This window comes from Gouania willdenowi, chromosome 6 (assembly GCF_900634775.1).
Source record: "Gouania willdenowi chromosome 6, fGouWil2.1, whole genome shotgun sequence".
NCBI classification, from domain to species: domain Eukaryota; kingdom Metazoa; phylum Chordata; class Actinopteri; order Blenniiformes; family Gobiesocidae; genus Gouania; species Gouania willdenowi.
The window spans coordinates 66431172-66503260 of record NC_041049.1 but is presented as its reverse complement, the minus strand read 5'-3'; the positions used below and the strand labels follow the sequence as shown (position 1 = coordinate 66503260).

The following is a 72089-nucleotide window of genomic DNA, read 5'->3' as shown; positions in this document are numbered from 1 at the left end:
TGTTTATTTTTTCAGTTATTTATTGTAGTAATTTTGTGGGTTTTAGAGTAATTTTATGTATTTTTGGTGTCATTTTGTTTATTTTTGCTGTTTTCTGTGTATTTAAGCAATTTTCTTTTCACACTTTTGTCATATTTTGTGTATGTGTCTGCCATTCCATGTTGTCTTTTTTTACAATATTTTTCTGTGATCCTGTATATTTAGTTGTATTGTGGGGTTTTGGTGTCATTTTTTAGTCTTTTTCTGTGTTTTTTTGTAAATATTTTTTACGTTATTTATTGTAGTCATCTTCTATGTGTTTAGTCATTTTATGTATGTGTATATATATATATATATATATATATATATATATATATATATATATTTGTAATCTAGTATTACAGTAATTTTATTTATTTTTGCTGTTTTCTCTTTATTCATTCAAATTTCTTGTATATTTTTCTGCCATTCCGTGTGTTTTTGGGGTTATTTTGTGCATTTACATTTGGGACCCAAGTTGCCCATGTCTGTAGTTCAGTAAGCTGTAGTAAGAAGTGAATTAGATTTTTTGTGTGTATTTTTATTTTCTTTGGAATAAGAAAACTCAATGAAACTTTTAACGTGAAAAGAAGAACAAGAACGTACCTACTAGTTATTTGTGCATGGTTGTGGAGTCATTTAAATGTTATAATGTGTATGTCTGGTATCTTTAAAAATGTCTGAGTTGAATAAATGGGTTTTATATTTTCTTACAAATTTTTTATTCTTATTTTATTTTTTCATATTTCATAACTTGTTTTAAGGATCTTATGATAGCCTTATCTCAGAAAAATTTTTTCTCATTTTTTATGCCTTACTGGATTTTCACCCCTGTTTAAGTGTGCTCATCATATTTAAACTAGTTTTAAGGGTCTTATTGGTTTTCCAATAATGAAGAAAAGAACAAATGGCACTCCAAACGCTCCAATACTCCAGAAGAAAACACCTCTGCCAACACACTCAACCTTCTCTCACTTCTCACCTGTTCTGTCCAGTACACCTTAGGTCAGGTATAGGTGTAGTTCAACAATTAGACACTAGATGGAGCCCCAACATAAGTATTGGGTCTAAGCTCTGATTGAACATTTATCACACCTGTGTGTTTGGACACTCAGACAATGCAGTGGTAGTTGTTGGTGAGTGACTTCAGATTTATTATGGTTTATTTTAAAGTTAAAAGCTCCTAAAAGCAAGTATTTAAGTTGGAATGTAGGTCATGTTAAAGTACACAGGCTGATTCCATGTTTTTATGACTTTTGGCCCAAATTTAAGTTAACTCTACAGCCAAAGTGTTTGGCCTTTTCAATTTTTTTGCCTTGAGACATCTTAGTCAAAATACATGAAGTTACTATTTGATCCAATTGAGATATATATATATATATATATATATTGTGATTTCATAGTGTAATTTAGGTTAAAAGAATGAAGAATAAAATCACTAACATGTTAAGAGTAATAAATATTGGTGTAGAGTTTCTGATAAATAAGTTTACATAAATACTAAAATGAATAAATAAGTTTATGGGTAAAATACATTGTAAAAAACTTAGACTTTGATTAAAACGGTTGAAATTCATACACCAAAGCACATGATTTAATTTTACAAATAGAAATAGTCAAACATTGTAGGTTGGCTTAAAAAACATTGAATAGCAAAAAATTAATGAATATAATGAATTAATTATTTAAAATGGCAAAAGTTCAGGTGGTTAATTTGTTTAAAAACTTTTGAATAGAGCTCATTCTTCTTTTTCACCCTTTTCTTTAAGGTTTTCAAGCTGCTACAAAACCTGCAACAAAACTGAATAAACTTTTAAAAGCTGAGTTGACCTCGTGTCTTACTTGCGTTCCATCCATGTCCTTTAAAGCTGGACAACAAGCATTGTAGAAAATAAGCTTGACACTTATGATTGCCTTATCTCAGAATAAAAAAATCAACATTTTTGAATTTTTTTTGTTACTATAGCCTTACCTCTGAAATGTGTTTATCACATTTATCATGCTTTACTGGATTCTCACCCTAGTTTAAGTCTACTAATCATATATATATATATATATATATATATAAATAAAGGTCTTATGATTGAATATTTTTTTTCTAAAATAAGGCTAACAAAATTTTTATGCCTTTTGAAATTTCGGAGTTTGTCACATTTTTCTAATTTTTCATGCCTTACTGCATTTTAACCCCAGTTTAAGTGTGCTCATCATATTTAAACTCGTTTTAAGGCTTTTATGATTATCAATAATTCAATTTGTATGCCTTACCTCAAAATGTGGATGTTTTTCATGCCTTACTGTATTTTCACTGCAGTGTAATTGTGCTCATTATATTTAAACAATATATATTTATAAATACACACACTTCTCAAAGTACAAACACGTCAAACTATGACAAATTAAAGACAGACAAGGATTTCAAAGTTGTCCACGTGGTGGGCGTTAAAACATTTAATAAAAGCACAAACATTTAAGAAAATAGTCAAAAGTTCTGTTCTTAAACTACTGAGTGACACACGAGCTGAAACACCATCACAATAAAAGCACAACCAATATAGAAAGAAAAGCAATAGAGATACAAACAGCTGGGTTTTTCAAAATAAAACAACTATAATATAATATGTTATAAACTATATATGTACATAAAACAATGAAGCCTTTCAACAAAAATAATTAAAATATATTTCGGACTACAGTCTGGGGTACTTTGTCACTGCTGCTCCGTCACAAACTGGTCCCAGTAATTACTGGGCATGGTCAGCAGGTGCTCCATCACCTTGATCTGACGGTTGGTGTCCCACATGATGGTCATGAGGTCTGGGTTGGGGACGGCGTGGCCCACGATTGTCGGACCAAAAACAAGGGCCAGGTTGTGAATGTCCATCCTGGTTTCTAGGCTTTCAGCCACTCGCTGCAGATGCAGAACCAGGAAGGCCAGCGTGTCTCTGTTGGCTTTGGGCAGGTCACTGATGCTCTGGTACAGCAGAGAGAAGCTGTTCTCCTCATCAGAAACCTCTGCTGCGTCCATGAAGGCCTGGGTCAGACGGAACGTGAGCAGCGGCTCCTTCAGGTTCCTTAGGAAGTCCTTGAGGAGCCCCGTCACGGTGTTAATGTTTTTCACCTCACTGAGGACGGGAACTATGTTAGTGAGGAGGAACTCCTCCTTCAGGTCTTTCACTTGGACGTAGGAACCGGACAGACGGTAGAGTCCGGCCTCACACAGGCCTCGCTGCTCAATCTCACTAACGCAGCTAATCACCAGAGGAGGAATACTGGGGGAGGAGTCAGGGGCGTAATCAGCCAGTACGTCATACACACACCCCTCTCCGATCTTAAGCGGGCAGCCAATGGGGTTGGGGGTGCAGGGCAGGGGGCAGCGCTCCCTACATTGTAGGTGGGACACCACTTTACAGTCACTGCACTTCATGGACCGCTTTAAAAACTTGATCTTCTTTCCACAGTGAACGCAGGACACAGGCTTGATGACCATGTTGGAGACAAAGTGGTGGAGACGAGCGGTGCCGTCGTTCTGTGGAGCGTTGGGCTGAGCTTTGAGCTCTGGCTCCACGGGAACCTTAGAGTCAGACTTCACAGGTTCAGAGTCACACACGCCAGCACTTTCCCTCCCGCTGTGTGTCCGAGGAATCGGCTCAATGGTGGAAACGTCCTCCACGGGTCCTCCATTGGCAGGAACCTTCACGGTGGGGGTCTCGGTCACCAGGCTCTCGTTCTCTGGCAGCTTCTCCAACTCCGCCTCGCCCTTCGGTCTGGGGTGGATCTCCACGTCCACCTCCACCTGGTTGGGGGCGTGTTTTAGTGGGACTTCCAGGGCCCCTCTCTCTGTCTCAGCCTTAGTGAAGGTCTCTTTCCTGGAGCGGAGCTTCTGCTTCTTCTTTTTCCACTTTCGACGACAGTCGCCCAAGTTTCGAGCCAGTCGGCTAAAACCCAGGAAAGATAGAATGCCCATTATGTGACAAACTATCCTGACGCTGCGTTAAAAATGTCTTTAAATGTGTATTTGATAGAGATGTGTTGGCGATCTGTCTCCAGATTGTGAACACTAACATCTATTCCTGAGAGTTTGTTTATATATTGAGAAGATGAAAGCTCAACTGACATTTGTCTCATGCTGACCGCTCATTGGTCGAGTGTTAACGGTTACTGCTCGCCTATTGGCCGAGAGTTTACAGTTAATTGTCGCCCATTGAGCGAGAGTTGCGAGTCACTTGTAAATAACCAAGATGATTGCGACCAATCACTGTTCTTTAATCCCCGGAAGTGTATTAGTGGTGGCCATGATAAAAGAACGTTTTAATTTTCTGAGGAAAGGAAGTGCGGCCGTAGGATTATTACGTCACCTCGTGGAAGTGCGTCTGATCGTCAAAACTTCCAAACTAACGTGACCACCTTTTCCTAACTCCTCTCCTAGGAAAGTGGATAGGAAAGGAGATAGGAGGGAATATTCGGACGCAGCCTCGATATATTTCGATCATTACTCCATGTCGGTTGTCATTTATTTTATTTTATTTTTAAATAATCATAAATTGTGTTTCATACTATTCTTTGTTTTCCTACTGGAATGTATAATATAAGTACAGTGTGTATTTTTTGCATGTGATTATGTTTTTGTAAAAACAAAATAAAAGTACAACCGCGAGGACTTCAAAATAAAAGAAACAAGGTATTTCATATATTTTACAATAAAATCCAGAAAAACTATATCCATCATGTTTGAGTGAGATTCATTTTTTTTACATGTTTTTTTGCATAAACATAAATTTACAGCGTTCTGCACAGCCCGTGGCGCTTCCTGTCAATGCTAGGGACTTTATTTTGAAAAATGGAAACGGAGGTGCATTTGTTCTAAATATTCCGGCCGGTGGGACGTGACATGCTAACGCTGTTTACAAGGTTTTTCAGACTGAATCATAGCTTTGTAATGTCACCGTAGCAGAATGGTGTACATGTGATTTTACAGGGTTATTATTCTACAGTGTCGGAGATTAAAGATGATACTTTATTGTTATTCAGAGGTGATACATGCGGAGGCTTGGTGTTGTGTGCTAACAGGAGATGCTGCTCACTGAGAGGTAAGCAGCTGTTCTTTAGACATAAATGTAATTTGTGTTTTTATTCCGCTAAAAGCTGTTTTACTGACTTTGTATTCCCAGGTAAACCAAATAGAAACCATATGGGACAATAATATGATTCTAAAGAGCAACAGAACACCAGAAAACAACGTATTTCCTCTAATTCTAAAATATCAAAATCATGAACAATATGATGATTCATTCGCTATCATTAGCTTTGGGTTAAAAATAAAATCCCATCTGTTCAGCTTATTTCAAAACACATGATTACATTGAGTTTACAAAGTAAAAAAGATAGTATATTATAAGACTATGCCAAGTTTGTCGTACATAAACTAGTAGTTGTGAAATCAACACCAAAAATTTCAGGTGAATGAATTTAACCTAATTATAAATAACTCAAGTTAAAAAAAAAAAAAATATTCTGAAAGCATCACACATTCGTTTCCTCCTACAAATACAGACAAAACCTATAAAAACAAACCGTTTTCACCAAGTTTTATTTTTCTAAATTGAAAATTATTTTCATTATTTGTTTTGAGTCGTACTTTTTTATTTTTATTATTCTTGAATGGTTTGATGAATAAAATGATGTTTAATTGTTTAAAAAGTTAATGACCAAATCCTGTACATTTTCTTAGTGTTAAAGCCTAATATACCTGCTTCTATACTGACACTTTACTTGAAGCTTTTGAAGTATCATTCTATACATTTTGTCTGTGTTTATTATGCATTTTTACCATTTCCTATGATTAGGAGCGTACTGGCGAGATAATACAATGATGCTACCTTCAAAGGGATTTGTTAATTTTTTAGGAAAAAAGTTCCACAAAGATTTTATAAAAAATGTTAATTATAATTTAAAACAAAACTGTTGATCCATGTTACAGTTCTACACATATGTAGTTAACAATTAGCAAAATATGTTTCATATCAATCTTTCCCACATTTTACCATTTTAAAAAATTGAAATTGAGGGGTATACTGGCAGAAAAAAGGCTACACCAAAAATATTAAAACCTATATTTTCATTGATTAGGAAGCCTAACAATGTAACCAATAGTAGAAAAGAAATTAGATGATAGATATTTGTTTTTAGTGTATTTTACAGCTGATTTAGGACCAGTTATCATTAGAGATGCTAACAGAAAGCTAACACAAGAGGAAGGTTAAGTTTTATTGGGTTATTTATTTCAGGCTCAGTAATTGTGATTAATTGTAATTGAACTTTAGGAATTTGATTTGATTTGATTTAATTTTATTACTAACATGAACAGAACATTAATTGTAATTGAACTTTAGTAATTGCAAACGTAATTTTGTAATTGACTTTCTGAGGATACAGAATAATGGTAATTTAATTGTAATTGGAAAAAATCCTGGTCACCATAATCATCACTGAATTGTGATTGAACATGGGTAATTGAAAACGTAATTGTAACTGAAAAATGTAATTGGCCCTAACCCTGCTTAGTAGCATTTAAAAAGGAGAATAATGTGTGTCATATTGTTTACCTTTTCACCACCAGGGGGTGCCAGTGCTCATCGTAGGACATCACATTCTTTATGGGAAACAAGTGAAGCTGGATAAACCCTTTGCTGTCCTCACCAAGCACACAGGCCACTCACATGGTGGTGGCAGTGATGCTGAAGAGGTAACCATGGAAACGGACCAGGAAAGCTCCACCTCTACCTCTTACTCGGTGTCTGCTCTCATCAAACGGAAATTAATCTTTAAGACGCGACCAAAACCCATCATTACCAACGTGCCCAAGAAGGTGTAGCTGAGTGATGGAGTATCGTAAGAGGGAGGATTTTATGTGTATTTACCTATTGGAACAGATGCTAATGTACATTAAAAAAAAACGTATTGTTTTATTGCTTTCACTATGGTGTGTACTCATGTCTGTAGAACCACATGGACCAATGACACTTTATTTAAATATTCAATAAAGCTGATAAAACTGTTTGGGATTCATTAAAGTGAATGTAATACACAGCATTTTTACAAATATTTAAATATATACAGTATTTAAACATTATTCTTGCACAAATTAGCATTTTACAGCATTACCAGTGATTTACAGTCAGGTGTTAACACTTTAGACATGAAGTGACATTAGGGCAGTGTTTTTCAACCTTGGGGTCGTGACTCCGTGAGGGGTCACCTGGAATTCAAATGGGGTCACCGAAAATGTCTAAATTGATAATAGAAAAAAATGCTGATTAAAAGTAAATGTTTGTTTTTTTAGATTAAAACACCACACACAATCTTAAACAACTGTATTCTGTACTTTCACAACAAAAAACTCTGTAAAAACTTATCTCATCAACTCAGAATAACCAAAAAACATTTCCTATAAAAAATTATCTCATTAATTCAGAAAACCTGAAACATCTTTCCTATAAAAACAGAAAAAGGCCATTTTTTTATTTACTTAATTTTATCTCATCATTTCAGAAAAACTACAAAATTATTCCTACAAAAACAGAAAAACGGGGCCAATTTTAAAAATGTACTTTTTTTTCTCATTATTTCAGAAAAGCTAAATAATGATTTCTTGAAAAACACTACAATTTTTTTTATTTACTTATTTTTTTTATCATCAATTCAGGACAAAAACGAAAAATAGTTCCTATGAAAACAGAAAACCGGGGCCATTTTTTAAAATGTACTTATTTTTTATCTCACCATTTCAGAAAAAACAAAGAATATTACCCATAACACAAAAAAACAGGCCAATTTTCTTATTTTATATCTCATCATTTCAGGACGAAAACAAAAATAATTCCTGTAAAAACAGAAAATCTGTCATTTTTTTTCTTTTTGTTTACTTTTTTTTTTTCATCAATTCAGAAAACCCAAAAAAATATTTCCTGCTAATTTATTTTTTCCATTTACTTATTTGTATCTCATCAATTCAGGAAAATCACTAAATATTTTATTAAAAAATGGAGCACTTTTTTTTTTTTCTGAAAAAAATGAAAAATATTTCATATAAAATCAGAATAATGGGGCCAAATTTTTATTTACTATGTTTATCTCATCAATTCAGATTTTTTTCTTCATTGAATGCAATAAAAAAAATCATAGTTGGTTTATAGTTAGGCAATAGTTCATTTTGGCAAATTCTTGGGTACATTTTAGTATTTATCAATATTCTTGTTTAAAGCTTTTTTTTGGACTCTAAACTGTTCACATATTGTTTGTTAAAAATAGTAAATTAAAAATAGTCGTTTTCCCTAAAATAATAAATAATTGTGATAATTATTTTGGCCATAATCGTGCAGCCCTAATCTGACGTAATGTTCTGACTTTTTCTGACCTGGACATGTTGCTGTGTTCTCCTTTTATTCTCAGTATAAGTTTAGTTTTTCATCATCATGGATTTAAAAAGGCTTTGGGAATTCATCTGGACTTGTTGCTGTTTGTCTGCAGGTGGAGTTAATCGGTGTCTCCATCACTGGTCTGAAGGCTGTGGTGGGCTTTCTGTACAGTGGAGAACTTTCACTGGATGGAGGAAACATCCACCATGTGCTGGAAGCTCCTTGTACATTTATTTTATGTGAAAATGTGATGTTTTGTTGTTGTTTTTGGTGTAATTTTGTGTGTTTTTGTTATCATTTTGTATATTTTTATCATTCTGAATTTTGTTGTTTTATGTTTTAGGAGTCATTTTGTGTGTTTTTGTTGTCATTTTGGGGTCTTTTTTTTTTTAACCTATTTAGTGTAGTTTTGTTTATTTTTTCAGTTATTTATTGTAGTAATTTTGTGGGTTTTAGAGTAATTTTATGTATTTTTGGTGTCATTTTGTTTATTTTTGCTGTTTTCTGTGTATTTAAGCAATTTTCTTTTCACACTTTTGTCATATTTTGTGTATTTGTCTGCCATTCCATGTTGTCTTTTTTTTAAAAATATTTTTCTGTGATCCTGTATATTTAGTTGTATTGTGGGGTTTTGGTGTCATTTTTTAGTCTTTTTCTGTGTTTTTTTGTAAATATTTTTTACGTTATTTATTGTAGTCATCTTCTATGTGTTTAGTCATTTCATGTATATATATATATATATATATTTGTAATCTAGTATTACAGTAATTTTATTTATTTTTGCTGTTTTCTCTTTATTTATTCAAATTTCTTGTATATTTTTCTGCCATTCCATGTGTTTTTGGGGTTATTTTGTGCATTTACATTTGGGACCCATGTTGCCCATGTCTGTAGTTCAGTAAGCTGTAGTAAGAAGTGAATTAGATTTTTTGTGTGTATTTTTATTTTCTTTGGAATAAGAAAATTCAATGAAACTTTTAACGTGAAAAGAAGAACAAGAACGTACCTACTTGTTAATTGTGCATGGTTGTGGAGTCATTTAAATGTTATAATGTGTATGTCTGGTATCTTTAAAAATGTCTGAGTTGAATAAATGGGTTTTATATTTTCTTACAAATTTTTTATTCTTATTTTATTTTTTCATATTTCATAACTTGTTTTAAGGATCTTATGATAGCCTTATCTCAGAAAAAAATTTCTCATTTTTTATGCCTTACTGGATTTTCACCCCTGTTTAAGTGTGCTCATCATATTTAAACTGGTTTTAAGGGTCTTATTGGTTTTCCAATAATGAAGAAAAGAACAAATGGCACTCCAAACGCTCCAATACTCCAGAAGAAAACACCTCTGCCAACACACTCAACCTTCTCTCACTTCTCACCTGTTCTGTCCAGTACACCTTAGGTCAGGTATAGGTGTAGTTCAACAATTAGACACTAGATAGAGCCCCAACATAAGTATTGGGTCTAAGCTCTGATTGAACCTTTATCACACCTGTGTGTTTGGACACTCAGACAATGCAGTGGTAGTTGTTGGTGAGTGACTTCAGATTTATTATGGTTTATTTTAAAGTTAAAAGCTCCTAAAAGCAAGTATTTAAGTTGGAATGTAGGTCATGTTAAAGTACACAGGCTGATTCCATGTTTTTATGACTTTTGACCCAAATTTAAGTTAACTCTACAGCAAAAGTGTTTGGCCTTTTCAATTTGTTTGCCTTGAGACATTTTAGTCAAAATACATGAAGTTACTATTTGATCCAATTGATATATATATATATATATATATATATATTGTGATTTCATAGTGTAATTTAGGTTAAAAGAATGAAGAATAAAATCACTAACATGTTAAGAGTAATAAATACTGGTGTAGAGTTTCTGATAAATAAGTTTACATAAATACTAAAATGAATAAATAAGTTTATGGGTAAAATACATTGTTAAAAACTTAGACTTTGATTAAAACGGTTGAAATTCATACACCAAAGCACATGATTTAATTTTACAAATAGAAATAGTCAAACATTGTAGGTTGGCTTAAAAAACATTGAATAGCAAAAAATTAATGAATATAATGAATAAATTATTTAAAATGGCAAAAGTGAAGGTGGTGAATTTGTTTAAAAACTTTTGAATAGAGCTCATTCTTCTTTTTCACCCTTTTCTTTAAGGTTTTCAAGCTGCTACAAAACCTGCAACAAAACTGAATAAACTTTTAAAAGCTGAGTTGACCTCGTGTCTTACTTGCGTTCCATCCATGTCCTTTAAAGCTGGACAACAAGCATTGTAGAAAATAAGCCTGACACTTATGATTGCCTTATCTCAGAAAAAAAATAAAAAACATTTTTTAATTTTTTTTGTTACTATAGCCTTACCTCTGAAATGTGAGTTTATCATATTTATCATGCTTTACTGGATTCTCACCCTAGTTTAAGTCTACTAATCATATATATATATATATATTAAGGTCTTATGATAGCCTTATTTTAGAAAAAAAATATTCAAACAAAATTTTTATGCCTTTTGAAATTTCGGAGTTTGTCACATTTTTCTAATTTTTCATGCCTTACTGCATTTTAACCCCAGTTTAAGTGTGCTCATCATATTTAAACTCGTTTTAAGGCTTTTATGATTATCAATAATTGAATTTGTGTGCCTTACCTCAAAATGTGGATGTTTTTCATGCCTTACTGTATTTTCACTGCAGTGTAATTGTGCTCATCATATTTAAACAATATATATTTATAAATACACACACTTCTCAAAATACAAACACGTCAAACTATGACAAATTAAAGACAGACAAGGATTTCAAAGTTGTCCACGTGGTGGGCGTTAAAACATTTAATAAAAGCACAAACATTTAAGAAAATAGTCAAAAGTTCTGTTCTTAAACTACTGAGTGACACACGAGCTGAAACACCATCACAATAAAAGCACAACCAATATAGAAAGAAAAGCAATAGAGATACAAACAGCTGGGTTTTTCAAAATAAAACAACTATAATATAATATGTTATAAACAACTATATATGTACATAAAACAATGAAGCCTTTCAACATAATTAATTAAAATATTTCGGACTACAGTCTGGGGTACTTTGTCACCGCTGCTCCGTCACAAACTGGTCCCAGTAATTACTGGGCATGGTCAGCAGGTGCTCCATCACCTTGATCTGACGGTTTGTGTCCCACATGATGGTCATGAGGTCTGGGTTGGGGACGGCGTGGCCCACGATTGTCGGACCAAAAACAAGGGCCAGGTTGTGAATGTCCATCCTGGTTTCTAGGCTTTCAGCCACTCGCTGCAGATGCAGAACCAGGAAGGCCAGCGTGTCTCTGTTGGCTTTGGGCAGGTCACTGATGCTCTGGTACAGCAGAGAGAAGCTGTTCTCCTCATCAGAAACCTCTGCTGCGTCCATGAAGGCCTGGTTCAGGCGGAACGTGAGCAGCGGCTCCTTCAGGTTCCTTAGGAAGTCCTTGAGGAGCCCCGTCACGGTGTTGATGTTTTCCACCTCACTGAGGACGGGAACCATGTTAGTGAGGAGGAACTCCTCCTTCAGGTCTTTCACTTGGACGTAGGAACCGGACAGACGGTAGAGTCCGGCCTCACACAGGCCTCGCTGCTCAATCTCACTAACGCAGCTAATCACCAGAGGAGGAATACTGGGGGAGGAGTCAGGGGCGTAATCAGCCAGTACGTCATACACACACCCCTCTCCGATCTTAAGCGGGCAGCCAATGGGGTTGGGGGTGCAGGGCAGGGGGCAGCGCTCCCTACATTGTGGGTGGGACACCACTTTACAGTCACTGCACTTCATGGACCGCTTTAAAAACTTGATCTTCTTTCCACAGTGAACGCAGGACACAGGCTTGATGACCATGTTGGAGACAAAGTGGTGGAGACGAGCGGTGCCGTCGTTCTGTGGAGCGTTGGGCTGAGCTTTGAGCTCTGGCTCCACGGGAACCTTAACGTCAGACTTCACAGGTTCAGAGTCACACACGCCATCACTTTCCCTCCCGCTGTGTGTCCGAGGAATCGGCTCAATGGTGGAAACGTCCTCCACGGGTTCTCCATTGGCAGGAACCTTCACGGTGGGGGTCTCGGTCACCAGGCTCTCGTTCTCTGGCAGCTTCTCCAACTCCGTCTCTCCCTTCGGTCTCGGGTGGATCTCCACGTCCACCTCCACCTGGTTGGGGGCGTGTTTTAGTGGGACTTCCAGGGCCCCTCTCTCTGTCTCAGCCTCAGTGAAGGTCTCTTTCCTGGAGCGGAGTTTCTGCTTCTTCTTCTTCCACTTTCGACGGCAGTCGCCCACGTTTCGAGCCAGTCGGCTAAAACCCAGGAAAGATAGAATGCCCATTATGTGACAAACTATCCTGAAGCTGCTTTAAAAACGTTTTTAAATGTGTATTTGATAGAGATGTGTTGGCGATCTGTCTCCAGATTGTGAACACTAACATCTATTCCTAAGAGTTTGTTTATATATTGAGAAGATGAAAGCTCAACTGACATTTGTCTCATGCTGACCGCTCATTGGTCGAGAATTAACGGTTACTGCTCGCCTATTGGCCGAGAGTTTACAGTTATTTGTCGCCCATTGAGCGAGAGTTGCGAGTCACTTGTAAATAACCAAGATGATTGCGACCAATCACTGTTCTTTAATCCCCGGAAGTGTATAAGTGGTGGCCATGATAAAAGTTAGTTTGAATTTTCTGAGGAAAGGAAGTGTGGCCGTAGGATTATTACGTCACCTAGCGTCTGATCGTCAAAACTCACGTGACCACCTTTTCCTAACTTCTCTCCTAGGAAAGTGGATAGGAAAGGAGATAGGAGGGAATATTCGGACGCAGCCTCGATATATTTCGATCATTACTCCATGTCGGTTGTCATTTATTTTATTTTATTTTTAAATAATCATAAATTGTGTTGCATACTATTCTTTGTTTTCCTCCTGCAATGTATAATAAAAGTACAGTGTGTATTTTTTGCATGTGATTATGTTTTTGTAAAAACAAAATAAAAGTACAACCGCGAGGACTTCAGAATAAAAGAAACAAGGTATTTCATATATTTTACAATAAACTCCAGAAAAACTATATCCATCGTGTTTGAGTGAGATTCATTTTTTTTTTTACATGTTTTTTTGCATAAACATACATTTACAGCGTTCTGGACAGCCCTTGGCGCTTCCTGTTAATGCAAGGGACTTTATTTTGAAAAATGGAAACGGAGGTGCATTTGTTCTAAATATTCCGGCCGGTGGGACGTGACATGCTAACGCTGTTTACAAGGTTTTTCAGACTGAATAATAGCTTTGTAATGTCACTGTAGCAGAATGGTGTACATGTGATTTTACAGGGTTATTATTCTACAGTGTCGGAGATTAAAGATGATACTTTATTGTTATTCAGAGGTGATACATGCGGAGGCTTGGTGTTGTGTGCTAACAGGAGATGCTGCTCACTGAGAGGTAAGCAGCTGTTCTTTAGACATAAATGTAATTTGTGTTTTTATTCCGCTAAAAGCTGTTTTACTGACTTTGTATTCCCAGGTAAACCAAATAGAAACCATATGGGACAATAATATGTCTCTAAAGAGCAACAGAACACCAGAAAACAACGTATTTTCTCTAATTCTAAAATATCAAAATCATGAACAATATGATGATTCATTCGCTATCATTAGCTTTGGGTTAAAAATAAAATCCCATCTGTTCAGGTTATTTCAAAACACATGATTACATTGAGTTTACAAAGTAAAAAAGATAGTATATTATAAGACTATGCCAAGTTTGTCGTACATAAACTAGTAGTTGTGAAATCAACACCAAAAATTGTAGGTGAATGAATTTAACCTAATTATAAATAACTCAAGTAAAAAAAAAAAAAAAAAATTATTCTGAAAGCATCACACATTCGTTTCCTCCTAAAAATACAGACAAAACCTATAAAAACAAACCGTTTTCACCAAGTTTTATTTTTGTAAATTGAAAATTTTTTTCATTATTTGTTTTGAGTCATACTTTTTTATTTTTGTTATTCTTGAATGGTTTGATGAATAAAATTATATAAATCATGTTTAATTGTTTAAAAACTTAATGACCAAATCCTGTACATTTTCTTAATGTTAAAGCTTAATATACCTGCTTCTATACTGACACTTTAATTGAAGCTTTTGAAGTGTCATTCTATACATTTTGTCTGTGTTTATTATGCATTTTTACCATTTCCTATGATTAGGAGCGTACTGGCGAGATAATACAATGATTGTTCATTTTTTAGGAATTAAGTTCCACAAAGATCAGCATTGCAGTTCAACCAGCATTTATATTAAAATACTTTTGTTACAATTGTTTTTTTTTGTATTAAATATTTGTCTTTCATCAGTCTGAAGAACAGTAAATGGGAGGCGTTACTCTCTTATTAAATAAAAATATTGCAGTAGTTCACGACAAATATGCCTTCTAGTATTTTCCTTGCCAATAATCAACTTTTTTCCTTCATCCATTCAGTAAATCAGTGAATATATAATTTTTCAGATATTTGCATTAAGAGAAGAGTTTTCATTATCAATGCAGACTTAGGTGCTGTTCGGAAAATACAGAGTTTGTTACCACTGTCTGTGGGGATCTGTTGAAGAATGAAATATGCAAAGAAGTGATAAGGACACTATCTTCATTATCATTGTTTGTTGTTTAGGTGATACCAAACCGACGGGACAAAATGGACAAACAGATTTTGGGGAGTCGTCCCGAGTGGGTCAGTGAATCATCAAAGGTCAGTGAGAAAAACTCACTTGGATTCAAAGACTAGTCAGGAGTAAATATGTTCCTGTTGGACATTTTTATCCAGCGGGCTGTAATAAAGTATAATAAAGGAAAGGAGGATAATGAAATACCCTAATTTCATCCAGTTATCAAGCTTGGCCTTAAAACGTTGAGTGACATTTTATGACTTTCACATTTCACTATCATTATAAACATACGTGTTTTCTCAGAAAACTGTTCAGTGGACGGACCAGGCTGCTGAGATGCTGCAGGGGCTCAACGAGCAGAGGCAGGGCGGTAGATTCTGCGACATGGCTCTGGTTGCAGAAGAAGAGCGAGTCCCCGCACACCGTGCTCTGCTAGCCGTGTTTAGCCCGTACTTCCACGCCATGTTCACCGTGGGCATGAGGGAGGAGCAGCAGAATGAGGTAAAGAAGGAAAGAGACGCTTTTATAACAGAAGTCTGTAGTCAGGAGAGGAGGATTCTGTGTCTGAACAAAAGTAGTTTTCAGTCGTAGATGCAGGTGGACGACATGTTCATAAATAAAAAATCTGTGTGGTAAAAATATAACAGTTTTTGACGTAAGGCTGCACAATTAATCAAATTTTAATCATGATTATGATTTTGGTCTCCACGATTAAATTAACCTGTTTGTCTGCAATTTTTATGTTTAAAATGCGACCTCGGATGGATATAAAACTAGTTTTAGGGATTTTTTTTTTTTTTTTTAGGTGTGGTGCTTGTGTTGAACGTGTGGACACGCCCCATGAGTTGATTGACATAAGTACCAAATTAATTAGTATTATTAATTCATTCTTTAATCCAGCGGACACTCAAGCCAGAAAATGTTGACACGCTAGTGTTTCTGGCTAAAAACCTGTAGCTTAAGCTTAATGTTCTTAACTTTCTCTTTATACGCTGTGATTGTTTTTGAAGGAGTTGCACTAAGCAAATGATTTAGTTAAATAAATGAAATGTGTGTTAAGGCACGTTGACAGGCTGAGTGTATACAGTGTGTGTGTGCGTGTGTGTGTGTGTCTGTGTGTGTGTGCGTGTGCGTGTGTTTAATGAAGGCGTTTCCCCTGCAGTGAAAAGCTACACTGTTATTCTGAACGGACCATTCATGGACTCCACCTCCCACATTCACACACTCATACACACACTCCTGATTTTTGTGGGGTCACACCTTTAAGTCTCGTGATTAAAGCTGGCTCAGTCACTTTAACCTTTGACCCTCACACTGTGTAGTACTGGACTTTAAACCAGTTGTTCTCAACCTGTTTAGCCAGCGACGCCCAAAATAAAGGTGCCAGACAGTTAGAAGGTGTAGCAGAAGGTGGTTGAACACAGAAGAACATTGAAGAACAGTCATGTGGACACAGGGCCATCTATAAGGGGGAATAAAGGGGTGAGATTTTGGGGGTCCATCTATAAAGTTAGCAAAATGATGGTCCATTGTTCTATGAATCTGTGATAACCACATCTATTTTTTTTTATGAATAATATCCACTGTTATACAGGAAGTTTACCATATTTACGCTCTAGTATAAACTCATCTTAAAGATGTAAATCCTTGTTTTAATAAAAATGGGTTAAGAGTAACCAAAAATGGTGGAAAAGGTGGTGAAATAGACTTTTAAAAACCACAGAAATTGGTTAAAAGTTTTAAAACGGACAGAAAAAGTGGTAAAAAAGGGTTCAAAGTGTCAGTATTGGCTATGAAGTGGCAGGAAAAAGTAGGAACAATTAGTTTAAACTGGCAAATAATGGGCATGACAAATCGTGATTGTGGTTAAATTGAAAATTAAATACGATGAAAAGAGGTTAAAAGTGACAATAATGAGTCAGGATATGTGACATTAGGTGGAAAAGTGGTGGAAAAGGTTTATAAGTGCCAAAAATGTTTTGAATGTTGAAAAAATGGGCAGAAAAGGCATTGAAATTTGATGAAGTCGTGGCAGAAATGGGAGTAATGAAGCAAAAATGCATTAAAAGGAGCAAAAAATATGGCAAGAAAAAGTGATGAAAATATGTTCAGTTATGTCAAAGTTTGGTGTAGTTGCAGAAAAAGGGTACAAATAAGCAAAAATGGGCTCACATTGTAAAAAAAAAACAAAAAACAAAAACAGTATTCGTTTCTTAAAGGCATCTGGTGACCCCCTCCCAGTGTCCCAAAATGGGGTCCCGACTCCAAGGTTGAGAACCCCTGCTTTAAAGAATGAACACTGCAGCTGGTTTGTGTTGTAAAGACCTCCAGGTTTGTTCCATCACGGACATGAAAATGTCCATGTTTTTTCTTCACCTTATAGCAGACATGAGCAGTCAGTGGTCAGTGGACCACAAGCGGCCCTCTGTGTCATTTTGAGCGGCCCCCACAACAAAATACACAAAATGACTCCAGAAATATACAAAACGACAATAACACACAAAATACTATACAAAAAACATGAAATGACACAAAAAAGAAACAAAATGAAAACAAAACAACACTAAAAATAGAAAACCTACAAAAAGACACAACAAAACATAAATTGATAAAGAAAAACACAAAATGATGACTAAAATACAAAGTGACAACAAAAATACAAAATAGCTACACAAACCAAACAACTAAAATAACACACTAAATGATTTCAATGACATTAAAAATGACAACATACATTTGATACACAAAATGACTCTAAAAACACACAAAACTTCAACCATGAAATGAGAAAAAACTTCAACAAAAACCATTTTTTTCCTGTATTGATGCTCAGTTTGGTCATTGTTGTAAAAACTGACATGATTGTTGATAATGTGGCCCTCAGATCAGATACAAATAATGTGTTTTTTGGCGATAAAAGTTCTCCCCCTCTGGTTTATTTCAATTTACATTATGCTGGAATTTGACGCTGCTTCACTTTCTATAGAAACCAAATAAAAATACAATTTTTTTTAATCATCATCTATCGTCTATTGACTGCTGTTGATTCTGTAAGGTCTTTCCCTTTATGAACTTGAATTCAATGACATAATCGCAAACATTTGTTACTCTTTACTTACATCCCATGTGTCTATGAATTAAAATCCTTACAGGGCTGGTAATATCCGATTATTCCCAAACATGAGAGGACATGACCTACGCAGATGCAAACAATCAGGACTTTTATTTCTTTAAAATATATTTCTTCTGCTAAATTTCAGCAAACAAAAAGGATCAGTCAGGAAAATAATATTAACAACATGAGGGCAAAATGTCAATACAGGCGTTTTAAATCATGGACACGTTCAGATTAGGAATGAATGGGAAGGATTGTGTCCAAAACAGAGAGGAAACTTTTTTAATGACTTTGGGGAAATGCAGGCATTTAAGGATGGACACAGAGAGGAAAACAGCTGAGGGCTCAGAGACAACTGACCTATTATTAATGATGAAGTTCACTTAAAAAAAAAAACACAGATTCAAATCACTAAGATTCGTTAATAAATACGTCATCAAGTTATAAAATTATAAAAGTTTTTCCTCTCGTTTTTACCTTGATGCTTTGACTGGCCATTGAGTTTACACAAGGCATTAAATCAGACTCCATTGGTCACATGACATCAGTGATGCACATAGAAATATAAAGAGCAGAGACGGGCCACTTTTATCAAAGCACAATGGGGCGCCGATTGTAAAGTTGTGCATGCTGATAAACAGCAACTTTTAGAAACATTTAGCAAACCACGTTTAAAAAACAAATGTGAAAATGTTACTTTTGACCAGATTTACAGCAATATTTGTGAAATGTGTAGTATTTCTTTTCTTGTAAAAATATAATGTCAATGTTAAATCTAAATCTAAATGTTAAATATTAAATCTAAATGTGAAATGTAAATGTTAAATGATCAATGTAAATGTAAATGTAAACATAAATGTTAAATCTAAATGCTAAATGTTAGATCTAAATGTAACTAAATATTTAGCTAATATGCTAATTCACCGGAAGTACCAAAATAAAAGCTCATTCCAGTGAATTCGCTTTTTTTTACATTTAACATTTACCTTTAACATTTAACATTTAACATTTACATTTACATTTACCTTTAACATTTACATTTATATTTACATTTAACATTTACATTATATTATATCATTATTGATCAAGTATTGCTTTACATCTGGTCAAAAGTAACATTTTCATATATGTTTTTTTAACCTGGTTTGTTGATAAATATTGCCAAAAGTTGCTGTTTATTAACAAGCGGAATTTTACAATTGGTGCCCCATAAAGCACAGGGGCCACAAAAATGTGTGTATGCACCGCACCTGATCCTAGAGAAAACATTATCAACATTCATGTTAACATTTAGAACAAAGACCAATCTGAGCATTAATACAGGAAAGAACAAAGACTGTCTGTTGTTTTTTGCATTTTTAATATTCCATTGTTTTGCCGTTATGTTTTTTTGGAGCCATTTTGGGTATCGTTTATATTTGTGTGCTTCTGGAGTAATTTAGTGCATTTTTCTTGCTGTTTTCTGTGTTTTTTCTGAGTAATTTTGTTAATTTTTCTAGTTTTGCTGTGTTTTTGGAGTCATTTTGTGTACTTTTAGAATCATTTTGTGTCTTTTCTTGATATGGGTATTTCTTTTGAGTTACCCCTGTTTGTCTGTTAGTCTATATCATACCTGTATCTTTGTACCAATGTAAAAACATTCCCCATTCTAGGAATAATCAAGCTACTCTTAACAAAGTGATGTTTGCATAGTTTTGCCTGCAGTTTCAAAAGAAGATACAAAGCTACTCAAAGAACAGATTCAAGCAAATGTTTCAAATTCAGACAAAAATGAGCACACCAGCTGATCAAAGGCTCATCTTTATTAAGAATTGACAAATTACGTAATAAATAGTGTGTTGAACGGCTGGCTGAACTACTGCATTTAGGATAAATGATGTTTGTGAACGTTTCTAGTTTACGACTCTTCTGCTAACATGAAAATTTGACCCTGCAATGAACCACATACAGCATTTTAGGAAGAACAGGAAATGCCCTGAAACTATGGGTCGCCGATTGTATAGTTGCGTATGTGAAAATAAACAGCAACTTTTTTTTTGCAACATTTAGCAATAAACCACGATTAAACAAACATGTGTGAATATGTCTGTTACTTTTGACCAGATTTACAACAATATTTGTGAAATTTGTGATGTTTTTCTCATAAAAATATAATATTAAATCTAAGTATAAATGTTAAATCTAAAAGCTAATTGTTAAATGTTAAATCTAAAAGCTAATTGTTAAATGTTAAATCTAAATGTTAAATCTAAAACTAAATATTTAGCTAATATGCAAATTCACTGGAATTAGCTTTAATTTTAGCACCACCTGTGAATTTGCATATTAGCTAGATATTTAGTTTCACCTGTGACATTTAGATTTAACATTTATGTTTAGATTCAACATTTAAATTTAGATTCAACCTTTAAATTTAGATTAAACATTTAGATTTGGATTTAACATTTATATATTTAATGTTTAAATTCAGATTTAACTTTGACTATATTTTTATGAGAAAATACATTTCACAAATACTGTTGTAATTCTGGTCAAAAGTAACCTAAAAAAACTTCACACATGTTTTTTAAACGTGGTTTGTTGCTAAATGCTGCAAAAAAAAGTTGCTGTTTATTTTAGCATGCAACTTTACAACCGACACCCCAGACGAAAGACACAAACGTAAACAACAATGCTCACAGCACTTTAGAGCCTGTTAAAGTGAACTTTAAGTTGTGCTCATGTTGTTTTCAGCACTTCAGAGTGTTTCTGCAGGTGATGAGAGGTGACACAGAGTCCCAAAAAAAGGTTGAATCTAAAGACTGAGGAGGAGGTTTGAGAGAACAAACTCTTTTTTACAAACACACTGCATCCAAACAAAATGTTGCAGGCCTGTTGGCCTGTTAGGTTTGTATCCCGTCACCCTGACTGGGAAAATATGATCTGGGGCCAAATTAAAAGACCTGAGAAAATTCAAATTTGATGAAGTCTGACAACCATGATGATGCTGCACACTGTAAAATGAAGTGAAAATGTGTCTTTTTTAGTCTCAATTTACAATTGTCAAAGACATTGTTGATTTAAACAGAATAAACTGATTGTAACCCCAGTAGAACGGTTTGTGAAACAATCAGACCAGATCATCCAGCTACAAGAACCATGATGGTTACATACTGTAAATCTCATCTTCAACATTCTGATGCTGTTGGTCTTTTTCACCATGTCTACATGCTTAACACGTTAATGTGCTGCTTGTGATAATGTGGCTTACCTTATCTAAATATTCTAACTAAATATTTTTTGTTAGACTTTCCCCCCCGATATCTGATATACGATACTTTCCAACACTTAGTTTCCAGTATAATCCAATTCCAAGTCTCTCCACCAACGCAAATTACCTGCGTCATTGATTTCCAATCAACACTTTTTTCTCTCTCTTTTTTTTCCATTATCAGCAGAATATCAATGTGCACCAATATTCCATTATTATGCTGCTAATAATGGTCTGATAATATTGGTGGACTGATTAATATCAGGCATCCCTAGTAAATTGAGTAATCTTGCAAACTCCTTCCAGCTGCCTGATGTTCCTCTGAGCTTGAACTCTTTCTATTTCATCCTGTAAGTGTAAAGCCACTCTGGCTATAATCAATGACAATGATTGGTTCACCTGTCAGTCTCCCATTGCTAAGTAATATAGGCGTTACTGGCTATAGATGGAGGGCCCCATGAGCCAAAGTCCTCAGCCTCTGAGAAGAACAAAAGTTACCTGTTTTCATGCCTAAAATGCTGAAAAAAAGCCTTACCATAAGATGTGGCATGTGATTTTGAGGTACCTTTCATTAAGCAGGTTGTGAACCATTCATTGGATTAGAAATATCTCCATGTGCCTACGCAAACTACGCACCCTAGAACAGCATCTTTCATTGGGACATCTAAAAGCTAGAACCAGCTCTAGTAAATTGACTTGATTTATAAAGTCCTTTAGTTACACTGAAGTAATCCACAAGCACTTTACAATATCAGCCACATTCACCCATTCCCACTCCAATGGAGACAGAGCTGCCATGCAAGGCACTAGTCTACTATCAGGAGCATCTTAGGGTTCAGAGTCTTGCCCGAGCACACTTGGACACGTGGACAGGTGAGGCCCCTGAGTGAAGGCTCACACCACTGCTCAGATCCCACACGTCACACCAGATTTTAGCACCAGTAGAAAGATCTGTGTGTTTCTGCCTTTCGGCTAATGGCTACAACAGCTCACATGCTCCGCTAGTGAGATTTTGTTAGTGCCATACGTAACATCCTTGTGCTCCTTGTCTTATGCCTCTGCGTACGGCAGCTGGTACTGCTCCTCCCTCTTGTTGCACCGTTTGGCCACGATGGCCAGATAAAGCACCAGCAGGATGAGCCAGTAGCAAGCATACAGTATCGTCCCTGCGATAAGCAAGGCCTTCTCAGTCTCGTTGAAAGGCTCTTGAGCTTCACAGTAGACTGTGTAAACCACACCTCCAAGCAGCACCAGAGTCCACGCTGTCACCGGCACGGCACCGATGAAGTTCACAACGATCTTCCTGCGTCCCGACGTCCCCCATCCGGCCTTGTTGATGGTCAGAAGGGCGAATATTTTTGCAGGCAGCAGGCTGGACATGTAGAGCAGGGAGTAAAGTGACATGAAAATCATGACCAGGCTGCCACGGAGGAAGCAGGCGTAGGTGGCCTTTACCATCCCAACAAGCTGCACCGTCAGCAGAAAGAGGAGGATGTTCCACAGGCGCCCACGGTAGAACAAATGGACCACTGTTGCAACCAAAAAGAAAGGGAAGAACCCGGTGACCACTGACTCGTAGGTCATCCACAGGCTGTGCTTGTGGAACCAAAGGGCGTTGTAGAGCCACTCTCGGAAATAAGACTTGCTCCACCGTGTCTGCTGGTTGAGCCAGCGCAGGTACTGTGTCGGCGTCTCCGTCTGGCATTGCGATCGCGCCGTGAACTTAGTCTTGTAGCCGAAGCTGAGCACTCGGTTGGTGAGGTGGCGATCGTCTCCAAAGCTGCACTTGGAGCCCAGAAAAGTCTGGTGGTACCAGGGCTCCAGGAAGCGCTGCAGCAGTGAGTTTCTGTACATTCCCAGTGGGCCGCTGATGCACTGGACACAGCCAAAGTACGACTGGCAGGCTCGCTCGATGTTGAAGGCCATCCAGTAGCGGACGCTGCTGAGGAAGGAGATCCACGAGTCATATTTGTTGAGGATCTGAAGGATGAATAAAGAAAGGTTGTGATCTATAGTCGATGAAACCAAAGTCTTTGACTATCAATGAGTGTCTACGGACTTTTGGGAGACATTTTTAATGACTTCCTTGTGTTTGCTGACTTCTGTTTCAATACCTATTAACTGTACAACCAATATTTGCTCTTTGTTTTTTTTCTCTAACTTTTGGCATTCTGTATTACGTTTCTGTTTAATGATATGGTTTGGATCAATGGACTTATACGTTCAAGCTGGTGTGGGACTCTATCACGTGAGGTATTGTTTTCTTTCAGATCCTCTTTCATTTTCATGTGAGCACATATATGTTGAGTCTTCTGGAAATGTTGGGATTATATATAATAGAGAGGTTGCGTTTCGACCCTCCATTTAAACTAGGCTCTTCCTGTTATACAGAAATGGCCATAAACCACTTGCGTCAAACTCATGGCCCGCGGGCCAAATCGGGTCCTTTAGAACATCCAATTCGGCCTGAAGGAGAAAGTAAAAATTATAGAGAAAACATGAATCATTGTGTAAATGAAACTCAATACTTCTGGTGCCTATGTCACATGAATGTAGTCATATTTAGTGTTGAAAAACTCAAAATTCTTACAAAATCTTTCATTTTTCCTTCAATAATGCCATAATATTTCCCTTAATTAAATAGTAATTGGTCACAAGATCTATGAAATTTAAAGTGAAAATACTGTTGGGACTGATATTTATCACTTATTGCTAGAATATTGTCGGTTTCCTACATATTTTGTATTTTATGTATACGTAGAAGTGCAAACTAGGGCACAAAAATGTTGAAATTATTTGTTTTTCTGCATAAAATCTGTGGACCACAAGAAATCAAACTGCTCCGTATTTGGCCCTTGAACTAAAATGAGTTTGACACATCTGCCATAAACAATGAACACATCCCGCCAAGAGAATAATATAAAATATTCGGCATTGTTTGAAGAAAGAAATGGTTTTTCATGACAATCGGCTCATTTCAGTCACTTTTAACTGATCTGTGACCAAACTTTTTCTACTGATTATAAAAACCAAAATCAAACAACTAAAGCTCTGATCTCGGTGTATGTTATTGGCCAAACTGAAGACTCACCAAGTAATATATGGTTTCTCTAGTGGAATAAACATTAGTTTACTGGATGAGCTGAATCCACTGTACCTGGACGTCTCCACCGACTCCTCCCACCATGGCGTCTTCCTCCATGATCTTCAGCATCTCGATGGTACACGCTGGGTCGAGCACAGTGTCTGAGTCACACACCTGAAGGACACAGAGGGACGCTGTTTTTAAACGCTGACTGGCATTATTGCTAATATCCCGGAGATAAATGAGAGGCTGCTGAGGGACGTCCCAGCTGGGAACTTGACCTTTGACCCCACTGCAAGGACACAAAGGGGGTCCAACAGCTGGGGATACAAAGGCTGTTAAATGTTAGCATATACTTTTTCAACCAAACTATGGGTTTTTTTTAAAATATGATTATATCAGGTGTTAAAGTTAAACTTTTTTAATGACTGTCAGTTGTTATGGAGTTTTAAACAATTCAGTATTTATTTAGTGTTTTTAATTTCATAAAGTGTTAATGTTTGGTTGTCCCCCAACAATGGATTTGTCATAGATTTGTGAGATGTTGTTTAAGCTTGAATGTATATAGAAACATATCCGATTAAGAGGAGAACAGTCAAACCTGTGAGTTGATCTGGTTTTAATGGTTTTCAAGACTTTTACTGGAGCAATGTGGATGTATCATGTAATTTTAGTTCTGGGTTTCTATAAATAAATATGGCAAACAATACTGAAAAAGGACAAAATGTGCAAACAATAGTGAAAAAGAGATGAAACAAGTGGTATCTGTTGGGAAAAAGTTTGCTTATTTGGATGAAAAGTGACCATAAAAAACCAAAGTACAAGAACTGGATAAAAATGTCAAAAAAATATACTTGCAAAAATGAACTAAAAATAGGAAAAAGGGATATTTATTGGCAAAAGGAAGCTATAGTCTGAAAAAAGTGTTAGGAATTTTTGAAAAGGGGCAAAAATGGGACAAAGGAAGTTGCAAAATGGGTCAAAGGAAATAGGTAAAAAAAAGAGGTTCAAATAACTGACTTAATAATGGCTTTTACATAGTGTCACTGATAATGTAATGGGCTGGTCTGGATAAAAAATGCTAGGGCTGAATATTTGTCACAGTCCATCCCTGCATTTGACATTTGACAGTAAAAGTAGATGAGTTTTGGATGTTTGGGTGTTACCTGCACATAATCCACGCTGTCTCCCAGTGCTTTGAAGGCCGTGTACATCACCTCCCTCTTCCCGCCCCACTCCTGCATGATGCAGGTGTAGCGACAGCATCTGACCAGCCGTGCCACCCGAGCCGTCTCCTCCATGTGCACCGTGCTCCTCCCTCCGCCTCCGACTCCTCCCACTGAGCTCCCATCACTGTGGTAGTTCCCCTTCCACACCATGCTGCCCGCCTGGTCGGCCCCGCCCATCACCTCCTGGAAGATGTCCATCATGTACCGGTCCTCAGGTCTGTTCCCATCCACCACCAGCACCACCTTCAGTCCTGGGAAGGAGATGCGGCGGATGCTGCGCAGGCACTTCCGTAGGTAGTCCGGGTCCTCCTGGTAGGCTGCGATGCAGAGGGCCACTGAGCGGCGGAGGTGCTGGGGCCGAGCGGGGCTCCTCATCCGACGGTGCTCCAGGAAGGCGAAAAGGCTCTGGAGGAAAAGGTGAAGGGACAGGAAGGCTCCATAGAGGCCGAAGGAGAGGTGGTGCTGCTCAGTGTGGATGAACTGGTAGCCTGTACGATACATGGCAACAAATCATGACCACATGTGTTTATATACATCTATACTGTCACTTCTGAGTGTGAGAATATTATGACCTGTGACGTAGGCCAGCAGGATGGTGAAGAGGACCACTGCAGCAAAAAGGGTGGTGATCACGATGTTCAGCGCATTCCTGCAGCGAGAGGGCATCTGGACAAGGAGCAGACAGTGTGAGGGCAAAGGTCAGACAGACAGGAACCAAAAAAAAATGGAATCACATCTGCAAGAAGCAAACAGAATAATTGAGCTTTGTTACAATTTAAATCCTATAAAGCAGAACACAATATATAACTTCCATATTGTTTTTTGGTTGCTCTCAAAAAAGACAATTCTTTCAATTCTAACATTTGGTTTTAGAATTTATATCAACTTGTGAACCTCAAACACACGTAATATCCTTCTATATGTGGACATCACCACTTTGGAGAGCCAATCAGTTTTCACATATCATGTTGTCATGTCAGGATAACTTCATATTTCCACTCCCATAGAAAGTCAAAGGTGCAATAGCATCTCAATCCTACTCTGAGACTTGTAAAGTAAGGACTTTGTATGCATCCTGTAACCCTAACCTCTAACCTTGGTCTCAGGTAGAATCAGTTGAAGCTCCACTAATGGTCCAAAAATGAGTTTACGACCTCTAAACTCTCGCTGTTTGCATACTTCCATGTTTTTACAAAAAGCTCTTCTGTTGCTCTCTCTCTAAACCTTACAGAGAGTTTTTCATGAGCGTGCACGTGAGGGCACGAGTGTGTTACATGACACAGGTGGGTCTGTTGTATATATAGAGGTGCACAGTGAGAGTGAGCTCAGGACACTCACAGAGAAACACTGACATCTCGTTAGTTCACGTGTGATTTTTCCTTTGCCAGGAAAACTTTCATCAGTCACTGACGTCACAGGGACGTGAAGACATAACAGACACTTCTCCTTCATACATGGAATATCATCTGCCTGGAAGGCTGAGCTACGTTACTTTAGATTAAATGGGCTTCACCCTCAACCTTTAATGGATTTTACATGTAAAAAAAAAACTAACACTGGAATTAGGACCAGAGCCTTAACCAGAGGACACTGTGTAGTACAAATAATAAAAGACACCAGACTAAATTTAACCAAATGGTATCTATCAGAGGCACAAAATTATGGAAAACACTTCAGGAAAACATCAGAAAATGTGGCAATTACCCAACATTCAAAGCAATTCACAAAAATTGGTTGAAAACAAAGCACTCACGCACCCACAGATAATATTGTACTTTTTTCTTGGGCTCTTTTAACTCCTGACTGTTGTTTTTTCTTATTGTAAATAGTAGATGTGTTATCATGTTTCCTGTTGTCAGTCAGTTTAATGTTTGTCTCATTGTGTTGCTTAACTGTATGTTAAATGTTATTGTTCAACAGTAACAGTATGTTATATCACGTTTACCTGCCTTAGGACAATGGATGAAATGTAGCTGTTGTGCTAACTCCGGCTTATTTATGTTGACACTGTTAGCTGACACATTGATTCATATGTAATGTCCTAATTCAAATAAAAGAATAAATGAAATGAAATGAAAATGCAACAAAACAAACTTCATATTGTTAGAAAAGTCCTCTAACTAAGCCAGCCTCTTGACTTGAAAAACATCCCCAGGAAAAAAGTTAAACTTGGGAAAGAGAGGATCCAGTCAGCTGATGATGGGTTACCATGGTGATGGTAGAAGAGTGGTGAAAGTAGAAAGGCAGAAGTGATGCAATTGAGGAAAAAAAAACGACGAGAGGATTGTAAAACAATGAGCAGCACAAAGTTGAGATACTTATGGCATGTTGTGTCATTGCAGTTTGTTAAAATGGGTATTATTATCAATATTTCATTACATTCATCGACTGGGAGTGACTTCATCTGTTTGTCAGTCCTGGGGTGAACTGGGAGCCTGTTCTAGGTGTACCCTCTAAATGTGCAAACAAAAAGCAACAAACCTGCCCATTTCCAGTTTTCCTGTCCCTTCCTTTCCAGGTGTCAGCTTGTTAATCCCAAAATCTATTAGAAATCATAACCAGGCAAAGCACATAATCTTAGAGGAAGGTGGAAAATGTATTATTATTATTTATTTCCTTATTTAATCAACAGTGTTTTACTGAACGATGCACGTTTTTTTTTCTTTCGCTTTCTTTCTTTCTTTCTTTAGTGTTTATTCTTCTTATTTGTAATATTTCTCAAGCCTCTGTAACAAGTAATTTCCTCCTGGGATAAATAAAATATTTCTAATTCTAATTATGATTGATTTATTTCTTTGTAATAAATAAGGCAACTCTGTCTCATTCATAAGCCTTTTTTTCAGTTACAGTATTAGAGTACAAGTGGACTGAAGATTATTTAATGAAGCCAACACTTTTTATTGACTCTGAAGATGTAATAAACGCTAACGTGTCAGAAAAGCAGAAATTAATGGTTTAAAGCTGATTCTCTAGATCAGACATAAGCAACCGATGGGCTGTGGGCCACATGAGGCCCTTCGTCTAACGTTGTGTGACCCTCAAAAGAAATGCACAAAAGGACTCAAAACATAAAATGACAACAATAATGACAACATTATTAATGTCCAGATTGATCCTCAATCTATAAAGCAATGAATCTCTGTCTGTGTGTGTGTGTGTCTGTGTGTGTGGCTCAAATATCTCTGCGGTTCAGGGACAGACAGAGCTGAGACTTTCAACATGGCTGCTGCTTATTACTCACCTTAGTTACAAACGTTGCTCACTGAGGATACCTATATATTTACAGGGTGTTTTTGTCCAGATTGATCATTATTCTAAATGCTGATATTTAAGTCTAGAATGTGGCCCATAGATAAGATACAATCCCATTTCTGTATTCCCGTCTCTGCTCTATACAACATATACGGACACATAAACTGCATACAACAATTTATAATTGTGAATACTTGGGATTTGACGGAAAAAATTAAAAGGACCAAACAAGTCGAAGACGTTTGTCCTTGAGGGAGAACTTGCTCCTCCTTTTCACTGTTTGTGTTTCTCTCCTGTGTCTCTATGGTTAATAATCACTCTAATTAAAGGGGAGGGCGGTGCTTGGGACCAGTTGCGACAGAGTAACAATTTGGCCCTTTCATTCATATAATTACCTACTGACCCCCACCCCCAGGGTGCTGCTTGCACCCCACCTGGTCAAGTGCCGAGGTTATGGTTTCATCCTATACTCTGAAAGCTGAAGTGCAATTAGAGAAATCTAAACTATATGCCACATCAAGTTTGGAAGGTTATTTAAAAGACTTTAGCATGAATAAGTTAATAATCTGCATGTAAAATAAACTGGCATGAGCCACTGATGGCCCGTGGGCCACATGCGGACTTCGGTCTACGTTTGTACGGCCCCTAAAACAAATCCCTTAAAGAGTGTGATTTAAGTAGTTGGAAGGATTATGAAATTCAACACGATACGCAAAATAATTCCAAAAACAAAGACAAAATGACTGAAAAATGCACAAACATCAAATATAAACAAATAAATACACCAAAATATTCCATAAACATGCAAAACAGAAAAATACACAAAATGAAAGATAAATGACAAAGGCAGAAAAAAAATATCCAAAAAGACAGAACGACATAAAAGAAACAATAACAACCAAAAAAAGACAGGAAAATATTCCAAAAAACAACAAAAACTCCTAAAGGACATTTCCACTTTTGTTGTCCACATTTTGATTAAAGTTTCCCATCTCTGGCCTATGTCATGAGCTATATTATGATTATATTTAAACACATTTCTTCAGTACTTTTATAACTAAATTGGTGGAATGCTGACTTTTTTACGTTTAATTAAAGATAAATCCATGTGGTCCAGTGTGTGTTTTATCTGTGTGATATTGGAACTACAAGGGCAGACCTGGTGCTTCTAATTGTAAATCACTGACATCCTCCAGGGAAACGGGTTGTTTTAAATCTACTGAGGGTCAAAGAGAGATGAGCCTGTGATCCAAGGTGGATTATGAGCAGGCAGAGGTCTGAACGCCCCGGGGGCCACCAGGCCAGTTTCCAATCGTTAGTGGTTTGACTGGTGTGATTAGAGGGCCCCAATCAGCAGAGAGGGTTAATATAGGGTTGGGTGCTGGGATCAAAGGCCCTGTCGCTTCCTCTAGTCTGATATCAAAGGGCGCCGATTGTAAAGTTGCGCGTGCTAAAATAAACAGCAACTTTTCACAACATTTAGCAACAAACCACTTTTAAAAAACATATTTGAATTTTTTTTGTAACTTTTGACCAGATTTACAGCAATATTTGTGAAATTTATTTATTTTTTCTTGTGAAAATATAATGTCAATATTAAATCTAAATGTGACATTTAAATATAAATGTTTAATCTAAATGCGAAATGTTAAATGCAAATCTTAAGTTAAATCTAAATCTAAATTGTCACTCTAAATGTTGAATGTAAATCTTAAATGTTAAATCTAAACCAGAGAGACATGTAAACCCATGTAAATTTGCGATGGTAAAACAGGGGACGGGACCCAGATAAGCAAACTGCTTCTCTCGTCTCCTTTTTCGGCATGTACAAAAAAAAAAAAAAAAAAAAAGTGAATGTAACCATGTCGGAAATAAACTGAATAAATAAATAAATAAATCTAAAAGTTAAATCTAAATCTTAAAGTTAAATCTAAATCTTAAATGTTAAATTTAAATCTAAATGTTACATTTAAATATACATGTTTAATCTAAATGTTACATTTAAATATACATGTTTAATCTAAATGTTACATTTAAATATACATGTTTAATCTAAATGTTACATTTAAATATCCATGTTTAATCTAAATGTTACATTTAAATATACATGTTTAATCTAAATGTTACATTTAAATATACATGTTTAATCTAAATGTTACATTTAAATATACATGTTTAATCTAAATGTTAAATCTAAATTGTGTCTGAATTAATCGAATGTCAATATTTAGATTCAACATTTTTACAAGAAAAGTAAATATCACAAATTTCACAAATATTGAACCTGGTCAAAAGTGTTAGCTCACCAATCCTGGTTGAAGTCTCTGATCATGTTTATGCATTAAGAAGCAGCAAAGCCAGGTCACAGATAGCTGCAAACATACATATTTACCAACACATCTGATGAGTAAAAACGTGCTCATTTAAACCCCTCCCACTGGGAAAAACAATCAATGCTGTGCGAGACGGAGGTGGGAGTGAATGATGGGTTTGGTCAGAGAACATCAATGCTTTACACAGCTCAGGGAGGAAGAGGAGGAGGAGGAAGAAGAAGAGGGATGTATGGACTAAGACAGAGAAGGGCAACTTCTATCAGAACGGGGCCCAAACCAAATGTGTTTCTCTGATATGGGGCCACATTATCAACATTTATGTTAGCATTTAGAATAAAAAGCAATCTGAGCATTAATGCAGGAAATAATAATGGGTTTTTGTCATCGTAGTCCTTTTGTGTGAGTTTTTATGGTGTTTATTGAGTTGTTAGACATTTCGTGTGTTTTTGAATTCATTTTGTCTATATTTACTTGACAATACGAAACATTTTTGTTGTCTTTTTGTGTGTTTTTCAAGTCATTATGTAGGTTTTTGTTATATCTTTTGTTATTGTCATTTTGTGCAACTTAGTTGGCATTTTGCGTGTCTTTGAAGTCCTTTTGTACACCAGTACAAAACGAAATCTCATCTGTAGTGGCAGCATTTCAGAGCATGGAGGATGAGGCGAGACATTTAATGTTAACCTAACCACTAGGATCGAGTGTATCATAGTGCATCATGTTATTCCTGCAGTCTGAACCTGATTTCTTCCTATAAAACAGAGGGAGTTTTTTCTTCACACTGTCGCTAAATGCTTGTTCATGTGGATCCTGTTGGGTTGATTCTTTCTTACGATGGACTTTATATTTTGTTAAGCTTTGAGATGACTTTGTTGTCATGTGCGCTATATAAATAAAGTTGAATTGAATTTAGTGTATCTTTGTTATCATTTTGTGTACTTTTTTTCTGTGTTTCTGGAGCTTTGTGTGTTATGTTGGGCTTCATTAAACTGATACGATTTTGTTTTTTGGGGGCCGTACGAAATTAGACCAAGGGCCACATGTGGCCCACGGGCCACCAGTTGCCTATGTCTGGACTAAGGTGAAGAGAGGAGGGTTTTGCAGAAAGAAACCCTGGACATCACTGACATCACTAACCCTGACCCTGTGAAAGGACCAGTAAAAACAGAAGAATGAGATCAGAGTGTAACCTAGACACACTCATGGAGTGAAGTGTACTCAAGATAAGAGACACTTGGGTCCCCTCCATTATTAATAGTATCTAACTCCAGGCTTGCATGCCATATTCGACCCATTACATCATCCAATCCAATAATTGGCCTGATTTTGCCCTGATACAAAATTATAGAGAAAAAAATTAATCAAATAATTTTGTTTCTGATGTTTTTTTTTTGTTGTTTTTTTTTTTCAACCAAATCTGTTGCTTGAGAACCAATTCTCCAGGATCTGCTGTAAGTCATGATTTACATCTATAAAAGATCAACTAAGGCAAAAGATTGTCCAAAAATGCTTTAATAATTCAATGCTGGTACACTTAAAATGTCAAAATCAAACTGGGTTTAATATGGCCCCTAAATTATAATAATTTTTTTCACTCCTGTAGGAAAAATGTACAGATATTGTTCATTTTTACTGGTCCAAAAGGATATAAATTAAAATCCATCAGTGAGTCAGGAAGTCAATAATTAAATCATTCATGTTCTTGTTGCACAGACTTCCCACTTTTTTTCTCCCTTCAGAAGAAACGCATGTATGTTTAACCGTGTTTACACGGCCCCTCCAAGGTGTTGCTTTTGAGGAGCAGAACACAAACCAGCCTTTGACAACCTTACATAACGAGGACGTGATGTCGTACGAGAAAAGATAAAGTAACTCACAGTTGAGCATGAAAGCAAGAGAGAAGGAAACAGATGTAGTATTAAAAATGTACATCGACGAATCCAAACCCAAAGTAATGTTCTGTATCGAGGGTACGTACAATTGGACTAAAAAAGCTAATGGTTCTAAAACTGCCCAAAAAACTGGGCGTAGCCATTTTGTGTGGAGATGCACAAGAAATCTCATTTTGAAAGAACAAAGCAGCTACTTTTACATTTAATGCATTTCAACTCTACTGATCTGCTATCTTGACTTCAGATGATGGATAGCATAACGCAGTGGTTCTCAAACTTTTTTGGCTCAAGTACCCCATTTGTTCAACATTTTGCTTAGAAAACGATTTAAAAACAACTATAGAGCATAATGGTGGAATGAACGAGTGATAACACACATTTTTAAAAATCTCATTTTGTAAATAAGTGGAAAAAAACAGTATTTTGATATCAAGAGACCTTTTTATGTAAAAAAAAAAAAAATTAATTCAGCATTTTTTAAAATCTACTTTAATTTTTCCAAAATTTCAGGTGATCCCATTTCAACTACAGGCAACCATGCATGGGGTTCCGACCCTAAGTTTGAAAAACACTGATTTAGTGGTTCCTGAATAGATTTTTTTCTATAGTTTTTTAAAAAATAATTTCCTGTCATCTCATGCCAAGACTGACACTTTTTTTTGTTATTTTTCCACTCTCTCTCGCTCTCTCTCTCTCTCTCTTTCTCTCAAGTACCGCCTGTACTGCCATTGCGTTGAGAAACACTGGCCAAGCGTTACTACCCAGCAGCTTCCACAACTTTGTTGACATTTTGGACATGCTTTGGCAGTACAGACTCTGTCACAGAAGGCCCATCCAACCCAAAATACAAGATGAGACAAAATAAGGAAAGCAAGGATTAGAAAAGACAAGAGAAAAAGAGACAAAACATTATATGACACGACAAGATACAATAACACCCGATGAATTGAGATTAAATGAGATAAAACAATATAAGGTATGATGAGATTAAAAAAAAAGAAACTATACCCTATGACAAGATATGATGAGATGAAATGAGGTGTGATAAGACAAGATAAGAAATGTGAAGATGAAATTGAATAAGAAGAGATGCCAAGAGACAAGTTAAGGTATGAAAAGACATGATATGAAACAAAAAAACAAGATTTGATAGAATAAGGTAAGATCAGAGATGAGGCAAGTTAAAAAAAAGACAAGGAAAGGTACCGTATGACCAGATACGACCAGGTACGATGGGATGAGAGACACGACACGATGACTTCAGCAGGATTTTGTACCTGCTGATACCATTGTAGGAAACATGGCTGAGGATTTCATATAACGGCAACACCTGACCTGGCCAGCCTAGAATACTTAAAAAAAACAATAAAACATACTCAAAGATACAGTATGGATAGAAATAATCAATCCATCCATTCATTTTGTGACCCATTTGCTCCTTCTGGATAGAAACAATGATACATAATATAGTTCTTTAACCTTAGGTTCATGGTGGGTCAAGATCCAAATGTGGGTCACAGATCCTGTTAAAAGGTCCATGATATTATTTCACAAAGTCTGATTTTACTTACAACAGTAGTACAGTAAAAGATAACATTTGGTTCTTACTTACTAAGATGGACAATTTCCTAATATTCCCAACAATTTTTACAATTCTTCAACAAAACTACAACGTTTGATTTAGCTGTTACTACTGTGGTGAACTGTGATATAACAGTTTGTATAATAGTTTCATTAAAATATGGCACAGTTGTCTATTACCTGCATCATGGACAAGGCTCACAACTTTATTACGTCCCATTTATTGTAAAAGACTGATGTATATTTTAGAATAATAGTCCTACTGGCCCCTACTGAAAATCAAACTTCTACAGTGCAGTGTTTTTTGGGAGAAAATAGCTAAAATTGGATTGGTATTGCACTTTTCACAGGTAGAAATCACACAGGGCTTCACAATAAAACAGAAAAAGAGTGTGGATCATTCATCACACTGCAGTATCTGGTGTAAAAATGTACAAACATGTTCACAAAGGGGTTGAAAGAGCCTGTTTGGACACATGATACTGACGTTATATTACCTTCTAGATGGACAGGGTTTGATTGTACCCATAGTGGATCTGTCTGTGCTGCATCTGGATGCTTTCCATCAGTGAGGATCTTTCTCTGGTTTCTGTTACCAGTCTGGCGTTTGCTCAGAATAAACTCTTAGTTTTTGGCTACATGCGAGAATGGATGAAACACATCATTGGTAAATGCAGAAATGTAATATTATATACTAATATTATACTAATAATAATTACAATATAATACATTGTACGAGAGCACTCAGAGCGCGCAGACCTCTGCCAAGCACCATGTATCCTCTTTGTCAGATACTGGCAGGTATATGGATCAGTGATCCTGATCATGGTACTATAATCATTCACAAATTAAAGGCTTGGAATACATTTCTATCCTCATTAATAACAATAAAGTGGGTCCAAATGTATGGGAACTCCCTTTTTTTTCCCCAAAAATCCTAATAAAATGCAAAATCCAGTTCTGATCCAGATGAAACCAGTTGGGGTAATTCAGGAGCCTCAACCAACCCAACGTAACTGAGTTTAATTTCATAAAGATTGGTTGATTACGAACCGAGATATAAAGTTTTTAAATTTAGCCAAAAATGAGAGATATGGGTTTTTGACTGATTCACTATCTGTATATTGTACCAGATCTTTTACAAAAAAATGATGTAAAGTCCATCTTTGGTTAAAATTTTGTCCAAATCTCTTTTACTTTTGATGTAATCCAGACAAACAAACCAATAAATACCAGTGAAAATATTACCTCCTTGATGAATGTAATTACCAATAATAATATAAGGTAATGTATATTAATATTACAATAAATACTGTATTTAGTAAAGTGAAAAAAAAAAGGCTGTATTTTTAAAATAAAATCATGTAGCTCTTTATGCTAAACAGCCACTAGAGCAGGCGGGTCCAGCAAAGGCCAACGATGCCATGGAAAAATCAAACGTTTCCTCACGAGTGATCAGGGAACACAAAGGACCACACAAACTCATTCTTTCAAAAAGTTCTTTTAAACAGCAGTTATAGTAGGAAAAGTGCTCCATGCAGCATGACCACAACTGCTTTAATGAGAACTCATTCATCTTGTCCAAAACTTTCCATCCAGGTTGAGCCGTGCTCTGAATGCTTTCATTCATTCACTCTGATGAAGGACGTGGGCTCAAACTGGATCTCAGATGATCACATCTTAATCCTGAGGTGGGCTTCTGCTCAGTTATTACCTTTTTTTATTTTAAGAAGAACATCTGAGAGCTCTTACCTTCCTGATACAGAAGACCCTCTGTCTCCAGCTCCCCCCCTGGACTTCAGCTCCTCTCCTCTGCACAGCGTCCTTCTTGTTCCGTCTCCCTCCTTCAGCTCATATACTACATCTTTATTCCGAGATCACACATCCCAAAATGCAGCAGGCGGTTTTAAACCAGCAGCCTCCACCTCATCTCTGTGAGTGAGACTCCTCCTCCTCCTCCTCCTCCTCCTACCTCTCCTCCTCCATCACCCAGGACTGTCCTGGGACGTGAAGGTGTGATGCTGCTGCTGCTCTCGGCCTGTGATGCTCTCCATCCCAGAAGGTCAAAGCGAGGTTGTAAAAGTGATGAATGAGGGCCAATAAGAGGGAGCGACTCCTCCCTCAGGCCTGATCTGCTCCCTTCTCCTCCCCAGGTGTGCTCTGCCTCTCTCTGCTGCAGGATCTTCTCGTCCTTCTCCTCTGTGCTGAGCCAGGCTGATTCACTCCCTCACAGCCACTCACCCCCCCCCCCCCTTCTGACACCTCCCAAACCTCTTTTTCCCCAGCTCTGCAATGCAGCCACCAACAGGCCGGGGGACTCTCCACCTCTCTGCCTGACTCAAAGCATCCTTTATGGGTTTATTTGTCTTTCCTCCCCCTCTCCCTCTGCCCCTCCCTCCTCCCTCCCTCCCTCTCTCCTCCCTCTCTCCTCCCTCTCTCCTCCTGCTCTGAGCCTGAGTCACTGACGTCCTGCAGGTTAAGCGGCAAGACTTGAAAAATCAGAGCTCAGCTGCCAAAGCCACTGAAACTTCTATTTATGTGAGCGTCTCTTTCAGGGTTTGGATCAATTCCATTTTTCAGTTACAATTACATCTTCAATTACCCATGTTCAATTACGATTACAGTGACCAGCATTTTTTTCCAATTACAATTAAATTACAATTGTTTTTTATCCTCAGTAAGTCATTTACAATTACGTTCTCAATTACTAAAATTCAATTACAATTAAACACAATTACTGAGTCTGAAATGAATAAGTCCATAAAAGTGAACCTTCCTCTTGTGTTAGCTTTCTGTTAGCATCTCGTATGATAACAGGTCCTAAATCAGCTGTAAAATACACTAAAAACAAATATCTATCATATAATTTATTTCCTATTTATTGATTACCTTGTCAGGCTTCATAATCAATGAAAATATTGGTTTTAATATTTATGGTGTGGGCGTCTGAGCCTTTTTTGTGTCAGTTTACCCCTAGATTTATTTATTTTTTAAATAAAAAATTGTGGAAAACTTTGATATGGGACATATTTTAATAATTGTTAACTACATACTGTATGTGTAGAACTGAACATGGAACTGTAACATGGTTCCTCAGTTTTGCTTACAATGATCATAATTGAGCCCAACCCTGGTCTCTTTTCCCAGTGTAGTCAAATAAACTGAAGCTGATGCACTGATCAGGACGTGCTTGTGTGTTTGATATTTAATAATCTGATCATTTTACTCTTTTATTAAAAAGTGAATGAAAGTGTGGATTTTCAGACGTTGAATAATTAAGTAATGATGATGTCAGAGCATTCCCCAAACGTTTGATAGGTGCTCATTCAGGACTATAGCCAAGATTGTCCGCACAAAGGAGGTCTGAAAAAGGTACACAACTGGTTACAGTGCAAGAAAAACGTCATTGTAATAATAATAATAGATTATTATTAATAATAATCATTATTATAATAATTATAATAGCTTTGATTTATATTGCACTTTTTTCAAGGAGACTCAAAGCGCGTACATAAACCATTATTCATTCACATCAGTCATACCGGTGGTGGTAAGCTACAATGTAGCCACAGCTGCCCTGGGGCATACTGACAGAAGCGTGGCTGCTATTTTGCACCTACAGCTCTTCTGACCACCACCAACATTCATGCACAATTCATACCCATTCATACGAGGCAATGTGGGTAAAGTGCCTTGCCCAAGGACACGACGACAATGGCTTAGATAGAGCAGGATTCACACCCCCAACCCTTCGCTTATTAGACGACCCACTCTACCACTGAGCCATGGTCATGTTAGTACCTCCAAATAAATATTTTCACCAGTGGCATTTAGATTTAACATTTAACATTTAGATTAAACTTTTAGATTTAAAATTTAGAATTAACATTTAGATTTAACATTTAGATTTAAAACTTAGATTCAACATTTAGATTTAACATTCAGATTCAACATGTAGATTTAACATTTAGATTTAACATTTAGATTTAGCATTTATATTCAACATTCATATTTAGATTCAATATTTACCATTTTGATTTAGATTTACCATTGACATTCTATTCTTACAAGTAAAGAAATATCACACATCTCACAAATATTGCTGTAAATCTGGTCAAAAGTAACGTTTAAACGTGTGAATTTTTGCTTTGCATTTTGCATTGACTTATTTTCACGAGAAAAGAAATATCACAAATATTTCTGTAAATCTGGTCAAAATTAACATTATAAAAGTTATGTATGCTAAAATAAACAGCAGCTTTTTGCAACATTTATCAAAAAAGCAATATTTGTAAAATGTTTTATTTTTTTCTGAATCTAAATGTTAAATCTAAATGTTAAATTTAAATCTAAATGTTAAATTTAAATCTAAATGTTACATTTAAATCTAAATCTAACTGCTAAATATTAAATCTAAATGTTAAATCCAAATGTCACAAGTAAAAAAAATAATAATGAGCTAATATGCAAATTCACCAGAAGTACCAAAGTTAAAGCTTTCATATTAAACATTTAAATTTAGATTTAACATTTAGATTTAATATTGACATATTTTTACGAGAAAAAATATCAGAAATATTGCTGTAAATCCTGTCAAAAGTAACATGAAAAAAAAATTCACTTTGGTTTTTTAAAACGTGGTTTGCTGCTAAATGTTTATTTTAGCATGCACAACTCTACAACCGGCGCCCCATATGATGCAGGATAATGATGGTATAATAATGCATCTCTCTGGAGCACCTTGATATCGAGCTATCCTTTACAGACAGGTGTGTTGAACCAGGGTACTAATACTATATGTAATAAAAGCCATCAGAGAGACAAAACACTCATTCAGGTGAAAGCCTTGAATAGTTGTAGCTGTGGAGAAGTAAACTCACCATAATGATGGAGGAGCCTTAGTGACGAAGCAAACGTAGACCTTATGGAGCATGTTGGAATGCTAACATGGTGTTTGTCTCCCAAAGGGTCACACAGAGAAAGATCCTTCACTATAGACAGAAGAAACAAAAGCAGGAATGTGGAGTTGCCCTGTTCAAACTCACTTCACCTTCTTTATATGAAGCTATTGTTGAGTCAGTGTTGACTGACATCTGATGGTATTTTTGTCTGGTCAAGTACACAATGTGCTGATTCTGTATGTAACTCTTTGAGTCCAACTCTCCAGACAGTGTGATGTTCCTGCCTGTGAGGTCTGTGTTTGCTGTGGTGGGGGCTGATTAGGAGCACCTGTAGCACTCATGGGCAACGGGTGGCTAGAGGACCCCCAAAACGTATACGACAAGGCTGCATCCGAGTATTCCCACCCATCTCCTTTCCTATCCACTTTCCCTTAAACCTAGGAAGTGTTTAAGTGATAATGATGATAAGGATCATTCCAATTCTCTAAAAGCTAAGGAAAGGAGGCTGAATGCTTCCTTTAGAACCTCCTTTAGCCTAGGAAACACTGATGCATCTTTTACCAAAGGAGACAAGATAATGCTGACCCCCAATTCCTTGCGGCGACAACATTTAAAGGAACACCCTCATCTGTGCTTTGACGAAAAGACTGAAAATGGACTCAGGTTATGTAAATAACCAACGAACACAAGTAAGAGCTTAAATCGGACCTACAAATTTAGACCTGACCCAGGCCGAGGCCATCAGAATACAGCCCGAACCGGAATAAAGCTCATCTCTCTTTAGGCCAGAACACATTGCTGCCCGACAATATTCACTATTCAAATCTACTTCAACTTCCACTCTGGAGCCCGTTTTAAAAACAAAACTTTTGAGTTTTTACTTGAAAACGTTGTTGTGTAAACGGGGCCTAAAAAACTTTGTTCTTCCCTTTACTGATGTAATTTTGGTTCTTAACCTAATGTTCTACTGCTGTTTGTTGATTTCTGCACAGCAGAACACCTAAAAGCTGCTTCATCAGGTATGGTTTGGACTCTGGGCTCCACTATGTGACCTGTGTCCATAGATCGAAGAGACCTGCTGGATTTAAACCCGACTAGAATCTCAGTGATGGATTCAGTGATCTACACACCAGCAGCAGAACTTTAAAGCGTGTTACTGAGGCTGAAAAGTATAGTAACGCACGTGGGCTTAGTGTGGAGTCACCAATGGATGCGGCTCGTTTTATCAACCTCCATTGGAACGTTTCTATTTTTAGTTGTGATTGTGTGGACAACCTGATTTTACTGTAAATGCACTCTATTGTAAAGAAAAGGCTTACAAAGCTACGTGCAATCATAGGCTGTAGAATGTTAATGAAAGCTTGTTAAAAAAACTCAAGTAAGTTATGAAAAATACAGATATCGAACAAGTGCCGTGATTCTAAGGACTGATGGGTAGCATTTGTGATGTTTTGATACTGGTTAATTCACTGTGATCACTAAAGCGAACACATTTTAAATCCACTCTTCTTTGATGGCTTTCTACCAGTTGTTGGAGTGTTTCTGTGGGAATCTGTGCCCCTTTACTGATGAGGTCAGGCACTGGTGTTGGACAAAAAAGGCCTGGATCCAGTTCATCCCAAAGCTGCTGGATGGGGTTAAGTTCCTTGGTTTCATGTTGGAATAACAACAGGCATTCTCCAAATGGCTCCCAAAAAGTTGAAAGCATCACATCGTCCAAAATGTGTGCGTATGCTGACGCAAGCATTAAGATTAAGATACTTTTGTCTCCATAGCGTAGACTTGTATGTTTAAAGAGTAACTGAACCTCTGCTTTCTCCTGACCTGCCACAAGGAGAGAAATTTATAAAATGCCTTGATTATGGGCGGGGCTCCTGGAGCAGTTAAGACACGCCCAGTTTATACTATAAAATCTTAAATGAACAATCTATGCTATGCTAACTAGCTACTCATTACTCAATATACCTCTCTATTCACTCCTCTCTCAATCCAAAAGACTGTAGAGCCCACAGGTGGTAGTTTTTCATAAAAGGGGCGGGGCTAACAGTGCTTGTTTGTGACACAAACACACATGATCTTGTTCTCAGCCAATAGCAAAAATCAATTGTAACAGCCAAGTTTCAACCCATAGAGGGCAGTCACTCTGACATTTAACAACTAAATATGCCAAATTGAAATAAAATAATAATAATAAAAATGTTGATAGTTAGACCAAGATTAACCAACAGCAGTACTTCATACAAAAATACAGTGTATTCAGCAGAATGGGTTTAGTTACTCTTTGAAAAGAAAAATGATTTGAAGTAAATTATATCTGAAGTTATTGGTGAACATTTGTAAAGAAAAGACTCAATGCGAGTAGATTAAAATAAATAGTATCACTGTTTATTTAACCATCGAGCACCTTGGCATCCTCCGTGTGTGTCTGTTAAATCTGTATCTGAAAAATGAGATTAATCAGAACGCCCCCAATGTCTGTTTCACACTTCTACGGCATCACAACGATCTTCTTCTCCAGCTTCTGCTGAGGAAAAATCAAGCTGCGCATCATGTCGTCCAGCTCCTGCAGAGCGAGCTGCGCGTGCAGCAGCGTCACCTCGTCTGGATCAGAGCGGGCTACGAACTTCAGAGTCCGGTACAGATCCAGCAGGACGTCAGCGAGGACCTGGGAGGGGGGGCAAAGGGTACAGTTCTAGTTTAAAACCAATGTTATCAGGACACAGAGAGGATTACAACGTCAACATGGAGCAGGGTTGGGGTCAATTACATTATACAGGGTTCCTACAGCTTTAGTCAAATTAAATTAAAGACTTTTTATTGCCGTTTGAAATTAAATTTAAGACCAACTTCACAGTAAACATACTGTATTTTTGGGGGAAAACATTACATTAATTACATACGGTTAGGGTAAATTTTTTCTGGTGTCTAGTGCAGATGAACAACTGGGCTCCCAAAAGCTCAAAAATGACAGAAAAATACACAAAATGGCAACAAAAATAAAACAAATGACTCCAGAAATAAACAAAAAAATTAACACACGTCTCAGAATAAACAAAATGACTTTAATTATACAAAAAAGAATAAGAATATGAAAATACACAAAGAGAGAAACATACAAAATAACTCAAAAATACACAAAACAAGAAAAAAAGTTTTTCTTTCCTGTGTTAATGCTTAGATTGCTCATTATTACAAATGCATTATTCTGACATAAAGACGTCCATCCTTAGTATAAATTATGTTGATGAGCTGAGATTTATCTGACTTACTGTTTAAGCTGCGTTTGGTCTCTAGATCTGAAATAAAACTATTCACACCTCATGTCAAGACTCTTATTTACCTCCATTAGTAACTATAACTATTCCAAGTTAAGTTCCTGTTTCTAGGAGTTTCCATTGGCAATAGAATACATCTCTGCATTCTCACTTGTTAACTTAAGGAGATAAATTAATAAAAACAAGTTCTGATGAACTACAGCCAGGCCCGCGGAACGTCTCTGTGCCGAATAGCACGTATCACGTTCCCGAGAACTCAGTCAAATGACTCGGTTCCACCGAGTAAAACAAATCAAATTGTGCGACGTAAAATTGTAATCTACGTTAAATTACCTTTGAAACGATATCTCACACAACTATGTTCCGATTAATTTAGAAATTACCGGAAAAGGGTGTTGGCTCTGGTCCTCCCTTTCAAAAAGGTCCCAGAGAGGCTCTTGACATCTGCTCATAGAACATCCATGTGAAATTACAGCTTGATTCAAAAAGCATTAACGGAGGAGTAGTCATTTGAAAAAAGGGGCTCCCGAGGGAGTAATGGGCCCCATTCATATTTGGTATGTGTCAATGATTCGGTACCACCAACTGTCGCAATATTTGACTCACAAATAAATGAGAAAGCGACTTTAATGGAAATTGCCAAAAAAAAAGGGGTGGGCCTCCCGGGCCCCTAATCAAATTGTGCGAGGCATAATTGTAATCAAAGTTGAATCACCTTTGAAAAAATATCACACGACTATGTTTCCATAAGTTTTGAAATTACAGGAAATGGGGGGCGGGCCCCCAGGCCTCAATTAAAAAAAGGGCTCCAACCATCTCATCGTATTCATAAAAATGGGGCCCTCGGGGGACCCCTGGCACCCCCGTGACACAAACGGGGTATTGGGCCGCATTCATATTATTGGTATGTGCCAATGATTCAGTACCATCAACCGTCGTAATAGTTGACTCGCAAATAAATGAGAAATCAAATTTTTTTTCTTTTGCCCCCTGGGCCCCAAATCAAAAATCGGGCTCCCAGTGTCGATGCGTACACATCCATAGATTATAGCTACCAAATTTCAGCCCGATTCGTTCACGAATAACAGAGGAGTAGTGATTTTGACTAGTGTACACAACAACAACAACAACAACAACAACAACAACAACAACAACAACAACAAAGTGGCGTTTTGAGTCCGGTAGCCGACCTACAGTAATAAGGTCATGTCCTTCCCATGTTTGTTGTTAAGCTTTCTCACAAAGTGGTGTTGAGGGGGCTTTGTTGTGCTCCTCTGTTCCCACGTCTGTGTGTGTCATTATGTGGAGCACCTGGAGTAACTTCCTTAATGACAGGACCTGAACCACGACCTGCAGCTGGACAACATCTCCAGATGACCACATCACACCTGAACCAACACATCCTTTTCTCCCCAGGAGGAAGGAGTCATCCCACTGCTGTTCTTTTACCTATTTTATGTTCCATTTAACATTTTTAACCAGGAAAAAACAGATTAAGAACATAATTCTCAATTACAGATGTAGCCTGGCAAAATGCAAGGCTTTTCAGGGAAAGGGAGAAGGAGCTAAAAAGCAAAACAAGATTTAAATTAAACAAACAAAACAATCTAAAAAGAAGATTAACTGACATACAACACATAATACAATACAGTATAAGGAAGGATATATACAAGACACATTTAAAACACACACAATGCAGCAAAAATACTGAGAACAGCGAGCAGTTTAGGAGGTGTGGTCTCTGTTTTAAAGCTGATATCCAGAGTTTCTGAGAAACGTCTCGATGTCCCGCCCTCAACAACTCAACTTCCTCCTCCTGCCTCTGCAATCTACCAGAAGCCACACCTCTACTTTTCAGCATGCGCATGGCGGAACATAACAAGGTCTCATCAGGTCGCATTGATATAGGTCTATGGGTCTGTAAATCATATTTACCTGTTTGCTGTTGTGACGCGCGGCCTTGTTTCCGTGTACAGTTCTACATTCACTTTGATTGACAGTCTCAAAAACAGGAAGTCGAAGCCTATTGGCTGTGCGCACTCGGCAATCGTTTACATTTGTAAAGGGGTCTATAGGATGAAGGAGGGACTTATATACAGTACATTAATGTATATGAATGACCACCGGCAGTAGACCATAGTAAAGGACTAGTTAGGTATTTTTTCGCATTTCAAAAAAGTGATACATAAACATAGATTTGTCAGAAACTCTGGATATCAGCTTTTTGCTTTGGGACTCCATGAGCTAAAGCCACAAGTTTTATAACTGTGGTGAGGAACCAGAATATCTGAAGGATTGGAGAACATGCAAATTACATTGAGAATGACCCAGACCAGGACATTGCTCACAGCGTAGTAACTACGTTTAGTCACACTAAGTTTAGTTACACTAGAAGTCATTATAATATCAATAGCTAAAATAATAATTATTAAGATGAACCCTGGTAATGTCAGCCTTATGTATAAAACATCAAGTAAAGTGTTGCCAATTTTTTTGTGTGAATTTTTAAGGAACCAACATTCCATTTGTTTCTTTCATGCTTTGTTGCTTTCCAGCATCTAAGAACGTGTTTGTCTTACAGACGGTGTAAGGTGGAGGATGGGTGTGGGACGTACCTCAGTGGTTTTACTGCTCAGGCCTCGCAGCAGCAGGACGATGACATGAACAGCCGCCCTCCTCACCTCCGCCTCCCGGTCGGTCTTTATCAGAGCCGTCAGACACGAGCTGAGCTGCACGTGCACAGACACACACAAAAACACACACTCGCGTTGAAACTAGAGCTGGGCGATAATGACCAAAACTCATATCTCAATATTTTTTCTCTAAATGGTAATGTACGATATAAATCTTGATAATTTCAATTCAAATGAAGTTTGACCAGAAAGACGTTGCTGGTGCAAAATGCCACAAAGAAACATTTTTAACAAATAGTTGATCTTCTATGTTGTAAAATAAAGACATTTTGGCTGTAAATGTTCAATGTTAAATATTCACAGGTAGCCATATTGGATTTTCCAATGTGGCGATGCCAGTCAAGGTTACTGTCAAATAGGCATCATATTTAGAATCCCTGAGGTCCAGAACCTGAGAAATCTGTTTTTAATTTTAATTCTGTGACTTTTGGTTGACTAGTAACAGAAAAACCTGTTTTTGGGTGGCCGCCATTTTGAATTGTCCAATATGGCGACACCATTGAGAATTGGCTCCGGCTCCAGCCAGATTGGAATTCAGCAGGTCAAAAACTGCAAGTATGACAAATTTCATGCTTGTAGACAAATTTGCACAATTCTTCTCCTGTAAGAGACAGCACGTGTGAGTGCGTTCTTAAAGGGAAGGTCTGTACTCAGCAATTCATTTAACTGTGCTTTTCATGCTGTTCTGAGGAGTCGTGAAAGCAGCGACTCCTAAAACAAGTATTTTAAAACAACATACGCTATAAAAAAAATTTTGATATCAGAATCAGAATCAACTTTATTGACCAAGTAATGTATGTTATACACATGAGGAATTTGACTTGGTGAACTGTGCTCTCTCTAATAGTGTAAACATTAAATAATAACAATCAACTAGAAAAAAAATTAAAAATATAAACATAAATATAAACAGTAGTTAGGTTAATACGTGCAAAACTAAATAAAATAAAAATAGAAATAGAAAAATAGAAAACTCAATTAGTGATCGACCGATTTAATCGGCCGATTTTTGGGTGTATTACGTGTATCGGCATTGGCCGATACACGTAATACACGTGTGTGTGTGTGTGTGCGTGTGTGTTTCTCTCTCTCTCTCTCCAGCTGCTTCTCGCGCTGCGCTGAGAAGAACTTTTTAGCTTTGAAAAGCAGCTTACTACTTGTTTGAATATTTATTCCTGTGGATGCAATTTAGAACAGAAACTTGAACAGTTTGTTGCTTAATGCGCATCGGACATCACATTATTTTCCTCTGCTAACTGATGTTCTGTGGTTGTGTTGGAATGGACTATTATTCATGGTTTCTTTTTGTGTTTAATACTATAATTATATATCTTTATACTCAATAATCCTGTTAATAAAATATATCTTCGGTCAGGCCAACTTTTTTCAAAGCTATTTTCAGGACAAGGACAAACAGTTCTCTTTCATAATATTTCATGTCGCATTATTTTTTACTTGGTGTTGTTCTACCTCACTTTTGTTAATTTCAGAAAATGTTCCTTTTTTTTTAAACTTGAGACTTGTATCATTGTTATCATCATTGTGTAATTTTATGATGTAAATTGAGGGTGCAAAAGTAGTATCGGCTCAACAAGAAAATCGGCAGTCCGTATCGGTCATCGGCTAAGGCTGATGGAAAAAAAAAAAATAGGTATCGGCATCGGCCCTAAAAAACCCATATCGGTCAATCCCTAAACTCGATATATCTTGAATCTTGAGATATTGCCCAGCCCTAGTTGAAACTAGTAGTAGAAATAGTAGTGATGACATAAAGACAGAATGATCATTGCTAAGGGAAGGCTGATATATAATACAGCAATTCAATGGGAAAGTGCTCGATCGCAAAAATAAAAAATCTAGTCTTTAGTTAATTAAGTGATCAGTAATCTATGATTGTTATAGGCATGTTCCACTTTCACTGATTGGTAACGGTTCTAAAAACCCTGAGCACAGCAACAGCAGTAAAACATGCACACACACACACACACACACACACACACTACATCTTCACAGGATGTTTAAACCTGTCAGCGCTTTGACGGCTACGACTTGATGGTGATGTGAAAGTCTATTGACAGGGGACTTAATCCAAAGTAGGACTGTACAAACATACACCTCAGTGTCAGCGAGGGGGTGGGCGCAGCATCAAGGCTGTACTTCCTGTTCCTGCAGCTACAGAGTGCACAGGTTCTCCACCCCTGCAGCTCGTAGACACTTCAGCAGTTGTTTTATGAAGCAAACAGACCAGGCAGAATCCAGACATACACAGGCACATTGAAATAGAGATTTTTATCATCACTGTCAGTGCCTGATCCTTTCAGATCCTTTCAACACATCAAACGCGTCCACATCCGGAGGGCATATTTTATGGCAGTTCGTGTTCGTGAATTAGTTTGTGCATACTAAACCGGCTGTGAAGATTTCCCAAATTATTGGAAATTTCACTCAAAATATATGTGTTTTGAGTGAATTCAGATTCTTTTGATTGTCAATTTTGTGTGTTGTGTTTTGATTCGTTTTGTATATATCGTCTTGCGGTGGTTTTTCCTTTTCGTCTTTTTTTTTTTTAAATTAACAATTAAAAAACACCACAAAACAGTCACATATTTACAATGTGTACTATTAAAATATTGTATAATAAATAAATAACACTCGGGTGCTGCTGTAGATACAATTATGTGCAGGACTTCCTGTGTGGACAGCAGAAGTAGCAGTTAACAAGTTGCTGGTAAAAAAAAAAATATATAGTTGTTTTTTATTTTTTGTATTATAATAAGGTCAGCCACAACCTTGATTTTAGCTTTAAATGTAAGCCGTTTAATAACATTTAGAAGGAAACTGGACCTGAAGCTATCAGTTGATTACACGCCTATAGATGAAATAATGGGACTATGGGAAAATAACTTTTCAGGTTGTTATATTTTAAAAAAAAATACAGTTCATCAAACTTAACAATCATTTATTTGTATTTATATTATTTATCTGTTCACAGGAAGTCTGTAGCGCAGAGAAAAAAAGAAGATAATAACAAGCTAGCTCGTATTCTAGCTGGTTAACTGTGATGATTTTCCTGGTAATAGTGTTTACTGGGTCTTTGTTGCAGCGATGCCGTCAGTCAAATGACAGGAAGTTGCCAGATTGGGAAGTTTCCTGTTTATTGGGGAGGTTTTATAAAGACAGTTTTGCGTATTTTCATGTGATTGTGATGTGAATCTGCCAACACTAGGTGTGTATTAATGCTCAGACTCTATTGTGCTCTCACCTCCTGAACCAGAGGTCCCAGTGAGTAGTCCAGCCTCTGGCAGAGTTCTCCCAGGTTGGAAAGGCTGCTAGCTCGAACGCTGGGGTCCGAGTCCCGGGTCCCTCGCAGAAAGACCCCCAGCAGAGGACGGCCGAGGTGGGGGGCCAGCTCACCTGAAAGACGGAAGAGAAGGATGAAGAGGAGAGGCAAACAGAGTGTTTACATTGGATCAAACACAAACTAACTAATGGATTACACAGCAACGAAGGCTGGCAGTGAGTTGGCTTCATATGTTTTAGATTCTCTCTGATCCCTAAAAAACAAAGTTTCTCTTCATTCTTTCACATTTACTGAGGCACAGCACATATAAAGCAGGATTAGTGTGCAGCACAGTGGTGTAGGGCAGTGTTTCTCAAATGGGGGTACGTGTACCCCTAGGGGGACGCAATGAGAGAGAGAGAGAGAAATTAACAAATAAAGTGTCAGTCTTGGTCCCACACCAGGTGTGTTTTGACCACAAATGATAAAAAACTATAGAAATAAATCTATTCAGGAGCCACTAAATCAGGGTTTTTCAACCTTGGGGTCATGACCTCATGTGGGGTCACCTAAAATTAAAATACATTTTTAAATTTTTTAAATTATTATTCTTTCTTTTATTAAAATAACATACAATCTTAAACAACTGTATTTCTATATTTTCACTTTGTGAAATATAAATCAAATTCAACTAAATTGAAATAATAAAAAAAATAAAATAAAGAAAAATTTGAGCTCAAACATTATAAAATTCTAATTCTAGAAAAAATGTCTTTGGCGTCACCAGAAATTCTTGATATCAAAATGGGGTCACGACCCAAAAAAGGTTGGAAACCACTGCACTAAATACTGTTTATTTCAATTTATTTACAAAATTAGATTCTTTAAAATATGTGTTATCACTCATTCATTCCATCATTATGCTTTATAGCTGTTTTAAAATAGTTTCTAAAACTTTGTAGTATGATAAATGGGGGTACTTGGATTCAAAAATAAGAGAAACAGGGACTTGAGCCAAAAACATTTGAGGACCAATAGTGTAAGGATTCATCTTGTTGCCTCATAGCAGGAAGTCCAGGGTTCAATTCCTATGGATGGAACCTCAGGGTTTGCATGTTCTCCCTAAACTTACAGGGTTTTCCTCCCAGTACTGCAGCTTCCTTCCTCAATCTAAAAACATATAGGTTTAGTTAAATACATTTGCTAAGATATATCAGGATTTCTAATTTGCACCACATATAAATAGACAATATGGTTTATATTGACATAAATGACAAGCTTTATTTTAAAGCTTGTTTTTGAGCTAAAATCATAGTTTTATCATTCGTACGTGTGGCAATAAAACTGTACAATCCATCATTCTAACCTGACAGCTTTGATTGTTGTATATATCTGTTTTATATTTGTACAATTGTATATTTGTATTGTTATTATTTGTCTTGTTTTATTTTTTTCCTAGTGTAATGTGTGCACTTGTATTTAATCCTTAATTATTAACAGTCTTTTACTTAATTATGTACATTTGTCCTAATTTTAGTGTTTATTCTCTTATTATTTGTAATATTTCTTGAGCATCTATAACAGAAGTAATTTCCCCCCGGGATAAATAAAGTATTTCTGATTCTGATTTAGTGTCACGTGTTGTTATTGTGCAGCTGTTTGTCTATAAAAGTGCCTCTGTGGCACTTTGCAGCAGTGACTTTGACCCAGAATTGACTTTCTGGAAAAACTTTGTTCATATGGCTCATGTCAGTTGGAATGACACTGATTGCAGGAATAACCACGGATTAAAATTAATATAGATAGATGGAAAATAGGGATATTTCACAATGATACAAAAATATCCAGGAGAGGAGAATTACTTCTTCCCCGAATGAGAAAGTCAGGGAGTCCAGGCTCAAAATAACAGCAAATAAGCTGAATCATCGCTTAGACAAAGAGCTATCGTTGCTTTCAGGGCAGCCAAGTTTCAGACCCCTCTGTGTTGAGTCCAGCATCAGAAACACAAAGACTGAAACTGGCCTTCAGCTTCACAGCTGCTCCTGCACAACAACAGTGAGGAATGAGAAGACGATCAGCACAACATTCTGCAATATCTCCTCTTTCTGCATCACATCTACTGTACATCTGAACCCACAGGAACAATGGCTGTCAGTCTGACTCAGCACGTAACATGTAACACTGGCTGACATCTAAACCTGCTGACCCCCAGCATCCATCACTGCACACCTCAGGAGCCCACAGCCTTCTCTGCAGCCAGGAGCCAACCAGCACCCAGCCAAGCATCCATTCAACGAGCACCGAGTCGATTAAAGATGCTCGATTTTTTTTTCTTCCCTTCTCTGACAAACGATGGCCTGGCAGGAGACATTACTAAGCCTGGAGAAGTTCAGAAACAACCCCAGCGTCTCTCTGGGTATGTGTGCAGTGGACCAGAGCTCCGTCCAATCACTTAGTGAGGACAAAAACACACGATTGTCCCCTAAATGTGGTTGCACACAACAGCAGGGAAAGGAACAAAGCAGGAAAACCCAAACAGGGGTTTCTATCAGGGGCAGCTGAAACACAGAACGTCTGACAACAGTGTGTGTGTGTGTGTGTGTGTGTGTGTGTGTTAGTATGTCCAAAGAAAGAATTACTCAATAGAACAAGTTTAAAATGAGTAAATGTGATTAAAACTTGATATATTTTGCTCTAGATCAGAGGTGGGCAACTTTTATCAGAGCGGGGGCCACAAAAATGTGTTTGTTTGATCAAAGGGCCACATTATGTACATTCATGTCAGCATTCTGTTTCTGTTCTCTGTAAAATGTATCCCTTTTGGAGTCATATTGTGTATTTGTGTTGTCATTTTGCAGTGTTTTTTCGTCTTCGTTTTGTTTGTAGTACTGTGGGTTTGTGGGGTAATTTTTTAATCATTTTGTGTATTCATGTCATTTTTTCTTGTGGTTTCGTGTGTTTCTAGAGTATTTTCTGTGTTTTTATTTCTTTGTAGTTGTAATTTTTTGGTATATTTTAGTGTATTCTTGCCGTTTTGTGTTTTTTAATAGCATTTTTGGGGCCGCATGTGGCCCCTGGGCCTCCAGTTGACTACGTCTGCTCTAGATAAACATTCATAGACATACTCAGCCACATCAATAGGTAGCAGCAGATAGCATTAAACTCCAATAACATCTAACTTGTTTGAGGTTTTGTCCCAGGACCTTTCTGTGGCTTCATTCTACCTTAAATCTGGTTCTTGGTTAGAGAAAATAATTTTTTTTAAATCCCTTTATGTGTTGCTCACCCATCGCCCTGCTCGCCCGCATCAGAACTTCTCCCACTTTCAGTCGCGTCTCCAGTGACCTCTCCTTGTTGGACGACCCGTGCTGGAAGTCCTTCAGGAGGCGCTCAATGATCCTGTCAGGGTGAGATTCAGCCAGAGCAGCCAGACCTGCAGACAGCATGCACTCATTGATAATTAAATACAATTATGGTGTAATTATAATTGTAATTTTAAAAAATCTGTTACTGTCCTAATCATAATGAAATTGTAATTGAGTTCAAATAATTTACTTTGTAATTGTAAAAAGGAGGAGGATAAAAAACAATTATAATTTAATTGGAACTGGAAAAAAATGCTGGTAACTGTAATCGTATTTGAATTGTAATTGAACATGGGTAATTGAAAACTTAATTTCTTAAACTGGTGGGTCAGGACTCAAAAGTGGGTCGCAGAAGGCTGGTCAAAAAGAAATAAATCAATAATGTCTCTCATGTTGGACTTGTCTTATATTTTGAAAGAAACTTATCTTTCGACAGGCAATGCTGTGAAATGTATGTTGCACAGGAAAATATATAGATTTATGTTTTGAAAAACATTATATATATGTGTTTTCAACAGCTATTTGTGAAAAACAAAATTTGGTTGGTTGAATTCTAAAAAAAAAAAAGTGGGTCGCGATATAATGACAATGTGGGTCACAGGGTGAGACCAGTTAAGAACCACTGGGCTAGGTGATACTAGGATAAAGTCCAATGCCTTTTATGAACCCTTTTAAGGGCTGTTTCTGGCTATATACAGACTATGTAATTGCAAAGAGCCCCACGAGCCACTAAAGCCCCCAAAGCTGAGTCGAAGGCTACTTGAGTGGCTCAACTTAAGATGTTAAACTTTAAAGAGAGGTTATAATGACCGTAGCCCGTTCAGCAGGCAGTGTATAATAGATTATAGCAACTCGAAGGACTGCACGATTATGGTCAAAATGATAATCACTATTGTTTTGACCAATATTGTAATCACGATTATAATCACAATTATTTATTTATTTTGCACGACTTTAAAAAAAAAAAATAATAATGAACAGTTTACAGTACAAAATGTAGCTTTAAAAATAAAAATTATACCAAAAAATAAAAAATACAGAATGCAACTCATTGGAAACAACTACAGCTCACAGCTCTCATCAATCCACCAAATGACTCAAAGCTGCCTCTGACTAATGGTTGAGAAAGTGCCTGATTTGATATGCAGCAGAGCCCACATTTTAAATGTAAATATTGCCGACGATCAGGTTAATTTAATCAAGGCAACTAAAATCGTGATCACGATTAAAATTTGATTAATTGTGCAGCCCTAGCAGCTCGTGGAACATTTAAAGGATCTAAATCATGCTATTTTGAACCTTCAAAAGTAAACTACAGCCTCATATGGTTAATATTTAACATTTTGCAATGCCCATTTTATGACGTAGCCCTAGAACTCTGGCGAAGCAGCATGGCAACAGGCATGTATGTTTACTGCGGAGGCGCAGTGACGGCATGCTCGTTTTTCAGAAGAGGACAGAGCAGCAGCTCAGGAATGCTCAGAGATGCAGGAAGGAAGCCCAATAATAATTTGGGGGTGTTTTTCATAAGAAATTAACATTGTAACAAGCTTAAAAGCTCAAAATAGTTGATTTAGCATGATATAGGACCTTTAACGAATTAGGAATCTCTTTGTGCTGTTTGGCAATCTGGGGGCCCCAACAGCATCTTGCTTCGGGCCCCACAAAACTAAAAACTGCTCTGGCACCTTTTCAAATACGCTACATTTGAAAACGCTAGATGTTTCCTACCTAGCCAACAATAGATTTAGTTTAGTGCCATCATCGAAAACACATTAAAGGCCAAAATGACAGGAAATCATGAATATATGGATCCCATTTGTAAGTACTTTAGACCCACAATGGAGTCAAATAGAGCGTGCCGACAGCATACGACAAATTTGAGGGTGTACTTATGATATGATAAGGAGGATCCTGTGATTTGACAAAAAAGTTATTGGGGTTACACAAAACGTAAACTGTCTAAAGACTCTTTATAGCAGCTGGGAGCAGTCAGTGTGAGTTACCATGAATGGCTGACAGGTAGACAAAGGAGTCCTCATGCTCCAGGTTTTCTAAGAATACCTGAAGAAGAAACACAAAACCAACATCAGTAGCAGAAGAGAGACATCAAAGGGAATTCAGCACGATCTAAGTGGATGATGAAAGGAAAACTACTGTGAGGAGCGATCTGGTTTGAACTAACAAAAGAGGAGTAAATCTAAGTCAAATCAATGCTGGTGCCAAATCGATGTGAGCACAGCAGGAGGTGCACTGATGACACAGAATAGCAAATGAGGAGCTCACCCTCAGACCAACTTAACAAGCCCCACAAGAGCAAGAGCAGCAGTGACCCCTCAGGGTCCCCTGGGACACACACAACTCCAACCGTTTCATTCATTAATCATCATCAAACCCTCACTCAAACCCACCAATAACAAGAAGACATAGTCATCAATATCCCCCGCCAGATTGGTTGTCATTATAACTCACAACCTTTTCCTAAATGTCCTAAATCTAAGAACTTAGATGTATACATAAGAAAATATTATCACATTAGAATAAATTACTAGCTATCTTAAACAGTTTCTAAGAAAAGCTGTCCTCTTTGAAGATACTTCAAACAGAATTAAAAAAACGGCACAAGGGCAATAACTCCGGAAAAAAATAATTGCGAGCTTCTCATTTTCGAACTCCATCAAGGTACTGATACCCTGAAGCCATACACCAAATTTGGTTATCGTGTCTTAAACGGTTTCAAAGAAAAGCTGTCCTCTTTAAAGATACTTCGAACAGAGTAAAAAAATGGAAAAAGGGCAATAACTCCGGAAAAAATAATTGCGCGCTTCTCATTTTCGAACTCCATCAAGGTATTGATACCCTGAAGCCACACATCAAATTTGGTTATTGTATCTTAAGCAGTTTCTTAGAAAAGCTGTCTCCTTTAAGTCGGACGGACGGAGCGAGACCCAAACCTATATCCCCGTCACACTTTGTGGACAACTTTTATCACAGCAGGGGCCACAAACATGTTATTGTATCTAATCCAAGGGCTAATACATAATAATACAGGTATACAGGAAAGAACAAAAGTATTTTATCTGTTGTTGTTGTTGTTTTTTGCTGTTATGGAGTCGTTGTGTGTATTATTCATTCATTTTGTGTATTTGACAGATGAATGACCCACCGTTAGGACTTTCTCCTGAGCCTGGACGGTCTTTGAGTCTTTGTTAAGCACTAGTTGTGTTAACGTCCTGAGGGCGAACACTCTCGTGGGTACGTCCGGGTCACATGTTTCCATTAGCCAATCAGAGAGAGGCCTGGAGGAAGCGGCAGAGGATCCTGGAATTCTGTTTGTTGAATGTGAGCTGTTGCTTTTCGATGTTGTTGTTGTTTCAGAGTGTGCAGGAGGCGCTTTAGCAGCAGAGATGTTTTCAGGACAATAAGCTCCGTGAGTGGCAATGACGGCTCTGAGGTTCGACGCCAGCTCCTGAATAAGGACGTCCGAGTGCCGCTTAGACAGGGTCTCCAGAGGAGTGAGCAAACGGGACATTGAGGAGTAGTCCTCAGAGCTGAGCTGAGAACACACAGAAGAACCAAGACTTTATAACTTCATATCCGACAATAAAAATAAGAATTAAAGACACACATTGGAGTAACTAACAAACAAACAAACCTCTTTACTCGTGGTTCTCAAACTTTTTTGGCTCAAGTACCCCCTTTCTCTTATTTCTGAATCCATGTACCCCCTTTGTCAGGCTACAACATTTTGCTTAGAAAACTATTTAAAAGCAACTATAGATCATAATGATGGAATGAATGAGAATCTTATTTTGTAAATAAGTAGAATGAAACAGGATTTAGTGCAGTGGTTCCCAACCTTTTTTGGATCGTGACCCCATTTTGATATCAAGAATTTCTGGTGACCCCAAAGACATTTTCTTTCTAGAATTAGTTTTTGATAATGTTTGAGCTCAGTTTTTTTTTTAATGCATTTTAGTTGAAGTAGACAAAGTGGAGGTATAGAAATACAGTTAAGATTGTGTTTTAATTTTTTTCAAAGACTGAATAAAGAAATTTAAAAATCTATTTGAGTTTTTTCTGCAATTTCAGGCAACCCCATTTAAACTCCAGGTCCCCAAGGTTGAAAAACACTGATTTAGTGGCTCCTGAATAGATTCATTTCAATAGTTTTCATCATTTACGGTCATCTCACGCCTGGGGTGGGACCAAAAGACTGACACTTTTTTGTTAAGTTTCTACTTTCTCTCTCTCTCTCAAGTACCCCCTGTAGTGCCATCGTGTACCCCTCGGGATACTTGTACCCCTATTTGAGAAACACTGCACAATACCCACTTTGTCTGCTGGTGTCTCCAGTTCACATTATGTGTAAGGCACACACTATGTCACAGGGCCACACCCACTCATACACTAAAATCCTTTTCAGCTCGTCGAATGAAAATAAACAAACATAGAAGTTGGAATACCCAGAGAGAACATGCAAACTCCACATGGAAAGGTGCTAGGAAAACTTCCAGACCAGTAATCGAACCAGTAAAGGGTTTAGGTGCAAAGGTTTCTATCTCTCGTGTCATATGAATCTGACCTGACATTTTTCTACTTGTTTTTGTATTTTTCATACATTTCTTTCAAATGAAATTAGAAAAGTAGAGTAAATCGAAAAACAAAAAACCTCTCATCAACAGTTTTTAACTTGAATTTTAAGGGTATCTTAGTATGTGCAGAGTCATGATCTGTCCCACTCCTGATATATGTGTGTTTCCAGCAGCTGGTACCTGAGGCTCAGACAGCATAGTGGCCAACAGGCCCATTCCCATGCTCAATGTTTGGCTCTCAATAGGGTTTCCATCATTGGGCCCGTAGACCCGATTCAGGCCCACACAAGCCCTTTGGAACAAAGACACCATGAAGTCCACCACCTGCAGAAAATACAAAACATTTATCATCAATAGTATTTTTTTTAAATCAGTCTAATTTGAAAACTACAACAACACTTTTCAGAACTGAAAGGAAATGTGCAGACTGTGGGGGAGGAAAACTACAGCGGCAGGCAAGCTTAGACTCCTTATAAAGACTCAAAATGAGACATTACTGAGTGAGGTAATGCTGCTTTATCAGACACAGTTTATGGGTTATTTCTGTGTGACACAATGACTCATTTAGGCCTGATTTTGTTGAAAACAAAGCTTGAGGCCAAAAGTAACTACATAAGACCCAACTGTATGCATTCCACCTCCAGGAGAGATGCAGATCACCAGATATAATATGTCCCCCTCATTTTGGAAATAATTCAGCAGCAAACTGTTGTTAAATGGACAATCTCAATAACTCGGAATCGAGACTTCAATATTCGGAATCAAATCGGGATATAGGGTTGATTAACCAACCCTATTACCTGTGGGCTGTTGCACGGTCAAGCTTCAAAGATGATGAAGACTATAGACCAAAAATGGGCAATTCTATAACAGTGGGGGCCGCAAAAATGGGATTGTATCTGATCCGAGGGCCACATTATCAACATTCATGCTAGCATTTAGAATAAAGACCAATCTGAGCTTTTACACAGGAAAGAACAAATATTTTTGTCTTTGTAGTCCTTTTGTGTACAGGGTTTTCTTGGTGTTTTGAGACATTTTGTGTGTTTTTGAATTCCTTTTGTCCATTGTCAATAGGGCACATTTTTGGTGCCTTTTTTTGTGTTTATCGAGTCATTAAGTGTGTTTTTGTTATCGTTGTCATTCTGTGTATTTTTCTATCATTTTCGTTGGCATTTTGTTTGTCTTTGAAACCCTTTTGTATGTGTTGTGGTTTTTGTAGTCATTTTGTATTTAAGTGGTTGTTTAGTGTGTCTTTGTTATCATATTGTGTACTTTTGTCGTCATTTTGTGCATTTTGCTGTTATTTTCTGTGTGTTACGTCGGGCTTCATATTACCTACGACTTCATGAATTACATTTTTTGGGGGGCCACCAGTTGCCTATGTCTGCTATAGACCATGTCTGAGCCCCCCCTCTAACACCAACCCATTGTAGCAGTGAAAACCTAGCGATGCGAGGCCCAGCAGAAGTAATCCTGTCATCTCCAATAAAGCCAAAGCCATGTGTTCACCTGTGAGCTGTTCCTCAGCAGCTGGCTGTGCTGCAGACTCTCCACCATCACAGCCAACACCTGTAGCACAGCAAGCCTACGGCTCTGTGTCTCAGTCCGACCCTGCACATGTTGCTCCGCCTCCAGCAGCGTCATGGCCGACACGTCAGGCGTGTTTCTGACGGCCTCGTCTCCGTCTGCTGCCTCTGCCAGGCTGGTCAGCTCCTGTGTGAGCAGCAGTGACAGGCACGGTTATAGGACGACAGCACAGAGCCAGTGGCTGGCTGGCTGACTGACTGCCTTCAGTCACCTGCAGCAGGACGAGGAAAAAGTCTCCGGGCAGGTCGCTGTCTTTGAGCTCAGACAGGAGCTGTATCAGACACTCTACGTGCCACTGCTCCTCCGACAGCTTCTCGTACAGATCATCATCTTCATCACTGTGAAGAAGGGAAAGAAGGTTCATCCAGTGTCTCCAGACCCTTATACGTGTACATTTGGCCGGCAGTGCTGTTAGGCAACCCAGGCGGCCGCCTAGGGTGCCATGTTGCACCCCCAAAAAATAAATAATCAGAAGAAGAATTTAAAAAGGTATACAGGTAATACATTTGAAACACAGCCTTTAAATCTCTGTTTTCTCTTGTTTAAATATTAATTTAATTTTGTTTTATTTATTTGACCTCCCTCATTACATTCCTTTTATTGCATATGCAGTAATTATTGTTCTATTGCATACAATTATATTGTGTTGTTTGCACTGTGTGGTTTTTGTTACTGACTAGTAAAACCAAACAGGAAAGTAGAAATTTCCATGGACTGAAACTTTTATACTTTATTTTAACTTTTGATTGCACTGTTTTGCATTGCTTTTGGATTTTTGCACCATTGTTGTTTTTGTTCCCTCAGGACATTTGCACTTTACCTGTAGGTGTTATATTGTATTATAGTGTATTATTATCATTGGTTTGTTGTATCTCAGAACTGCATTGTTGTCTTAATATTAAAAGTAAATAATAATGTGTACATACCGGTTTTTTTTTTTTAAACTTTATTTATTTCTATTTATTTATTGGTGGGGGGCAGCAAAGTCCACTTTTGCCTAGTGCACCAAATGACCTAAAGCTGGCCCTGCTTTAAATCATTGTGTAACAAATATTGCAAACGATAATCATAGTGCATTTATTCCCTCTCCAATATTCCACAATCAAAACCTTATTTGGATGCTCGTAATATATAAATAGAAAACAGTCACATTTCACTCTTTACTCACTAAATGGCGATGCGGCCTAAAAAAATTGACAAGTAGCATCATTGCATAAATTTGCATTCTCAATTTTTAAAAGGAATAAAGTCACAATTTATTTTCAGATGTTATAGTCGTTCATGAGAAAGGTCTACATTTAATACTGGATTTCTCCCCTACCCACGTCTGTCTGCTTTTGTCTTTGGTTGTTTTTTTGGTTTTTTTGTGTGTGGGTCCGTGTCATGTGGAAAAAGTTAACACCAACAAACAGGCGCGAGCTTTACCCCACACAACAGATTAACCTCTAGAACAGTGTTTCACCACTGGTCCTTCAGGTTTTATCTATCTATTAAATATCTACGCACTCATTTTGCCTTTAACATCCATAGTGCTGAGTAATCACAATAGTCTTCCATAACAATAGGGGGCAGTAAAAAACACAATTAGGCTGCAAAAAATAAAAAATAAAAGCCCACCAGGGTTGGGGTCAATTATAATTGTAATCGCGTAATTGATCATTCATTATTTATCATTGTAATTTTAAAAAATCTTTTGCAGTCGTAATCGTAATTAAATTGCAATTTAGTTCAGATAATCAGATAATTGTCATGAAAATTCTATAAAAATTGTCAATTATAATTAACACTAAACTGGGGAACCATGTTACAGTTCTATATACAGTTCTACACATATGTAGCAAACAATTATTAAAATATGTTTATTATCAAGCTTTCCCACATTTTATTATTTCATTATTTTTTAATCTAGGGGTATACCGACACAAAAAAGTCTCAGATGTCCACACCAAAAATATTAAAACCTATATTTTCATTGATTAGGAAGTCTAACAAGGTAATCAATAGATAGGAAAGAAATTAGATGATAGATATTTGTTTTTAGTGTATTTTACAGCTGATTTAGGACCCGTTATCATTAGAGATGCTAACAGAAAGCTAACACAAGAAGAAGTTGAACTTTTATTAGGTTTTTTATTTCAGGCTCAGTAATTGTGGTGTATTGTGATTGAGCTTTAGTAATTAAGAACGCAATAAGCGGATTCGGCATTTCGCTGCGCGCAAAGCATGCTGGTCCGGGTCAAAGGTCAGGACTACCCAGCTCCCGCCTAGCTCGTATCATAAAACGTAACCATGGCCGAGTCTGACAAATATATTGAATATTTTGAGCGTTGTAAAGTGGATGTTTTAAAAGAATATTGTAAGAGACGTGGACACGTTGTTACTGGGAAGAGGAAGAAAGAACTGGTGGCCCTCGCTTGGGCATTGTCATTTCAAAAAGCACCTATAGTTTTGACAAAACAGCAGGAACGAGAGGCTGTCAACCTTGATTATAAATCTCTGCTCGAGATCGATGTTGACAGTTGATCCTGGGGGGATCGGGCATATTGTGGCGAGAAAGAAAAGGACGCCAACAAACCCCCAAAACCTGCTGGGTGAGAGACACCTCTCTAACATGTACACCACAATATAATATTTATATACTAGTTTACTAGTTAGCTTTAATGTAGTACAGTATATGTCAAACTTACTGATTTAATCCATTCGGCACGACGTTCTGGATCTTTTCTTTCAGTAGGAAATGGGATGAGTACGTATGGCGGGTCGCATATACATCGTGAGGTTCCTTTATTGCACTCGTGAACGGGGCAAAACTCTTTCATCCACGTATTAAGCCCACGTGTACCGTTGGAACAGCCACGCACTGAACAATGGGACCCTGGCATATTGTCTTAAAATGACCTTAAGCAAAGTAAATGCCTAAAAGTCCGTATAAGTAGCCGGTTGTTCCGCTAGACAGGGGCTTTGTTGACACGCTGGGCAGTCGTGAACTCTGACCCGGATATATTGACCCGGGAATCACGCATGCGTACTGATAATGCTGATTTGGCTTATTGTAACTGACTTTCTGAGGATAAAAAATAATTGTAATTGAAAAAAAAATTGAATTGGAATTGAACATGGATAATTGAAAACATAATTGTAACTGAAAAATGTAATTGACCCCAACCCTGCTGCCCACAAACGATGGGAAAATATCAGCTTAAACACTGAGCTATATTTTTCTTTTGTTTGTTAAAGAAGGATATGAGAAGGTGAGTTCTGACCTGCAGCTCTCCATCCGGCTCAGTCTGGCTCCTCCATCGCTGCCCGGGCTGAAGTGAAAGCCTGCAGCCACTGAGCGTTTCCCTCCCAGCAAACCTGAGAGGCCCCTCAGAGCCCACAGAGCAGCAGGTGAGTCAGTGTGGCTCAGATACCACAGCACAATCTCCTGACAGGGGGCGCTGCAGAGCACAATCACATAACACAGAAGGTTTCTCAATATCATTTTATCAAAATACGGTGAAACATGTCATTATTTTATGTAATTAAACTGTATTAGGGGTTAAAGTGTGACATCTTACGGTTTCTTTACAGCTCAGTGTATATCAGAGATGGACAACTTTTATCACGGTGGGGGGGGGGTCACGAAAACATGTTTGTCTGATCTGGGTGCCACATTATCCATATTTATTTTCAGCATTTAGAATAATATATGATCTGAATATTAATACTGGGAAGAATAAAGGCTTTTTGCATATTTTTGTTGTTACTTTGTAGGGATGTTACTTTGTAGGAAAATTGAATCGCAGTACTTTTTTTAACCAGCAGAGGACGCTATCCACAAGTGTAGGCGGCGGGCGGAGTCTGCTAATACTTTCTTTCTGGCCGCCTTCTACTCTTAAATATGTTAATAAATGATTCATTACCCCTTTAGCACCGAAAGAATATCTGTAATATTACTTGAATATCTGTAAAAGTCACGTTTTTCTATTAGCTCTGTCTGCTAGCATAGCTTCTCTTATTCACTGCAAGAATTTCTGCATGCCAACCGACCACTGTATTACCAGCGCCCTCTGCTGGTCCAAACAAATATGACGTAAATCAGTGTAATCACTGTTTTTTTTTTTTTAAAGTCCAATTGTTAAGGCACAAAATACATTTTCAGTTGCACTTTTAAAAGAAAAAGAACTATTATGCAGTTTTGCATTGTTTATTATAGAACCAGAATTTAAATTAATAGGCTTCATTTTCATTTGTATTATTCCTTTATTTATTTCATTCAAGATTTATTTTTAGTTAAATTGCATTGTTTTGAATAGTTTATCAAAGAATTCTTTCGACAATGAAAAATCAAAGGAAAATAATACAGTATTTTCTAGTTTTTTCCCAAAAAAAAAAATTTGTCTACAGTCCCATTTTGTAAAATAAATCGTGAGAGAATCGTATCGTGAACCCAGTATCGTGAATCGAATCGTATCGGGAGTTGAGTGAATCGTTACATCCCTATTACTTTGTTATTATCTTGTCGTATTGTGTCTAATTATGTGTGTCATTTTGAGTGTTTTTTGAGTAAGTTGTCTGTTTTTGTTGTTGCTTTGTTATTTTGTTGTGGTATTGTGTGTTTTTGGACTAATTCTGTGTTTATGTACTCATTTTGTGTGTTTTTCGTGCCTTTTTGCGTGTTTTTGGAGTCATTTTGTCTGTTTTTGGAGTCACTTTGTATGTTTATGTTAGACTAATTAGACCAATGTCCGCCTGTGGTCAACAGGCCACCACTTGCCCATGTCTGGTCTGTGTGGTCATTTCAGTCAAACTCTTCAGGAAATCGGATCAATCTAACACAGCATCACATAAATGATTCTGTGTGCAGCATTGGGTACATCACAGGTTATAATCACACTTTTAGTATTTAACAGAAAATTCAGATTTTCTTTGTGCAGAAATTAGGATTTTTGAATTGAGCTCTCACAGGTCTCATTGAGAAAGTGTCTCACCGTAGGTGGGATGCGTTCTTTTTCGTAAAACAGAAGAGCGAGAAAATGACAGGAAGAACTTCTTTGAGAGCATCAATGAGGGGCGTTGACGGACTGTTTCCAACTACCCAGAGCTGGAAGGAAAAGGACACAGACACACACAGTAGCAGGTTGATCTTTAAACTGAAGATTCTGTCCTCGTGTGCACGTCTCATGTTTTTAACCTAATAGCTATGATCACTGTGTGCTCAAAGAAAGGTTCCTACAGCTTTAGTCAAACTAAATTCAAAACTTTTTTTATTGCCATTTGAAATTAAATTAAGACCAACTTTACAGTAAACACAATAACGCCACATCAATTACATAGGGTTAGGGTAATTTTTTTCTAGTGTCTAGTGCAGACGTACAACTGGCGGCTCTCAAAGTAAACACAAAAATAAAAAACACTAAAAATAATCAAAATCACTCCAAAAACGCAAGATGACTAGAAAAATAGATATAAAATACATAAAATAGATTAAAAAAATATTTGTTGGAGAGACAATTTTCCTTAAATTTACATTTTCCCACCTCTGCACTAGGGAGGAACAGTAACAAAACTGAAATAAGCCTACACAACCTGCATTCGATTAGATAAGGCTTCATACAATGAAACTTCTGCTTTCTGCATCAAATCATTTGTTTTAATAAAACAAACAGTGTAACGATGCTCAGTTGCTTTGGTAGAAAAAAGAAGAAAAAAAATTTGAATGTTGATGAATTTCTATTTCTTTTTTTTATTTTTATTTTGCAAAAACTAGTTGTTTATACATTTAAAAAAAAAAAAAAGAATGTTCCCATTTATTTTGGAACGTGAGACTAATTACAATCATAAAATCATACTTATTATGTGATAAAATATAAAACTTTTGAAAGATTGATTTAAGACATTTTAATGACATTTAAAGCCTTATTTTTAGATTCATGAATTGAATGCCTTTCAAGACTTTTTAGGGATCCGTGGGAACCCTGTCAAAAAGCCTTTAAATCATTATATTCATGAGGATCGTCTCACCTTGTAAACGTCTTCTATGCTCTGTGTCAGCTCTGATTCGCTGATGAAATCCTGAGAGTCGTCTGAAGAAAGTCAACCAAAGAAGAAATATTTGGTTGTTTTTTTATGACGTGTTTATAACTGTGTGCTGATGACAATGACTGACCTGACATGGAGGCACAGCGGTGGAGAGGAGCCAGCACAGGGCTGAGCAGGTACTGGTGAGCAAAGCTAGGTCGCTCTGCCAGCATGCAGAGGGCCGCCCTGGTGGCCACGCGCTGGAACTGCAGGGCCGTCAGTTTGTCTTTGAAATGGAGGAGGTCCAGAATCTGGACCACAGTAACATCAGATTGAGCTCACATCAGTGTTGGGCTCAGTTTAACAAGGATGAATATTATCAAGGTTAGATTGTCCTTCATGACGGGAACAATGATGTGTTTCTAACCTGCGGACAGACGAGTCTGAAGTAATCATCGGGAGAGGTTGACTGCTGAGGGCAGGCGACGAGGATCCGAGCCACAGCATCACATTTCTTCCAGTCAGACTCGCCCCCTGCAGGACACACAGTGTACGTCAGCATTAAAAGTTTTACAAAGAAGTTAGTTGTTCAGTTTTGAAGTTCAAAAGACTCATAAAACACAAAACAAAAAACCATAGTGTTTAGTGTTTGCTCTGAACGTCAGTCCATCCATCCATGCAATCATCTATTTTACAATGTATAACTGTTACCGTCCTGGCTGTATTATTCTGTGTCTGCTGTCTGAGATAAAACAGATCTGATATCGCTCTCCTCTGGTTGGCTGAGGGCGCAGGAGGATTGCCTTACGTCATCTTCAAAAGGGTATGAGATCTGTCATTAAATGAGCACTCAAGCTTAACAGCAGCAAAGTGCTTAAAGAGTAAAATCTACATTAACAAGCATTAAAATAATCTTGACAAAAACATCATTAAATATAAAAAGCTTGTTTGAAGGAGTGGGTCTAAAAATGTCCAATAAATATGGAGCGTTAAAGGACAGTTTCATTTGGCGATATGGACCAAAACTCATGTCTCATTATTTTCTCTCAAAATGTCATTATACAATATTAATCTTGACATTTTTAACTCAATAAGTCTTACCAGAAAGACAATTCTGGATTCAATGTGCTAATGACGAATGCCACAGAGGCACATCTATGAACAATATGTGCCACTTTTAGCTTTTTCTTCTATAAGTGACAGCACGTGTGAGTGAGTTCTGCAGTGTGGCCTGTTTAGGGAAAGGTCTGGGGTTAGGACACACTCAGATATCCATTAAACTGTACTTTTCATGCTGTTCTGAGAGCAAAAGCACAAGCAGCGACTCCTAAAACGAGTATTACAATACCAAATAAGCTATAAAATATAAAAATATCTTAAAAAATTTTAAAAATCTTAAAAAGAACACTGTTTGACTGTACTCTAATACTTGTATGTGATTTGTACTGTATGACTGTATGAATAAAAAATAAAAAGTCGATATATCTTGAATCACAATATATTGGCCAGCCCTAGTGCACACCTTTAGCTCTAATGTGTGTGGGTGACATGGAGGCCACCTTGTGTTTTTGACATCATATTGTTGCATACATTTATGTTAAATGTGTTGTCACCCTTATGTTAATTCTAATAGGTGAATTCTGCCTCATACTAAAAACACGGGCAAAAATAAAATGTATTGAACATCCAGCAGCTTTCCTCGTTATCAAAATGTTACATTAAATTCTCTCTTTCTATCCAGGATCTTATTTTGTGGCTGTGTGGTCTCTGATTAGAGCATTTCAATAAATACAGTATTGATCACATGGGTGACTCCTCATCCTCACCTGTTCCTCCTTCCAGGATGGCTCTAACTACAGCCTGCAGGCCTTTAGGCTGCATGAGACGCTCAGACAGCAGCTGACCACACAGACGACGGAGCCAAGCGGGAGCTGAGGTCAGACCTGCTCTGCTACTGGCACCAACGCCGCCTCCTACTGGACTGGACTGGAAGGACAGCAATGCAGAAAAAAAAGGGGAAAAAACTGAATCCTAATAGCAGGGTTGGTGTCAATTACATTTTTTAGTTACAATTACGACTTCAATTCAATTACAATTTTAGTGACCAGCACTCTTTTTCCAATTAAATTACTATTATTTTTATCCTCAGAAAGTCAATTACAATTACGTTCTCAATTACTAAAGTTGAATTACAATTACCTAGTTTAGCGTTAAATTATAATTGACAATTTTTATAGAATTTTCATGGCAATTACAAAGTAAATTATCTCAAATCAATTACAATTTAAAAACAATCACAAAAGCAACAGATTTTAATTATATTACAATTATAATGATGCCATAATTGTAAATAATTATCAAATACACAATTACAATTATAATTGAACGCAACCTTGACTAATAGCAATGAAGTAATATAAAACAGAAAAAGAAGCATGTGTATACAGAGCATATGCTACAGAGGTCTCACCTGCTTAGGTCCACCTTGAAGGATCAGCAGCTCCTTGATAACGATTGGCTGATAAACTTTTCCCAGCAAGCTTTTAAGCGCCTGTCGACAGGAACGTCTCTCATCAGCAGAGAGAGGCTGCAGGAGGAGGAGATGGGACAGATAAGACAGAAAAACAATGACCTGAAATTAAAGATCAAATTAAAACAAACAGTTTGTTAAAGGTCCCATATCATGCTATTTTTCACCCATCTCCATTTGTTCTAAGAACCCCAAAAACATAGTATTTGAGGTTTATTTTCCCAGACTCGCCAGTTTTGCAGAGTTTTAGCCTCTGAAAAGTCACTTTCTGAGCAACTCGACACAAACGGGCTGATTTGCGGCCTACTTATGCATATTCATGAGTGGCCATGTTTAGATGGGACACTGACTTCCTCCTCATGGCACGGTGACATAGGTCCCGAGGACGGCCCACCCTCCTCCCACCCACTCCGTAGCCGTGCTCATGCTGCTTTATAAACATGAGACAGAGCGTGGGGGCGGGGCGTTTGCCGGTACATACATAGACTGTAGAAAATACATATATAGCACTGCACGAAGGACTCTGAAATGCTCACCTTTGTGTGACTAAAACATAAAGACAGGAGACGACTGGAAGTGATAAAAACTATTCTATTCAGGAGCCACTAAACACCATTTTATTCCACTTATTTACAAAATTGGATTCCATAAAATGTGTTAACGCTCATTCATTCCATCATTATGCTCTATAGGACAAAGGGGGGGTGCTTGGATTTAGAAATAAGAGAAAGGGGGTACTTGATAGTGCTGGGCAATATATCGAGATTCAAGATATATATATATTTATAGACTTTAATATTTTGGGAATTACAAAATCGGAAATCTCCTATATCGATATATATATATATATATATATATATATATATATCGATATTGTGGTGGTGGACAAAGAGCAGAGGAAAGCCGTTGTGGTCGACATAGCAATACCAAGCGACTTCAACATCAGGGGATCACCTTCCCCTAAACAAGCCACACTACAGAACTCATTCACACGTGCTGTCCCTTAGAGGAGAAAAAGACTTCCCTCTTTCTATCTGTATGTGTACAGGCCCATGCATATACAGTATATCATCCTATTTATCTGCAGCTGAAACTCTGTAAATTTCCCCTTTGTGGGACTAATAAAGGTAATCCTTATCTCTATCTTTAAAGTGACACATACTGTGCAACTGTTTGTTAGTAACTGTGCCTGTGTGGCATTTGGATCATCACATTACTCCAAGAATTGTCTTTCTGGTCAGATGTCATTTGAAATAAAATGAATGAGATTAACATCGTATATCAATATTTTGAGAAAACATATTGAGATATGACTTTTGGTCCATATCACCCAGTCCCAGTACCAAAAAACTTGAAGAACCACAGCTTTAGAGAACAAGAAAAAGACCCTTAAATGTCACAGTCTCACTGACTTTGTCGGTAAGCTGTTTTGGCCAAACACAACCTTAAATATGAGTTTTTTAATTGTAAATAACTGTTAAATGTAAATGAACGAGCTGTACCTTCTGGTCTTCTCGGAGTGACTGGTGTCCCAGCTGGCACAGAGCTGCCAGCACATCAGACAGATTTTGTGTGAACACCAGAGTGGCAAGAGACGAAATCTCCGCCACCTGCAGCAGGGCGTTGGTGGTTACGAGGAGGCGGCGTCCCGCTGTAGGCCCAGCCCCCTCCTTAACCACATTCTCCACTGTGGCTCCAAATGCAGACCTGCGACCCAGAGGCACGCCCACACCAGGAGCCAGGTAGGGACACAGACCTAGGCAGACCACAAACTGAAGCGCTGCTCGCACCGTCTTCTGCTGAGCCACGCTCAGTACATCAGGAGGAAGGGGTGGAGCCATTTCTGGGGTGCAGCGTGTGGCAGAAGTGGGGGGCGTGGCCTGTTGGAAGCGATGCAGCTCATTGGACAGGTGTTGCTTTAAGGTGAGCAGCAGCAGAAGGCACTCCTGCACAAAGCACCACACAACATCCTCTGCTGCATCGCTGCACAACCACTCCTTCGAAGCTGCTGCGCTGACTTCCTCACGCAGACGCCGCACCACCTCAAAGCTACCGTCGCCATGGAGACGCTCTAGTAAAGAGGCTCTGTTGGCCTTCAGAGCCACCAGGAGCGCACCCTGCTGTGAGGGTTGAGCGGAGGCTTCTGTTGTGAGAAACACAAACGCACTTAATTTAAATTAAGGCAAAAAGTTACATTTACAAAAAAGCACAAAACAAAATGATCTGTTGAACTGGCTCTAATAAAGTGGACCACAGACTAAGCATGGGCAATATATCGACATTCAAGATATATCGAGTTTTCTATTTTGGCGATATAGAAAAATACAATATAAAATACTCGTTTTAGATGTCGCTGCTATCACTACTTCTTAGAACTGTCCCTTACAGCAGAAAAAAAAGCAAAAGTGGCACATATTGTTTGTTAATAAATGTCCCTGTCCCATTGTGTATTTTTTTCCTTCTTTTGTGTATTTTGTTGCCCTGTTCATAAATTTTTGCAAGCATTTCTTTTACGGTTTTTTTTTCTGTAATTTTTCTGAGTTGTTTTGTGTATATTTTAATTATGCATGTTGTTCTTGGATTTTTCTTATCCCATTGTGTATTTTTTCTCTTTTGGTGTCCTTTTGCATATTTTTATTATCCCATTGTGGATTTCTATCTCCTAGTTTTTTGTTTTTTTTTAAATCACTGTGATGTTATTTTAGCCTGAGTGGCATTTTGCATTAGAAAATTTAACCCAGAATTGTCTTTCTAGTTAGACTTTAATTGAATTAAAAACATCGAGATTCATATCGTATATCGCCATTTTGAGAAAAAATATCTAAATATGAATTAATTTTGATCCATATCACCCAGCTCTACCACAGATATTAAAATTGAGTAACAATTAAAAAACCATTCTGTCACATTTAACAATATGCAAGAGATATAGAAATAAAAGACAAGCGCATAGTAGTTTTACTTACATTAATGTAGTTTAATATTAAAGTATTACTAATAAATAAATAAAAAAAACAGCATGCATAAATGTGTTAGTGGTAGTAGTATAAAATAATAATCTATTACATTTTAGAATAGCATTATTATTTAATCAGCTAAATCTATTGAGTTGCCCCTTAATATACAGTAAAACTAAATTATATTTGAATGTATAACAGTTTGGCGTAGTTAATTAATATCATATTATGGTGTCATTTTTTTCCCACTATGATCATGAATATAAAACTACTAGATAATACTGGATAACATTTGTCCTTAGAGACTGTCAGGTTAGGACACACGTTGTCATATTTATGAGAGAATTGTTGTAAAATACACAATAAACGTGACCAAGTAAAAAATAATAATAAATAGAGGCTTTACTCTTTAAGATGAGAAAGGAAAAACGAAAGTTTCCAAATAAAGTATTTGTTTAATATTGTATCAACTACATTATTAGAAATTATACATATTCACATATTGTTATATAGAATTTGAGCTTTATTTTTTTAAACGTGCCCTAACGGGGTAAAATGAAGTAATAGTGCCGTTTATTTAGTTCAGTTCTTTAAGCAGCTCACCATTCAGCGGCCTGACGAGGACGTTAATAGCTGAGATGATCGCTGAGGTCATTTCTTTGCTAGTATATCGTTTTTTCAGTAAATAACTGTTTTGTGTGCACAGTCAGCCTCACATCGCTTCACACGAAGACAACACGGCGCCTAAATAACACGTCATCATTGGCTGCGTTTACGGTACGAGTTAAAAATCGGATTTTCTCCCATTTTGTTAGTTGCCTTCACGGGTCATAGCGAGACATTCTACTGAAATGAAATATGATTTTAGAACTGTCTTCGACATGAATAAAGACAATCAATAACTTTCTGCCATAGACCAGTGACGCATGAATTAAGAGTAGAAAGTTTAGTGACGTGTAGACTAGCAGGGGGATCCAGCTATCAAATATTTTGGTAAACAAGTATTTTATCGAATATTCAAATGAAATGATTAAAACTAAATTTTAAATATGCAATAGAAAAGGAAAAAACAAAAACAAAACTTGATTTTATGAATTAAAAAAAAAAAAAAAAAAAAACTGTAGTGGTGTCTCCAACAAAAAAAAAGGCATTGAGGCAGAGAAAAATTCAATTAGCAATATTTTTTTGTAATTGACATATTTGAGAGCTAGTGTTAAAATACTGTACATGGAGCAGAACTAGTCCACAAGATGTGCTAGATGTTAAAATTTAAACGCACTTGATTTATATAGCACTTTATTAAACCACCGAGGTAGTCCTAGTCACATAATAGGACAAAGCTGCCATGCAAGGCAACCATTGGGAACAACTTAGTGTCTTGAGCCATAGTCACCCTTGTATCAGATATAATGCAACATATTGATCCAAGCCACCGGAGAGTTGCACTGTATGCAGCTCCCAAGCCGAGTGACCTACATTAATTAGCTTTTGTTACACAAAGATTACACGTAAACTGTCATTGCCGGTTCACCATTGGCTTGACAGTTGGAAGAAAATTAAACATTCTTTTGATTCCAAATAATTCAAGGGGGAGAGATGTACCAATATAAATTAAGTCACCAACACCAATTTAGCAACCTTGATTATTGGTTGTTATTGATGGAGAAATCCATTGACCGATAATCAGAACTTCTCTAATGTAAAAACCAGTACATAAATTACACAGGCATTACCGTCATTAATCAAATTGTTGAGAGAAAGTCAGGTTATCAAGTTTAAATATTTATCAAAAAAAAAAAAAAAAAAAAAAAAAAAAAAAAAAAAAAAAACTCAGTCAATTGTGAAAAGTTTATTTCATCTGTTGTAGTTGAATCGTGGAAATACCTAAAACAGGAACAAAAAAAAAAAAATCTTGTTAAAGCAGATGTTAACTTATTTAACACTTTAATGATTACCAGTTACCATTAGAGTCTTTAATAGGACGACATTTGACTTTTGGATCCACCTTTGAGCGGCTTGCCGTAGGGTTCATAGA

General features: G+C 37.3%; 4 protein-coding genes and 2 pseudogenes across 12 annotated transcripts; 2 read left to right on the top strand and 4 right to left on the bottom strand.

Annotated features, from left to right (window-relative positions):
• Positions 1-2605: 2605 nt before the first annotated feature.
• LOC114464295 (rac GTPase-activating protein 1 pseudogene) lies at positions 2606-3985 on the bottom strand (annotated as a pseudogene).
• Positions 3986-4858: 873 nt separating this feature from the next.
• LOC114464294 (chromosome transmission fidelity protein 8 homolog) lies at positions 4859-7075 on the top strand. The gene is made up of 2 exons (XM_028448341.1): positions 4859-4870; positions 6638-7075. The coding sequence occupies exons 1-2, from the start codon at positions 4859-4861 to the stop codon at positions 6890-6892; spliced, it is 267 nt and encodes an 88-aa protein (XP_028304142.1). The 3' UTR covers positions 6893-7075.
• On the top strand, positions 4936-37491 carry LOC114465984 (kelch-like protein 36). 9 transcript variants are annotated; one of them, XM_028451389.1, is made up of 5 exons: positions 4936-5108; positions 13847-13905; positions 15134-15211; positions 15432-15629; positions 36465-37491. In XM_028451389.1, the coding sequence occupies exons 3-5, from the start codon at positions 15158-15160 to the stop codon at positions 36801-36803; spliced, it is 591 nt and encodes a 196-aa protein (XP_028307190.1). In that variant the 5' UTR covers positions 4936-5108; positions 13847-13905; positions 15134-15157; the 3' UTR covers positions 36804-37491. The 9 variants fall into 9 exon arrangements, with proteins under 9 accessions (XP_028307190.1, XP_028307189.1, XP_028307192.1 ...); XM_028451388.1 differs by lacking the exon at positions 4936-5108 and adding an exon at positions 13660-13726; XM_028451391.1 differs by lacking the exon at positions 4936-5108 and having other exon boundaries at positions 13672-13905; positions 36465-36556; positions 36649-37491.
• Positions 11292-12839, bottom strand: LOC114465981 (rac GTPase-activating protein 1 pseudogene; annotated as a pseudogene).
• Positions 20796-26476, bottom strand: has3 (hyaluronan synthase 3). Its single transcript, XM_028451396.1, has 4 exons — positions 26380-26476; positions 25745-26295; positions 24651-24752; positions 20796-23473 (listed from the first exon to the last, which is right to left on the bottom strand). The coding sequence occupies exons 1-4, from the start codon at positions 26471-26473 to the stop codon at positions 22544-22546; spliced, it is 1677 nt and encodes a 558-aa protein (XP_028307197.1). The 5' UTR covers positions 26474-26476; the 3' UTR covers positions 20796-22543.
• Positions 37492-42142: 4651 nt separating the features above from the next.
• tango6 (transport and golgi organization 6 homolog (Drosophila)) lies at positions 42143-70793 on the bottom strand. The gene is made up of 18 exons (XM_028451570.1): positions 70658-70793; positions 68600-69240; positions 67038-67154; positions 66394-66553; positions 64995-65101; positions 64716-64878; positions 64571-64632; positions 63538-63650; positions 61828-62004; positions 58776-58902; positions 58487-58690; positions 57155-57298; positions 55546-55935; positions 54386-54443; positions 52301-52447; positions 48997-49148; positions 45657-45770; positions 42143-42431 (listed from the first exon to the last, which is right to left on the bottom strand). The coding sequence occupies exons 1-18, from the start codon at positions 70707-70709 to the stop codon at positions 42255-42257; spliced, it is 3105 nt and encodes a 1034-aa protein (XP_028307371.1). The 5' UTR covers positions 70710-70793; the 3' UTR covers positions 42143-42254.
• Between the last annotated feature and the right edge of the window lie 1296 nt (positions 70794-72089).

Coding starts and splice junctions, on each gene's coding strand:
- tango6 (XM_028451570.1), bottom strand. CDS start 70,709: ATGACCTCAGCGATCATCTCAGCTATTAACGTCCTCGTCAGGCCGCTG. Junction 58,903..61,827: donor AGCCGGATGGAGAGCTGCAG/GTCAGAACTCAC, acceptor CCTTCTTCACAG/TGATGAAGATGATGATCTGT. Junction 54,444..55,545: donor CTCAGGAGAAAGTCCTAACG/GTGGGTCATTCA, acceptor TTTCTTCTTCAG/GTATTCTTAGAAAACCTGGA.
- LOC114465984 (XM_028451389.1), top strand. CDS start 15,158: ATGGACAAACAGATTTTGGGGAGTCGTCCCGAGTGGGTCAGTGAATCA. Junction 15,212..15,431: donor GGGTCAGTGAATCATCAAAG/GTCAGTGAGAAA, acceptor GTGTTTTCTCAG/AAAACTGTTCAGTGGACGGA. Junction 15,630..36,464: donor GGGAGGAGCAGCAGAATGAG/GTAAAGAAGGAA, acceptor CTTTCCATCCAG/GTTGAGCCGTGCTCTGAATG.
- has3 (XM_028451396.1), bottom strand. CDS start 26,473: ATGCCCTCTCGCTGCAGGAATGCGCTGAACATCGTGATCACCACCCTT. Junction 24,753..25,744: donor ACAGCGTGGATTATGTGCAG/GTAACACCCAAA, acceptor TGTGTCCTTCAG/GTGTGTGACTCAGACACTGT. Junction 23,474..24,650: donor GAGTCGGTGGAGACGTCCAG/GTACAGTGGATT, acceptor TTCATCCTTCAG/ATCCTCAACAAATATGACTC.